The sequence below is a fragment of the Acartia tonsa genome, chromosome 4 (genome assembly GCF_053477335.1).
Source record: "Acartia tonsa isolate MP-2025a chromosome 4, ASM5347733v1, whole genome shotgun sequence".
Lineage (NCBI taxonomy): Eukaryota > Metazoa > Arthropoda > Copepoda > Calanoida > Acartiidae > Acartia > Acartia tonsa.
The window spans coordinates 48,381,492-48,453,580 of record NC_137263.1 but is presented as its reverse complement, the minus strand read 5'-3'; the positions used below and the strand labels follow the sequence as shown (position 1 = coordinate 48,453,580).

Genomic DNA, 72,089 nt, shown 5'->3' with positions numbered 1-72,089 from the left:
ACCCCCTACAGGAGCCTACCCACCTACTATTCACCTGGCTGAGGCTCCCCCATCTTCTCCACACCCATTCTCTACCTAACCCATTTGTAATCTGTTTTGTATATAAAGCTATTAACTTGTTGTATATGTATTCAGTTCAAATATAACTTTCAAACAGTAACTACTTGTAGTACTTTATTGATAGAATCCTTAAGGCTAGGGGCTCTTTTGAATCGAACTCGCTTTGTAGGGTTGAAGCGCTTCACCCTACCACATTTTTACATATTTAATAGATTTGAGAGATTGTTTACTTTCTACAAAAACTCAAACATAATTTCAAATAAGTTTAAATCCTTATGAAAACTTAACAAGATGTTTCTATGTGTGTGTACTGAAGAATTTCTCTGAACCGATATGTTCTTCTTTACAGTTGAGCTTCTTATAGGTCCTGGGAAGGGTTATTTTAGAGAAGGAACCAAGACCCTGCTAAGATAAATAGCCCATAAGAAAAATGCCCCCACAAAGAAATACCCCACTCCCCCTACAATACGAATTTTAAAAGAAAAAAAGTTAACCCTTAAAATTTCACCTTAAAGTGATACTTTTCTAATAGTTTACAGTCCACTAAGTCGTAAGCCGTAAGAATTAAAATCCTTTCAGTCCCTTCTAACGAGATATTGGCAACTTTTTGCACACATTTTCGCAAACTGCATTTATTTCCATTATTTGAAGTTTTGGTCAATAACATTTTCATAAAATTTTCATAAGCTTAAAATCTAATGATTTTAAATATTTGCAATTTAATGATAAAAAAGAATATTTTTTTTTTATGTTTTTTTATATATTCTATTCTTTGAAAAGACATGCATATTCTTTCAGACTTGAAAAAAATAAAAAAAATAAAAAATCGAAATTAATCAAAATTAATCTATAGCCTTTAAAAATACTTTTGATATTTTTAACCTATATAATCAATAAAATCAATGAAAAATAAAATAGTTTTATAAAACAAACTTTTGGAAAAGGTAACTTCATAAAATTAGCATTTAAGTAGGATATTTTTCTTGTCTATTTTAAAAATGCAAATTAAACATAGTTAACGAATATTTAATTAGCAAGAATAGTAATAAAATATTTCAATAACTACTTAAACCTTTTTGTGGCTATGTTATTTATTTAAACAGAAAATCTATTTTGTCAGAATTATAAAAATAATGAAGTATTTTTAAACAAGCTTGCAAAATAAACGTAAATTTATCAAACTTCCTCACAGTTTATAAAAGATATTGTTGTAAAATATTAATTATCAAAATAAAATCTTTAATTTACAATGTTTAAAACAACTAAAAGTAAATTCTAAGCAAAATTAGATTTATTTTCTAGATTTAGAGTAGCTGCGCTACTTAAAAAACATTTAGCATTGATACCTATCAGCTGATCAAATTTCAATAGTCATAAATTGGTGGTTTACAGATATCTAAACATATATATATCCTACAGATGTATTTTTAAGATGGAATGTAAAGTATATTATACGAGATGTCATTTAGTCAAATTTGAAACTAAATTTTTTTCATTAATTGATTAACAAAAAATAATGTTATAAATTTAAACTCACAAAGAGAATATTGTGTATTTTAATAATAGGTTCTTTCTGCAATCTGAATCAAAACTAAATTTTTCTCTCATTCAAGTCAGGGATGATTTTAGTACCAAAAAAATTAAACAAATTGAAATACTTTTAATTTAATTTGATATTATCGTACAATATTTTTTTATATATATAATTTAAGAAATATATTCATGCAATGTTTAACATGTCATAAAGACGACATATAAAAACAACATCCTTATAATGAAATTAAAATTTATATTCAAAATTTTCAAATTCATTTTATGGTCAAGAAGGGACGAGAAGGATTTGAATCTCAACATTAACTTGTTATTTTGCTTGTATATTTATCATATTTCTTTACAGTTTAGTGGTAAAGTTTGGTAATACTTTATTTCGAGTCTATGCCATTGTGCCTAGAAGCCTCTAGTGTATTGTTGAATATGTAAAAGCTTCTCAAATAGAAAACATAAAATATATATAAACACCAAACAATTCTCTGCCCCATTTAACAGTGACTCCCTATTATAGCAGAACATACACTGATTTTTTAAAATAAGGAAAAATATATCCACAAGTGGCACAGTGTCAATTTTATAAACATACAATTGGACAAAAAAGAGAGAGAAAGAGAAAAGAGGAAAGAGAGAAAAATGTTTGAAATATTAAAATACAAGTGACGAAGCGGCCTTAGGCCGCCTTTGGGTCCGAGTTATTAGAAAAAAACAGAGGGATATTTCAAATTATATAGTAGCTTCTCTACTAAAAAATATTTTAGCAGAAAATCTTACATGAACTTTGTATGTCTGTCTGGTACACAATCAGAATTATGTTTTACTTTAAAAAAAAAAATAGAAAGCAAATTTGTCTGTGAGGATTTCGCTGACTAAAAAGCATCATATATTCAATTAACTTTGTCAGTCAGTCCGTCCATTATGCTAAAGTTTTAGTAATCAGATTTTTATGGTTTTAGAGATGTATGTTTAAAGTTTACTGTATATATTTCTATTGACATCTAATGTTTTAACCACATTTTCTATCTTATTAGATTTTTATTAACTTCACAAAGTTTATGGATGTTATCATATGTTTCTTTGTACTCTAATTGAAATGTCTGTCTGTCTGTAAGAAACCGTAAAGGAGTAAACGTGAATTTCTCTTCAGTTATTAAATATAAATGGCTGGAATTAAAAAAACATCCCCATGCTGATGATCATCCAGTATAAAACTTACTTTGTCCGTTCGTCTGTTGGAATGCTTTGATATGCATCTACTATTAAAGATATTGTATAAATTCTATTGTAAACCTTTCCATATTTTTTAGCTTTACTAAGGACTTATAAATGATGTCATCCTTGTTAAGCTTTAAAATTTTTTAGAAATTCTTTATGTTCTATAATTAATCCTATCAAGAGTAAAGGCACATCAAGTGTAAACCTCAGTGGGTTAGGGCACCCTGCAAGAGTTAGGCTTATGGGAAAAACCTATCCCTTCTAATTTACAATTTATTTATAAAATATGGAAGTGTATTTTCAATGCTTGATATGTACTCGGTATGGGAAAGCACCCTAAACCTTACTTTGGCTGTCCTTGCTTAATTATTATTAAATTTTTTAACGCGAAGCACCTCTATAATTAGAAATGTCCTTCTGAGGGTAAAACATAATTCTTCATCTGCTATTAAAGATAGACGGCTTTAATTTTTGAGAATATACTCTATAACTTTGAGCATCCAATATGTGATTTACTTATTCCGTCAGCCTGTCGGAAATACCCTGCAAGGCATTTAATTTAAAATGTAAAAATCTTATTTATCAAATGCTAAATTAGATAGACGATAGATTTTTTCTAGAGAAGATTTTCCTGAGAAATGAATATCTACTCTCTACCTTATTTAGTCGGTTAGTCTGTATGTAACCCTCCATATGACATAAATTTCTGTAGGGAAATGTGCCTTTTCTTTTATTGAAGATTCCAGCCTCTAGTCCATAAAATAAAGTAACATAATCTCGCTGTGTGTGTGTGTGTCTGTCTGTATTTAAAGATATCTATAAACGCAGAATTGATATGGTTCTCATTTACAAATAAGCATCCATTATATAATTTACCTGGTCTGTCAGTCTATCGGTAATGCTCTGATGGTCATTTGATTGATAGAAAGATGATTTTTTCCCAGGTAAAATTTTACAGGGCAATGAGCACCTACTCTACATCTCAATTTGCCGGTCAGTCTGTCTGCAGTAGTCTAGAGGCCACACATTTTTACCGTCGGCCTGTCAGTATAGTTTTTAGTATTTCCAGGGAAGACTTTATTATCTTAGCTTCTATTCAAGTTTTGTATGATTTACAACATACAACAATAAATAACTAATAAAAATATATTTATTTGTAAATATATTGTCAATTTGATTTCAATGTCTCATTCTTAATATCTAATCTACTTAACTGATTGGGTTCTCTATTTTAATAAACTTAACATCGGTCCCGTGATGGTTTTAGGCTATTTAATTTTTAGATTTAAGTCTTGGGATGGGTTTAAGCTTTTTTTCTAGTCCGTAGATAATAAAGGGGCAAACGCTAATAATATATAAAGTTTTTTGTCTGAAGGTTTAAATCTCAATAACTACTAAAGCGATTGGGTTCATAATTTTAGGTAAGCTTCAAATAGGTCTCATGAGGGTATAAGGCTATTTCATTTTCAGATGGTTTTAAGCTATTTTTTCTAGCCATTTTCTGCCCCTTTAATTACAGAGCCCCTGGATGCTAGGTACACATCCGCTAGGTATGCATTTTTTTATTCAGAATTTGAAATATGGATTTTGTTAAAATTTCCCTTACAATTCCTATGCCCTTTTATTTTGGTGGGGGGGGGGGGGGTTCACTGTATATTCACAGGGAAAATATTAGAAAATAAATATAAATATATTAAAGATTACTTTAAATTCAACTACTTACGTTAGAATTTCTGTCCGGCTGATTTTAGTTATTTATTTTATAATAAAAGCCTTTGATACTATGAACGTAATAACATTCTGCTTTAGCGTTTTCTTGTTTTTTAAAAATCTCTCTCACACTTGCTTTTTCTTCCATTTTTCTTTTGATTTCTTTATTTAATCTTCAAATACGTATTTATAACAATGCTTTTTTCATTCTTTCAAAAATGCAATTTGAATTATGGAATTTATTTTCCAATATATATTTTTTTATATAACCGTCATGAAAGGGTTAAAATGTTTTTAATTTTTGTTTGTAAATCTGAACACATTAAAAGTGGCGCTAGAATCAATTTATTTCAAAACTAAGTTTTCTTAAATTTACTATATTATGAATTTAAATTTTCTGTTTTAAGAATAGTAATTAAATACTTCAATATTATGTAAATAGCAACATGAAATAAAAAAAATGAATTTATTCTTAATAAAGTAAAATATTGGGTCTTATCGTTCTGGGCAATGAGAGTTTATTATGGATTATTGGAGCACTATGAGTTATAAACATTCATCCCTTGGAAGACTTGAGCTCATTTATAGACATTTATTTCCTATTTAGATCTGACATGGATCTTGAAGCAATAAAGCAGGCCATTTTGTAAATGTTAAAAATTGGAAGAATCTATTAAATAAAAGTTATCGCAAATATACTTAGTAAATAATTTCAATTAATCTTTTGAAATGATATACAAATGGATGTATTATTACTTGTATCTTACACCAGATTTTCAAGTTCTATGATAAAGTGATCTCTGTAGCAGGCTAAAATTCCTATCTTCCCCATACCCCACTCTTTACCCACTCCTTTTTCCTCCTACTGGATAAACAGCCTGACCAATAAATACGGGGGAAAATTGCAACCTAAATTGACGACATTTTTTCTCCTGTTATATCATCCACGTATATTCTACATCCATTTATATCCATAATCCATGGTTCTGAATGGAATACTGTCATGTTTCAGGGATAGAACAATGAATAAAAAAATATGGATGAAGAGGGGATGTCCTTTTCCTCCCTGGCTATATTATAGAGAAACTGAATGAGAGAAGGTTTCACAGATAAAAGGTTTTCGTACAAATGCCAAAATTCATAGAACAAAAATTAATAGAACATAAAAACATTTTTTTTGAAAAGACAGAATTCTGTTAGTTTTACGTCGACATTTGCGTTCTTTCTTCAAAAAAAATGTTCATCTTTACCTTCAGTAAACTTTTTAACATAAATAATACAATAAAAAAGGATTATTTTTATAATAAAATAAAAATAGGAGAAAAAAAATATATAGAATCATTGAATAAATAAAAAGAATAAGAAAGTTAGATAGACAGGTAGATACACAGATAAATGACAAAGAACAAATTGTGTTAAAAATCACCCATCTTTTAAATCTCTTTTTAAGGGGTTTACTTTCCCACTCCTCTCATCTCCCTCATTTTTATGACGTCACATGGGTGATTTTTAACACACTTTGGTCTTTGTCAGATAAATTAACCAATATTATAATTGTTTTTTGAAAATGACACAGTTCACAACAATTTAAATGATAAAAAAAATCTATGAACTTTAAAGGATGCTAGCTGCCAAATGGCTGAACTTACATGTTATGTCCGAATATTGTATTAAGCGGCAAAAAAATAAACTAAAGTAGACAAGACCCAATGATGCACATACAGAGCTTGTCTCAGGAAAACACGCATAAAATAATCCTTTTTCGTGCATTTATGTGCACTTCGAGGCCTTAATTAGGTTAAAAATTTTGCACAAACGTTCAGCAGTTTGGCCGACAGCTGCCATTAAGGTCATAGATTTTTTTTCTTCTAGATAATTGATCTCAGGAACATTTTATAAGAAACTAAACCTGAACCCAAATTTTAGATACTGACAAACAAAATGAAATAGAGAGTGGTTTAACTATTACAAGCAGTGGCGTGCACAGCGATTCACCAAGGGGGGGGGGGGGTAAACCACGAAGAACCATTAGAGGACAAGAAAGGAAAAGGCAAGCCTTCCCAATTTAAATTTAAAGGGAGTGTTGGCACCCCTCTATATCCCCCTACCGCACGCTAATGATAACAAGCTTAAAATAGAAACAAATTCAAAGCTTTTCTTTATTATTTCATTTTCAAAGATAAAACCAACGATGCATTTTACCATTAAATGAATATAAATAAGATATACGTGTATGGTTAGTTTCTTCTAAGTAAATTAACTCTAAAAATAGAAAAAGAATTTTTAAAAAATGTGCTAAATGTTATATTTTTCAGAGGAAACTATTAAAATTGTTAAATGTGAAAGAAAACAAAAAAATTAACTAATGAAAAAATGAAAATAATTTTTCTTAATTTAAAAAAATGTTAGTTAATCTATAATACAAAGTATAACGATGTTTGTCTGTCAGTCTGTTTGTACCGAAGGATTTCGCTAACCACAGAACCGATTGGGTTCTCCTGAACAGGGTAGCTTCTCATAGGTCCCGGGAATGTTTATAACTATTTTGAGGGAGGGTACCACCACCCTCCGAAGAGAAATCACAAAAATCGAATATCGTTTGAAATTAAAAAAAAAACACATTTAAAGTGCCACTAGAGGCCTCTAGGGGCGCAGCCGCTAGCCTGATAAAAAGTATGAATTGTAATTTCATTTAGTATCCACCTCTGTCATATGTTGGAAATATTGAATCAGTCAACTATAAGAATTGGACTCGTTTAGTGATACTACCTATTGATATAAAGGGATAAGACAATGGCCGATAAATTGATGTAATTGTACATTACCAATAATAATGCACAAAATTACCCTATCTGTATATAAAATTAGTGATTGAAACGTTTAAACACTCAACTTAATGAGCCAAACAATCAAAATTAACTTAAGTTTAAGAGTGGAGGGTTGAAGTATCACCCCCTCTTCCATCAAAAGCTCCTAAAGGCCACAGCTCTAAAAACGTAGCTGCTAGTATATAACAAAGAAATTGAGCCACCCTAGCCAACTCTGAGAAAATATGTTGCCACCCTATCAAGAGAAAAAAGTTGAAGGAACACCCCTCTACCATCAAGTGCTCCTAGAGGCCTCAGCTCTAACGTAGCTGCTAGTATATAAAAGAAAATTGAGCCCCCCTAGCCAACTCTAAGAAAATATGTTGCCCCAACTTTTTTTTTGCAAATTAGCATTTTCTAACATCAGGAATAAAGGAAATTAACAAAGTTTCTTATTTCTTTTCTCTTTTAGCCAGTTCTTGTCCTCCCCCTTTTGTTGAGGCATCTCCTTTTACAACTTTCACCACATAAATAGATTTATTATATTAGAACCTAAAAAATGTAAAAGATCAATTATTTTCAGCTATGTTATTCCTTTAAAGTAGAAATAAGTAGCAGAGAGATGGGCTGTTTATTACATTACTCCCCAAAGTTTTATAATACCGTTTTTTTCTTCGTTGGCTTAACAACTGTGGGGGACTTTAGTGAATTTTGATTGGTTGGCTCATTGAGTTAAGTGTTCAAATGTTTCAACCAATAATTTTAATCTACAGAAGGGGTAATTTTGTGTCTCATCATTGGGAATGTACATCATTAATTTAAAAATTTTTAATCTGCGTATTGATATTACATATTATGCGAAGGTCAGATTGTTCGGATGGCAGCTAAGGCTAAATTCGACGGCGTATGCGGCGGATGTTTTTATGATCTTAATGAACAAACATCAAACCCCATTAAAGTATGACATTTATAAGCACAGCTAGTTAGTAATCCTATAATATAAAGTAGCTTAAGATTTATATAAAATAAATCGATTGGGTTTTCCATTTAGGTAAGCTTAACAAAGGTCTTGGGATGGTTTTAGACTAATTCGCATTTCAGATTCAAGACTTGAATTGGTTTTAGGCTATTTTTCTACCCTTCCCTTCTAGATGCTAGGAATGAAACCGCTAGTATTTAATTTAAACCATTATTTTTCTAGTCTAGTAATTATATATCTATTGGCAAAAGTTTACCAAGTTGTAAGTGTGATTAAGAAAAGCTACCTTTTTCCTTACTAAAAATAATAAAACGAATAAGAAAACAAGAATGGTCCATGATTATCAAGATAAGCCGCCCTTAGAAAAAATGAACATCCCCCCATAATGTTTTTTTTTATAATTTTCTTTTTAAAACTAAAATTGAAAATGATTTTGGTTCGAAACACTATACCTTCCTTAAACGCCCACCCCCCTTCAGTGCACCTAGAGGCCTCTAGGGGGGGCGTAGCCGCTAGTACTTTATATTAAAGAAACAACTTCAGGTGTTAAATAAACAAGGATGACAACATCTATAAAAGCAAAGCGCTGAAACGGTAGGACAAACGGACATTAACACTTGTATAGTGTCAGAACTGAATAATCGGAATATAAATGTATAAGAATCGAACCAAAATTGTAAGTAAAATTGTTGAAAAACTGCTTGATACAGAATAATGTTTATGGGCATCCTTACAACTTTGGGACTTGATTATAGAGTTGCTTCGCTTATAAAATTGTACTTTGTTGTCCCAGGAATCAGTACATCAAAAATCAGATCAATCGGATTACTAGATCACATAAAAATTAGTTGTTAAAAAAGTAAAAAATCAACATGTTAAAAATGGACGTACGGACATTCTGGTAATGATTATAGAGTTGCTACGCTTTCTAAATCGTACCTAGCTACTACAGGAATCACCATGGAAAGAGTTTGAAATCAATAGGACAATTCTAACACGCCTAAATTAACGAAAAAAACTATCCGTCACAGACGGACGGACGGACCGACCATAATTATAGAAAAGCTTCGCTTTTAAAAATACCAAAATGACTTTAAAGTTTGAGAAACAACAACCATAGTATTTTAGTGTGTATTTCATAATGATGCAATAAAAACAAGGTTGACAACATTGGAAGCAGCTTATAGTGCCAAATAAAAAAATGACGTAATACAATACAAATGACCAAAGATAGGCTAGTATACATTTTAATTGACCATTTTTGTTAGCCCCGAGTTGTCAAAGGCACAGGCTAAAAAACTGGTATTAATTTTATGATTTTTTAAAACAAATTCGTGGAAAATTGTCTGTAATTCGATGCTCTTCGTGATTTGTAGTATGGTTGAGAACCATCTAATTGAGCGGATAATAATCAGAGGAGAATTCTTTTTAAAAATTTTGCTCCACTAAAATCCGTTTGCTCTACTAAAATTTTAGTGAGGCAAAATTATCCCCTCTAAATTTTTAGTTTGCCTCACTGATTTAAGTGGGGCGAACTGATTTTAGTGGGGTAAAAGTTTTTTAAGAATTCACCTCAGGTTTCGAATTGACATATTAACAGACGGACCCAATATAAACGTAGAAAAGTTTTGCCTATAAAAATATGAACCCTTATAATGTATTGCATTTAATATTTATGTAGTTTGCAACTAGAAAAATAGATATAAAAGCATGGAATTTTTTAAATTGCCCGTCAGAACATACTTTGGTATTCCATAAATAGTAAATATGTTAGAATCGCCCTATCGCTTGAAACATGACATGAACATGTTGATGCATTTACATGTATTTGTCGGGATGTGTTAAACTTTTAAGTGGGGGGGGGGGGGGAATGTAAACACAACCCTCCCAAACACATTTCTAAAAGGATTATTGACAACTAAGAGTGCCCAGTGGGGCTAAGACAGGATTAAAATACTGTTGGGCTCACAATTTATTTTTATATTTTAGCGTCTTGCTAGTATGTACATCCCAAGCAAGATTTATCAACAGTCCTAGAGGTTTTAGGGCAACGAATGAGAGAACGCGTTTACAAAACTTTTACGACCAGTTTATTTACAGTCTCCTCCCTCCTTCACTATAGGGAACAATATTGAGATTATAACAGGGATTAAAGGGATAAATTGATGTACATCCCCAATGAGTAAAGGCACAATTATCACTTCTGTAGATTACAATTAGTTTGGACACCTACTTTACTGAACCAACCAACCAAAGTCCATAAAAGTCCCGCAAGTTATTAAGCCAACAATAAGAAACCGTTATGAAAATACTTTGGGGACTAGTGTAATAAACAGCCCATTGTCCCCTTTCTTCCTTGTTTTTAAGAAAAGACCTTTTAAAGTTTCTCTTGACTTTTTAAATCTATTGTATGCTTGCATTTAATTCTAATTTATATGTATGTACAAAGAAATTGACAAAACCATTGCAAAAAAAACACGATGTTGGGTTCAAGAAAATATTCATTTTCAGGCCCGAGGACTTTTTTTCCCATCTATTGTGTGATGTAATTTTCCACCTTTTATGTAAGCTTAAATTAAAGATTTTCATGAAATACATATAAAGTGTGTTACCTTTTTTTATGTTTTATAATTATTTGGCCACAACTTGGTCAAAAATGCTCACAAATCAGACCTTTTTCGACCGAAGATACTCAAATGGTTCCTTTACAAGCCCAAGTAATCAGTTTTAAGATATCTTTATATTTCAAGGAAAATTGATGAAAATACTAAAAAACGGCAAATTTGGGTGTTACCTTTTATATGCACAGATACCATAAAATCAACAGAAAAAATAATTATTTTTACTTTTCTGTCATTTTTAAAGTATGATTCTGTTAAATTGGCTATTCTTGAAGGGATTTATGCATTGATTATACGGAAACATAATATTGGACAGAAATTAATGTATTTCAAAGAAAGAAAATTTTGAAAATAAGAAATTCGACCTCTATCACTTTAGAGGACAGCTGCCAACCTCCAGTTGACAGGATAAAGTTAAATACTTGTTAGCAATAATAATTAGCCCAAAAAGTAAAACAAAAACTTTTTTAATATAGCAAAAAAATTATAATCTAAATCTTAATTTTGGGGATGATGATCTTAAAGACACTCTTGCTGTTAGTGATGATGACCCAGATGGTATCCAAATACATGAGCATTATGACAACTTATCTATTAAACTATGGTCCGATTTTTGTATTTGTAGCATGGAGAACCCAATCGTTTCAGCGAGATTCTTCGCTACAGACAAAAAAAGCTTACTACTTTATTTAACAGGATTGTTTAAAAAATGGAATTGTTGCGGAATTATTCAAGTTCTTTGCTATTATTTTCAAGGGAGCAATATAATCAAAGTGTGTAGAAAAAGTTTTTTTTCAGCATATTTTAACAAGTGGTGGTTAGTTTATAAAAAGTTAAAAAATAATTAACACATAAGTTTCACATTTTAAAAAATATTTTGTATGTGACAATTATTTTTTTGTGTGCAAATTTTTGCTGTTCTGCGGGAATTCAGAATCATCCGCCTGACTGGTCCGTTAGCGGTTTCCCAGCCAAACATCATATTGTTGTTTCCAACAATACTATGTTTACTATGTGAGGATTGCAGGTTTTTTTTTCTACGGAAGGATTGTTAGCCCCACCCAAACCCCCTGGACTGGGGGAAGTATAAGACCTTAATTATTTCAAAGCATAATAACTAATTTTCGAAAAAAGAAGAATTCTAAATGTTTCTTATCCAGGAGTTATGTGTTCTAAATAGTAATTGCATAACTCAGAGTAAAAACTCCAGCGATGTAATCATTAAGCCCGGACGTATAAGGTACCTATTTGTTGGCCCCTTAAAAAAAGAAAACCCACAAACAAACCCCCCAATTATATACTTTCTTAAAATAAAAAATTTACTTAGCCTAACAACTTATCTATTCTTAACTTGGTTATTTGAAGATATTACTTCTGAGTTCTCTAAAATAGATAAGAAAGTTTTGCTACTTGTCCTGAATAATGTTGAAACTTGTGCCACGCGGGTACAATAAAATCAAACTAAAAACTTTTCAATCTTTCAGATTCAAGTTTCAATATCTCGTGAGGATTCAAACAATTCTAATGCTAACTTTCCTGAGAATAAAGTACTGCATTGTTCCTAATTATAGACTACCCTTTGAAGTAGGAAAAGGCATCCGTCTTATAGGACAACAAGCGGTTGCGCCCCAAGCATTTAGTGGCTTGAGGTTCGAGGGGATATGGAAAAGCAGAAAGATAGCCTAAAACCATAACCCCACTTATTTATAGAAATTAAATAAGAAAAATAGCCTAAAACCACACCCAAACTTATTTCTAAAAAAATAGCCTAAAACCTTCTCAGAACCTTTAAGAAGCTTCATTGTAAAGGAGAACCATATTGGTTCATCAGTTAGCGAGATCCTTCGCTACAAAAAAAACCTTACTACTTTATCTAATAGAATTGACGATGGGAGTGTGGTCAAGCCTACAGATAAATAAAAAAAACCTTAAGAATTAATTCCCTCTCACTTTGCAAAGGATTTAACTAGTAGTTTCATTACGCTACAGGAGGGGTAATTTTGTATATCATCATAAGGGATGTACATAAATCTACCGACCATTGTCTTATCCCTTTAGTTCCCTGACTATTTGGATTCCTTCTCCTACCTTTGATTTTTTAATGAAAAATCGAACCTCGTAAAAGTGTCGAACTATGACGTCAGAAAAAAATAACAATTAACCAATGAGAAGCCAGTATTCACTGTAATTGACCAATGCTAAAATATAGCGGTCTCTCATTGGTTAATTGTAAATTTTTTCTGACGTCATAGTCAGACACTTTTACTGGGTTCTGAAAAATCTTTTTGTTAGTTTGACTTTAGAATAGCATTTGATATACCTTACAGAGATCTCTCACAGGTTATTTTTGTAAGGATAAAACAAACGCTGCTACTCTAACGAGGGGGCTCTTAAAGCTTCACTGAATGTGTGGTAAACGGGTTATGGCGAGCAAAAAGCAGGCAGATGAATCTATTGTCCATGGATGGTCTTGCGGTGCGGGCAAAGACGTCCAAGGGAGGGGGATAAAGTGAGGATTACCCCCCAAAAAACGAATTAACCCCCCTTGAAAAAATTTTACCCCCCCCCCCAAAAAAAAAGCTTGGACGCCCCTGGGTGTGGGTGCAGATTTTTATCTCTTTTGTTTGTTTCCCCTCTATTTTCTGTATTAATAAAAAAATTTGGTTCAAGTGCATTTCACGGTAAAATGTTCCTGTTAATTAAAAAAAAACTTTAAAGGCTTCTAACGGAAAACGGTGGAACGTATAGATTATGCTCGCACAAAATTTAGTCAGCAAAAGAAGGCCTACAAATAATTTTAAATAGTCATGAAACAATAATGCACAGTTTCTCGCAGTGCTTATTAATGCGCAAAAAAAGACTTATTTTAAGGGTTTTTTCTTTAGTGAAGCTTTCCCTGTGCATCATTGGATCTTGACTTGGATCCATATATTTTAAAGGCCATATTTCGCAGTATAAAACGGTCTGTGGGCATGATATATACGTTCAGCCATTTGGCAGCTAGCAGCCTTTGAAATTAATAGATTTTTTGAGATATTTGTTACCAGGAACATTTTACCGTAGACTGTACTTGACCCAAAACGTTTATTTATCCAATACTAGCGGCTTCGCCCTTGGCCTCTAATGGCTTTGCCCCAAGAGGTAATTAAAAAAAAGATTAAGTACTACTGGTGCTGCCCGTATTTTTATGTAGTTAACTTCCCCATAAACAAAAAAATGGGGAGGGGGGGGGGTATTTTTTTTGTTTTTGGGGGGGTTGTGAGTGTCCCACCCCCAAGGAAAATAGCCTAAAACCACCACAGAACCAGTAGGTATTTTTTTTCTGAAGAGTAGAATCCAATCGGTTCAGCGGTTACCGAGATCTTAAGGTACGGACGGACCGACAGACAGATGGACGGACGGACAGATAGACGGACAGACATCCAGGGAGTAAGGGAGGGGACAATGGGCAATTAATTCAATATAAGAGTTATCAAAGAAAGGGCATGAAATCCAGTTTAATCCAATAAATTTGTAGGAAATTATAAAGGGATTGTTAATTGAATAATAGATTTCCATAGCGTCATGTAAAGTGAAATCACAACTTGTTTTTGATGAAATATATTGAGGTTTTTTGGTATGATTTTTATATTAAAAGATTATTGGACCCGGCCAGCTGCTAGCAAGAATATGACTGCCCCTTTTATTCTGTTTATTTCCCTCGCCCCTTGCGCCCACCTACCTTCTCCCTTCTCCCCGTCTGCTACATTCCAAACTTACACAACGAGTGTTTATTTCCCTTGCCCCCACTTCCCTTATCCCTTCTCCCCGTCTGCAATATTCAAAACTAACATAACGAGTAGCGGCATTTCATGCGCAAGTCCCCAAACTCAGTCAGAAACTGCTAAATTCTTGCACATTCCCTTTAAGCCAGTCCCCAAAGTCCGAGACTCCTAAAAATTGAATATTCGATCCATTGTCCCCTCCCTTACTCCCTGCAGACATCAAGCTACTTTGTATTATAGATATGTCCAAGTCCATTTCTCCTTTTCTCTTTTCTTCTTTCTCTAACTCTCTTAATGGTTTTCCATATATTTTGCTTAAGATATTTGGATAAGATTTAATTTTCCTTGTTTTATTTCCTCCTTCCAGAGTTCTAATTAACTTTGCAATGATTTTGTACTCACCATTACAACCAGATCAAAGTCAAGTTGGAGAGAGAGAGAGAGAGAGAGAGAGAGAGAGAGAGAGAGAGAGAGAGAGAGAGAGAGAGAGAGAGAGAGAGAGGAGAGAGAGAGAGAGAGAGAGACAGAGACAGAGAGAGACAGACAGAGAGAGAGAGAGAGGGGGGAAGGAGAAAGAGGGGGAGCGAGAGAGAATAGAAATAGAATTCTTCCACGCTCTTCCTCAATAAAATCAACAATTCAAATGAAATCGCATTTATTGAGTGTGAGGTAAGGGTCGATTTTTTTAATGCAAGGTTGTATCGGGTTCGAAACCAGCCGTTGGTTTTATTTTAGCAAAATGTCTTATTTGCTTTTCTGATTAAAAAATTAATGAATTAATAATTAATAAAAAATTAAAGCTTTTTCCGCCAAGTCAAATGTAATAAAATGATGATTTCAAGAGAAGCTTTGACCTTACAATTAACAATTTAAAGCAAGGACGTCCAAGCTTTTTCATTTTTTTTTTTTTGGGGGGGGGGGAGTTTGTTTAAGTATATCTCGAAGTATATTTTAATCATTAGATTAATCCTTTTACCTATTTGATAATTTATGCGGGTCATGCAAAGAAAACGAAGTTACGGGTTTCATCGTATTTTCACAGTTATTTTAGGTTAGGTTAAGTAAATGTAAATCGGATTTTATTTTATTTTCACAGTGGCTTTTGAAAGGTTATTTTAGGTTAGGTTAAGTAAATGTTAATCGGGTTTCATTGTATTTTCACAGTAGGTTTGAAAGGTTTTTAGGTTGATTAGGTTAAGTAAATGTTAATAATTGCCCCAAAATTAGAAAATATGACCCGCAGGGCTAAAGCCCCCAGCAGGGGCTAGAAATAGGAGAAAAGCTACTGTGAAAATATGACGAAACCCACAACTTTATTTTCTTGATTAATGTATGCTTTTAGGGCAGGATATAAAGATTTTTAAAACTATTTGTACGTGCCATGTAAAGTATTTATTAACTTAAAATGTAACTAAAAAAACAAAAAAGTAGTGATACGACTTGAAAAGAAGTCTATTCTACAAAATAATAGAAAACAATAATAAATTTAAGACATCAATTTATTTTTCAATATATTATTAATTTTATAATAATAAGTTTTACTACTCCACAAATATAAATATACATATCTACTATCTATTTATCTTGTATAAAACAGTGTTTTTCAGTTTTGTCTCAATTGTAAAAAATACTTTTAAATTTATTTTTATTTATTTTCTAAGCAAAGATTAAAAGCAGGTATATAAAAAAGTATTTTTACCGTGTCAAAAAAAAACAGTGTCGTTAGTATAGTCATTAAATTGTCGAAATGACTGTCGATATCAAAGCCATATAGTTGACATAAACCCATGAAATTAAATATCGATAGAATAAGCCAACAATTTTTGACATGGTAAAACCAAAAGATTTTTGGGATCTACTGCAGTTCACGGTAAAATATTGCTGGTAAGCAATATTTCCAAAAATCTATGAATTTTAAAGGCTGCTAGCTGCCAAACGGCTGAACGTACAGATCATACCCGCACACCATTTTAAGCAACATAAGAAGGCCTACAAATAATCTGGAATAGCCAAGATCCAATTATGCACAAGGAAAGCTTCACTGAAGAAAAAACGAGTAAAATAGGTCTTTTTCACGCATTTCTCTGAATTGCGAGATAATTATTCATTATTGATCAGGCTATTCCAGATTATTTGTAGGCCTTCTTATGCCGCTAACAAACAGTGTGCGGGCATGATCTGTACGTTAAGCCGTTTGGCAGCTAGCAGCCTTTATATAAAATTCAAAGATTTTTGGAAATATTGCTTACCAGCAATATTTTACCGTGAACTGCAGTAGATCCGATTTTTGTCACTACTTTATGAGCATTCTTAAAACCAAAATTTTCTATAATAAATACTTTTTATACATTTAATTAACCTTTGTATGAGTGTACCAAGGAACTAAAGGGATAAGACAATGGCCGATAAATTTGTGTAAATCCCCAATGATGATAAAAAAATACTCTTTCTATAAATTAAAATTAGTGGTTGAATGTTTGAATACTTAACTTTATGAACCAACCTATCAAAATTCACTAAAGCCCCCAAAGTTGTTTAGCCAACGAATAAGAAGACGTTATTATAAAACTTTGGGGAATAGAATAATAAACAGCCCATTGTCTCCTCTCTCTCTCTCTAGAGTGTACAGTATATTATTGTACATTTACAGTACAATGTACAAAATATAAGAATATATCAATAATGGCTGATTTCCATGTTCTAAGCCAATGAAATTATTGTCGGTGCAAAAATGTATTGCTTTGTAATTTGTATTCATGGTTAACCAAAAAAACATAAAGGTTAAATAATATGATTTAATAACTGAGGATAAAAGGTTTTGGATTCAAAATTGTAAGATAAGTACAAATAAAGTACATTTTAAATTTTTACACCGTCAATCATAAAACATTTTGAGATCAGAACTCCTCCATTTTATAAAAAAAATATTTTTTCCAATAGGTTAAGTTTTAAAAATATTACTTTTTAATTTAAAACCCTTGTTAAATAAAATGTTAATGTTATAATAAATTAAAAATAATTTATTCCTATAAATATCCAGTAAGAAAACTAGTAAAAAAGCTCAAAAAACAAATATAAAGCAGATTATGTGTCTTATAAAAAATGACGTCATACAATGCAAATGACCCATGATAATCCAGTAGACATTTTACCATTGGTCAACTAAAATGTATACTGGCCTATCATTGGTCATTTGTATTGTACAACGTAATATATATTAGGCACTATAAGCTGCTTGCAAAAAAATCAAAATGGTTAAATTGATTAAAATAGACTAAATTAAGACTTAATTTAATGAGGATATTTATTTTTAATTTAAAGTCAAAAAATCAATTTCTAAATAAGTTTTAGATAATAAATAGACAAAGAATAATACTGGTTATTTACTGGTCCCATTTAGTACATTTGAACTTATAATTTAAATTGATAATGCATTGACATTGTGATAATTTTTTACATAATATTTATACATATATACATTATACATATCTTAATATTTTACACAAATAGACTCACATATTATTAAAGTTTTTTTTTTGCAGACAAGGTTATGTTTTTTTGTATATTCACTGGTTTTAAAATTAAAAGACTATTTTTTAAAACTATTTATACACATTTTTGTTGCTATATTAGGCTTCAGCAATATTTCAATGGAATGTTGGGGTTTTTGTATGGGTCAAAAAAAGTGTCATGTGTGACGTCATAAAAACTATCCATCTCTTATTTAAGGGTTTCATTTCCCACTTCTCATTCTTCCCGTTCAACGTATTTTTATGACGTCACACATGACACTTTCTGCTGTCCCTTTTTTCTATTTACATTTTAGGGATTAATTTTCATATTTTGCTGAATGTCATTTTCTAGCTTAGTCAGCCTGGTCTTACATTCCGCCAGGGAGAGGTCGACAATGCCTTTCAAGGTCCCGTCCACCTCGTCAACTGTCTTCTGTTGCCGGACATTGGATTTCTGGTCAGGTTTGCAGCTGCTGCTGCCCACAGGTTTTCTTAACTCAGGATTTGAGATTGGCGAGTCCTTTTTGCTAATAAGAAACACGTTTTTACGTCCGAAGGTTTTTTCTCTTGTCTCCAGGAAGGATTTGCAGGAGCTGGATAGCCACCATCTGTCCTCCAGCTCGAAGGTGGAGTTTGCCAGGCTGGTGTTATGGTCCAGCTGGTGCGCACTGTTGTGAGGTATAACTGGAGTGGTGGGCCGGGTTCTCGACCTGTACTGCTCCTCACACAACAGTTTGTGATAATTCAACTTTTTCATATATTCCGTGTGTTCTTGGCCCAGCACCATGATTCTTTCTGTCAGTTTGTCAGTACTGCTGGATCGTTTGAGAGTATATAGAGGTGGTTGTAAGGGAGGGCCCATGAGTCCTGATAACTCATCTCCCGAATCATCTCCTTCCTTTGTTTCCTTCGGACGTTCGTCCCGTCATACTGCGTGCTCGAACTTTGACCGCGGGACATCAGGACAGAGATCTTGGCGAGACCGTGTCCGTCCGGTCAGCGTGATCTCAACCCGTGAGCCGGGACGATCATTCGGTGAGCCCGGCCTGCTTGAAGTCATCCCCGACAACTCGCCGTTTGTCCGGGACGGGGCAGATTCCAGGCGCGGTGTGTTGTTGAGTTTTGCAGGTGCGTCTTCAAGACGGTTGCCGCCGGCACGCCGCTTAACGCCGGGACTCGCGGCGAGGCTGTACACCTCAGGCTTGCCGCGTCGGGCTGAGCGTAGCGTGTTGCCCGGCGAGTTCTCCAAGCTCTCTATTTCCATTGGCTCTGATGATATTTCGTCTACCTCGACTGGAGCAGAGGTTGTCTTCAGAACATGTTCTGGATATCCTTCCAGTGGAATTTTGGAAGCAGGCATCAATCCTAAATAATAATTTTATTATTAAAATTCTACTAATAAAAATAACATGTAAATAAGAACACAAAGTTATAAACCCGCTCCCCTTTGTTAACTCCTTGCCCGATTACTAGAGTCAACCTAACACATACATTTTAATACAGAAAAGCAGGAATAATTTAAAGTTAAACATATTGTATTAAATACAATTTCTAAGGCAGCAAATAATTTTAAATCCTTGTAGATAGACATACCTATATATGACTAAATATAACCTGGAAGAAGATTGTTCAAAATTAAACAAAGTAATTTGTATTTCCAATATTGCTTCAAAACCGATTAATATCCGCTGGATTAGAACCGGTTCTCAGCCACACTGAAAAATCAAGTATCGTATTGGGTTATTTCCAATTTTATTTTACCAATATAAAAATAAACAATCATATTGTCAAAACAAGTTTTTTTAGCACATGTCTTCGGCATCTTCGGGATAACAAAAACGGCTTTTAATCATTTTTATATCCGTGGAAAGCTGTTTATAACACGATAAATAACTATTCGTACCTCTGTAAGCTTCCTGTTCCTCAGGCATAATCCAATTACCATCCACGTAATTTGGCTGCTTAAACGGCGTCTTATCAAACCGCTGTAACGTTGGCGTCTTGGGTGGCGTGCTGGTTGGGGTGTACGCAATTTTGGGACCAACTCTCGCAGTGTCAACATACTGAAACTGGCCGTAAGTGAACTCTGCAGGAAGAGCGGCGCTGTTGGGCTGCGGAGAGTGCTCCGTCTCGTAACTGTTGTTCATATTGTTCACGAGGAGAGGGTTAGTTGGGCTCAATGTCTCCATGGGAATGTAAGGTGTGCCAGCCTGTGGGGCATAAAACCCAGCTCCGTGTTGGTTATACTGCATGTGATTTTGATTGGGTACAATAAACGGTTGCTGTTCGCCGCCTAAAATCGGATCGCCATAATTGCGAGCTCCGCCGCCGTATATTGAGTTTCCAGACTTTATGATCGGTTTGCGCGGCGGATATTTAACCTGTGTGTTTCTCACGCGATTCTCCGAGGAGTCAGCGGTCCTTGCCCTGCTGCCACCGCTAGAATTACACGGCAACGACTTCCACACGTTGCGCATCCCCTGGCGGTAGTCAGCGTTCATTATTATGAGTATTAGGGGATGTAGGATACAGGGCAGGTACATCAGACAGTTCAGGATTTGCTGAGTCTGCTGGGTGTGCAGGCGCGGATCCATGCCGCGGTACGGATCAATACGGCTTCCAATTTTGTTGCTGACCATTTCCATGAGGTCAAATATATCGTGGGGCATGCGCAGGGTGAAGACCACGATGAATAGAAGTAGAGACCATGCTATCCTGGAGTAGGGGGGCACCAGTTTCGGCTCGCGTGCTCCACAAACCTTGAAAATATAATAGTTTAGTCAAAAAACTTAATTAAAAGGTTACCATGCATTTTTTTTCCAACTAGAGAAAAATTATGACCGTAATTTGCACAGAAAATTCTGTTATTACTTCCGTTTTAAATCATATTTAATACTTCATATCGATTGAGATAAAAAAAAATAACCTAATCCTTTATAATATTTTACTTTTTTTGGAAGATGGTATAGATTGACCATTATTTACAAGTTGCATTAACAACACCATAAAATATAATGCAAGAATGACAACATCCATAAAAACGAAGCTCTGAAACCACAGGACAAACAGACATTAACATTAAACATCAGTATAGTGTCAGAACTGAATAATTTAGAATATAAGGAATAAGAGTCAATGCAAAATTGTGAGTAAATTTGTTGAAAAACTGCTTGATACAGGATAATTTTTATGGACATACTTAAATTTTTAGGACTTGATTATAGAGTTGCTTCTCTTATAATATTCTACTTTGTTGTCCCAGGAATCAATATAGCAAAAATCAGATCAATCGGATAATTAGATTACATAAAAGTTTGTTGTTAAAAAAGTAAAAAATCAACATGTTTAAGATGGACGTGCGGACATTCCGGTAATGATTATAGAGTTGCTACGCTTTCTAAATCGTACCTAACTACTACAGGGATTACCAGGCAAAGTTTGAAATCGATAAGACAATTGTAACATGCCTAAATTAACGAAAAAAAGCTTTCTATCTCGGACGGACGGACGGACCTACCCTAATTATAGTAAATCTTCACTTTTAAAAAATAGGCTTATAATTAGCCTATTAATTTGCAGGATTTTCGAGAATGTTGGGTGTAACTGTATAATGATTCTCACAGGAACCATAACCTGGTCTTTATTAGTCTTCACAAATGTAAAATAATTCAGCGCTGTGGTGCCGGAGTCGCCATTTGCAGGCTGCATTAAAATCCAATAAAACAAGTTGTTTTTAATTGAAATTTTCAAATTTTTCTATGTAAAACAGGCTATGTCTATGGGAACAATGGGCTGTTTATTTCACTAGTCCCTAAAGTTTTATAATAATGTTTTCTCGTATTCATTCGAATCCGGTGGATAGGAACCGGTTCTCATCCATAAGAAAAAAACTATGTCTAGCCTTCGGCACCTCGGGGCTAAAAAAACAGATTTTAATCTTATAATTGTACATTCTATAACTGCGGAAAGCTGTTTATAATACGATGTGAGAAATAACTATTCTTATTCATTGGTTTAACAACTTCAGGAACTTTTCTTATATTTTGATTGGTTGGTTCATTAATTTGTGTATCCAAACGTCTCAACCACTAATTGTAATCCACTGAAGGGGTAATTTTGTGTATTATAATTGGAGATACACATTAATACATTGGCCATTGTCTTATACCTTTACATCCCTGGTAATTTTCATTATGGCTTCTAAACCGATTAATATCCGCTGTATTATAACCGGTCCTGAGCCATACTGAAAAAATATGTATCGTATCGCATTATACACAATTTACTACGAACAATAAGGTAAAAATGATAATATTAATACCAGTTTCGTCCTCTCGGGGCTAGCAAAACTTGATTATTCTTATAATTTTTCATATCATTATCCGTGGAAATCTGTCTTTAATATTATGTAATGAAAATGCTGACATAATAAAACTTACATAAATTTTCAGATTTTTTTCCGACGACGTGTGTTTAAAATAGGCAAAATACAAAACCTATATCAATTTTCAAGTATTTTTTCCTACGACGCGTATTAAAAAGTGTCGGCTCCGAAGGGTTGAAATAATTTGCATAGTTTTAATTACTCTCAGTAAGTAAATGTGCATGTTATTACTAATTAAAATGGTAATGTATTATCTTATTAGGAAAAAAATTAGATAAATTAGAATAACGTTAAGTGTAACGCATCTCAGGGGCCTAAAGGGATAAGACAATGGCTGATAAAATGATGTACTTATACAAAAATTACCCCTTCTGTAAATTACAATAAGTGGTTGAAACGTTTGGACTGGATACACAACTTAATGAATCAACCAATCATAATTCAGCTACAGTCCCAAAAGTTATGAAACCAACTTATAAGAAAACGATATTACAAAACTTTGGGGACTAGTGTAAACCCATTATCCCCTCCCTACATGGGATGGGATAAACCTTTGTCTGGTAATGTGCACGGTAATGCGTTTTATTTTCAGACAAGGCATTCCCCCCTAGACGCATATCTAAAGTCTTCAGTTATGCCGCAAAGTTGGGCTGAGATTCGAACCCATCACCGACCCGACAACGTGCGGATGCGCACGTTTGAAATAGTAACAGACGGTAACACTTTTAACGCAGGGATAAGACAATTGCCGATAATTAATGTTCATACCCAATGATATAAAACAATATTACCCTTTATGTAGATTGCAATTTGTAGTTCAAACGTTTGGACACTGAACTTAATAAACCAACTAATCAAAATTCAATAAAAGTGCCCAAAGTTGTGGAGCCAATGAATAAGAAAACTTTATCTTATACAACTTTGGGGACTAGTGTAAAAAAAAACAGCCCAATGTCTCCTTCCTCCCTGCTTTTAAAGTCTTTAGTTCTAACGGACTGTGATTTATTGTCAATACCTGCATAAGAAGAGCCACCAAAGGAAAGAATAATAGGAGAAAAGGTACCGCCAGGGTGGACAGAAGATAATACCTGCATAAGAAGAGCCACCAGAGGAAAGAATAATAGTAGAGAAGGTACCGCCAGGGTGGACAGAAGATAATACCTGCATAAGAAGAGCCACCAGAGGAAAGAATAATAGGAGAGAAGGTACCGCCAGGGTGGACAGAAGATAACCAAGATTCATCGAATATTGGGTGCTCTGCAAATTAGTAAATTATTTTATAAACCATCTATAATGTAAATCATATTGTTCTTGTATTGAATCGATTAATTTTCATGCTCTTTTGGACACGTTGAGCATTTAATCAAGGGCGTTCAAGCCTTTTTTTTTTTTTGGGGGGGGGGGTAAAAATTCAACGGCCCTAAATTCATTTAGAGTGTGTAATCAACCCTTTACACCCCCCCCCCCCATCCTTGTATTAAATCCTATTAAATTGTTTATTAAAATAGAAAAAAATACGCGAGGAGTGAGTAAATATAAAACATAATTTGTTTTAAAAAAATTTTTCTTTCAATCTCTCTACCTTTAATATGATTTTTAAAATTGTATATAGGGAATGAAACTTCTTTTTTAAAAAGCCGACGGATTCCCTCAAAGGGCCTAGTTGAGCATAGACCCTCCCCCCTTTTATTAAAAAAATTAATTGAGGGATGGGTAGTTTTTCAACTGTTTTTGTTTTACTTTAAGCCAGGTTAGGATAGGTCATATTGGGAACAAGCCCCCACCCCCCGCTGACGTAATGCATGAAGAAATACCCCCCCCACCCCTAACCCAATTTCTTTTAAATGAGGGTGGGGGAGCGAGGGGGTTCTTTCTTTGCTCGCAAGGCAATACGAAAAGCACCTAAAGTTTGTAGAGCAGCTAGAATAGAATACAGGGTTTATCAAATAATTTCCTCATATGTATTTACAGCATGCCAGGCTGCACATTGACCATAGGACATAGAGGCAAGAGTTCCCGCAGGTACAGACACACCAATGCCTATGACAGCCGCCAGGGGGATACCCCATTTGTGCATCTTGGACGGCCGCGATCTGTTCGAAGTCTCGTACGGGTTCTCGGATTGGAGATTTTCGGGTTTTCTAAATAAAGGATAATATTGAAGAGACATAGTAAAATGGCACCAAAAAATGACGTCATGCAATACAGTTGACCAATGAGAGGCCAGTATACACTTTAATTGACCGACCAATGGTAAAATTTATACTGGCCTCTCATTGGTTATTTTATCGTATGAAGATAATAAAAACTTACCTATAATAAAAGAAAAGAAAGTAAGCAGCAAAAGTGAGTAGGAATGCCTGGACACCTTTACAGCCATAATCCAGACAAATATACACCTTGCACACAACATCACCCACCTGCCAGCCCAGACCTCCTTTAGCCTAAATTAAATATATTATTTATATCTTTGAATAGAAGCTGTTTAGAGCCTATAAAAAAATAACGTCATACAGAAGATGATTATAGTCCCCCAACAGATTATGACGTCATACGATAGAATAGCCAATGACATTCCAGTATACACTGTAATTGACCAATGGTAAAATTTATGCTGGCCTCTCATTGGTTATTTTATCGTATGACGTCATAATTTGTTGAGAGACTTAAATCACGTTCGTCATACATTACAAATGACCATTGACGGGCCAATACACAGACTAAATTATCAGTGGTAGGCCAGTATACATTTTAATTGACCAATGATATACCTGTATGAGGTAATTTTTTTATAGGCATTATAAAAAGATTCATAAAAATATGAAATATTTTGATAAACTTATCTTTTACCAAGTTACCATATAGTTTTATTAATTAAGTCATAAATAGTTTTTTTTTAGATTTAAGTTAAATTTTAATATGACTGAAACTTTAGCAATAACAAAAAAATGACTGAAATTTTAAACTTTTGTTTTGTATGTGTATCAAAAATCTGATTAAACATTTCATAACTCATTATTAAACAAGGATGACAACATCCATAAGTAGCGAAGCACAAAAAATCGTAAATGGGAATACGTATAGGTAGATTTAAAAGGTTTTTACTAAAATCAAGAATAGATTTATTGGAAAAAATATACATGAAACCTTGTTTTATTTTGTATGATGACGATGGTCAAAGTAAAGGGGGGGGTTTTTAATGCAACCATCTCGTAATCAGTGAGCAAATGGCACTTAGAATTCGAATTTCCATCTTTAATTTTGTATGAGTAATCCTTGGTAGGTCTATTTTCCCTAAATCGAACAAAAAGTTGGAAAAGTAACGGCTAACGGCTGGCGGCTAAGCTATTTTGCTATTTTTTTGATATTTATACTGCAAATTAGTCACGAAACCTCTCTCAACATAATACTCTTTTCTACTTCAAAACGCTATCAAACGGTTCTAGACGGTAGCTGTTGGTACTAGAAGTTTTAAAATTGGTTATTGCTATCATTTAACATGAATTAAACCAAAAATATGTTTTAAAAAGTCGATTCCTACGTAATTGATGATGGATTTACCCTGAAAATAGACAAAAAACGGCTGAACGGCTGAGCCGCTAGCCGTTACTTTTCCAACTTTTTGTTTGATTTAGGGAAAATAGACCTACCAAGGATTACTCATGCAAAAGTTCAGATCGAAATTCGAATTCTAAGTGTCATTTGCTCACTGATTACGAGATGGTTGCATTAAAAAACCCCCCCTTATATTAAAGATGCTCATAACAATGGGAAAAACTATTTTGATACTGATATCCCATAAAAGTTTGAAAATTGGATCAAAATAGACAAAGCTATGGGGAAATATATAAAACATATAAAAATAGCCAAAAACCTGATAAAAGGCAGTCTGGCCGCCATGGTTGTTTACTTAAAACGACAAAAAAATTAATTTTTAAATCCTTAACTTAAAAAATTGGGAAAATCGGACCATATATACTGAAGATATGGAAAAAGTGTTAAATATATCAAAAATAGCCTAAAACCTAAAAAATCGGAATATAAACACTGAAGATATGGAGAAAAATGTTAAAAATATAAAAAAACAGCCTAAAACCTGCTAAAAAGGCAGTCCGGCTATCATGGTTGTTTTCTTTAAAAGACGGGAAATTTAATTTTGATATCTATAACTGAAAAAATTTTGAAAATTGGACCATAAACACTGAAGATATGGAGAAAAATGTGAAAAATATAAAAATAGCCTAAAACCTGCGAAAAAGGCAGTCTGGCCTTCATGGTTGTTTCTTTAAACGACGGGAAATTAGATTTTGATATATGTAACTGAAAAAAATTTTAAAATCGGACCACAAACACTGGAGATATGGAGAAAAATGTGAAAAATATAAAAATAGCCTAAAACCTGCTAAAAATCGGTCCGACCGCCAATGATGTTTAATAGTTAATTGTGCTCCTTAATGGTGGGAATGTTGTCAAAAAATTTCAGCATTCTATCTTTTATAGGAGCTGAGTAAATCCCATTTCCCCCATAGCGTTACGGACTGACGGACTGACGGACTGACTGACGGACTGACGGACTGACGGACGGACGGACAAAGTGAATTATAGAGTAGCTTCGCTACTAAAAAACACCTAAAAACAAATCTCATAAAAATAAAGTTTTAATAAACTTTATTGATATTTTTTTAGGTAGTTATTTTTTGTTTGTTTATTACTGTACTCTAGGTTAGGTTAGGTTAGGATATATTGGGTATCACCGGTTAAGGCACAGCAAGTACATGCCCTTTAGGGTTCGTGCCCCCCGCAACGTTTAGGCTAAGGAAAAAACCTACCTTAACTTCCAAAAATGAATGGAGGGGAGGGGGATTTGGGCTCAACAGGCATTTTATGTGAAATCACCTTTTCGTCCTCAAGTTTAAGCAGCCTTATCCTTGTTGATGTACATCCCCAATGAAGATACACAATTACTACCCCCCCCCCCCCCCCCCGGTTAAAAAGGTTGGACACTTAAATGAATAAACTAACAAACCAAATTTCAAAAGTCCTCAAAGTTTTCAAGCCAAAGAATAAATAACCGTTTGTATAAAACTTTGGGGACTATTTTAATAAACAGCCGAGTGTCCCCCCACTCCCTCCCTCCCTGTTTACTAACCTGTGAGTCTAGGAGGAATGGTAGGACAGAAAGACAAATGATGATATCCACAATACAGATACTCACAAAGAAGAAGTGGATTGGACTGAAATAAGAAAAATAAATTATCGTCAGCTGTCTAATCCATTATTTTATTATTAGTAGCGAAGCTACTCTATAATTCACTTTGTCCGTCCGTCAGTCAGTCAGTCAGTCAGTCCGTCAGTCCGTAACGCTATGGGGGAAATGGGATTTACTCAGCTCCTATAAAAGATAGAATTCTGAAATTTTTTGACAACATTTCCATCATTAAGGAGCACAATTGACTATAAAACATCATTGGCGGTCGGACCGATTTTTAGCAGGTTTTAGGCTATTTTTATATTTTTCACATTTTTCTCCATATCTGAGACATCCCATTTTGTCCCTTTTTTGTATCATTTTGAAAAGTGCGACACCCTATGACGTCATCAACCTTTTGGGAAAGAGAAAGGGAAGAGGGGAAGAAAATCTCTTCAAAAGAGATGGGAGAAAAGGGGGCTTTCTTACTATAAGAGGCTGAGTCGATTAGACAAAAAAAAATCATATATAAAGATGCAACGAGTGCAAACTGCAATATTTGCTATGCTCTTTGTAATTCTACTTTATGTTGCCTTTCCATAGAGAAATTAATTTGTACTTTCTAGAAATTAATTAACTTTTAAATTCATCCAGCTTGGAAATGATTTAGGGATAATCTCGTATTTTGCTGGTTTATTGCCCCTACAGGGCCATATCCTAACCTGCGTTCGACTCTTACCCTGCAAGAACCTAATTTAACCCTGCGGGGCAAATCTAACCTTAACTTAATTCTTCATAGTTACACACTATACCTCTTAATATTAACCGCCATGCCAAATTTTAGTGTTGTAACTATTTTTTAGTTGAGTTCCTTTTACTTTTGGTATCTTTAAGTGTCACACCCTCCCTCCCCCTTTGAAGGCTATAGATAAGTAGTTGTGTTGTTTGCATAATTTTCATAATACAAGGATAACCACATCCATAAAAGTAAAGCTCTAACAGTAGGATAAAAGTACATTTACACTTGTAGAGTTTCAGAACTGAATAATCGGAATATAAATGTTTAATAGTCAAAACAAAATTGAAAGTAAATTAGTTGAATAACTGTCTATATACAGGATAATGTTTAAGGACATTCTTACATTTTTGGGACTTGATTATAGAGATGATTCGCCAATAGCATTATAACTTTCTTGTTCTAGGAATCTGTATTCCAAAAATCAGATGAACCATAAGGATGACAATATCCATAAAAGGGAAGCTCTGAAGTGGTAGAACAAACAAACATTAACACTTGTAGAGTGTAAGAACTGAATTATCAGAATATAAATGTACAAAAGTCGACAAAACATTATAAGTAAATTTCTTGAAAAAATGCTTAAATACAGGATAATACTTACATTTTTAGAACTGATTATAGAAATAATTTGCTTATAACATAACACTTTGTTGCCATAGGAATCAGTATTCTAACAATAAGATCAATAGGATTAATACATCATATAAAAATTGTTGTTAAAAATATAAAAATAAACATGTCTAAAATGGAAGTACGGACATTCTAGTAACAATTATTGAGTTGCTACGCTTTCTAAATCCTACCAACTACTACAGGTATCACTATGCAAAGGTTGAAATCAAGAGGACAATTCTAACATGCCCAAATTAACGAAAAAGATATCCTTTCCAGACAGACACACCCTAATTATAGAAAGCTTTGCTTTAATATTTAGTGGTAAAAAAGTTGATAATGTTTCAAATGGGCGTACGGGCATTCTGGTAACATTTATAGAGTGGCTATGCTTTCAAAGTTATACCTAACTATTATAGGAATCATCAGCTAACTGTTCCGACGGATGGGCATACGTAAGGACAGACCCTAATTATAGAAAAGGTTTAAAAATCAGACATCTGTATTACATTGCAGGGAAAAAAAATTTCCGCTTTGTTGATATCATGTTTTCTAGCGCACTACAGACTGGCTGACCAAGTGGGTTGTATAGTAAACGCAGATATTATAATCTTCACCTAAACAATCATTTGTAAAACCAGCTGAAAAAAATTCATTTTTCTTACGGAAATTAAGTTTAGTCTCCAATTTTTGTTTTCCCCTAAACATAGCTAACAGACAAACATTTCTAATCTTAGAGTAGCCACGCTAGTAAAGGCTAAACATCACAAAAACAAGTAAATCTTTCAAAAATGTTTTATATTTTAAATTAAAATGGATTGTGATTAATGGCATTTAGGAACAGTTTTGGCATTCTCCTCTTAGAAATATTTTTTTTCAATTTTGAAAATTTTTATACCCTCCCCCTTCCCCCCTGACAAAACAACTATTTTAGGTTAGGTTAGGTTTTAGAATAGGGAGCTGAGCGCTGCGATTAGGTAGGCAAGGGTGCCGAGCGCCGCGGCCAGAGTTCATAGTTCTGTCAAGGGGGGGAGAGGGGGGGGGGGAATTTTCAAAATTAAATAAAATATTCCTAAGAGGATATTACCACAGCTTTTACATAAAGGGATAGTTGCATGAAGTGCATTTCAGAAAAACAATTTCAATTGATATTTTTAAAACTACATGTACAAAATTAAAATCTTTTTAAATATATGCCCTATAAATATAGCTTAAACCATTTAAAAAGAAAATATATGCAGTTCACTAATTTCATAAATAAATGCATTTCGTGCAACTAACCCTTTAAATATACAACAAGTAACATTTTGATATTACATAGTATATAGTAAATATAATTATAATTCAACAGTTTCACAAAATTTTTAGTGACCTTAAATTTTATAATTTCAATATATTTTGTTTGTAAAATTCATTATTTTCTAAATTAAAAAATTATTTAATAAAAAATCCTTAATTTTAAGTTACAAATGCATGGAAGAAATGAAAGAATTAATATTTAAATTTAAACTTGTTCTTACCTACTTACAAACTATGAACAATATTATTTTAACAAAATAGTTTTTACTGAGAGAGAAAAATTTACCCGAAGAAAAACAATTTAACTATTTGAAATTATCATTTTTAGCAAAATAGCGTAGACTACTGTACACTATTGTTTTAGATTTTAACTAACGAAAAAGTTTGATTATAAAGAGTTTTTCATTGGATTAAATATCGCCCCCTGTATTTTTTTCTTACATGTCTAGATTCTTAAGAAAATACATTAGATAATGTTCTGAAAAAAGATGTGTTAAATGTAGTTTCACTAAGTATAACACGTTTTTTATGCCAAATTATTAATTATGACTTAATAGATTAAAAAATGAAGACTGAAAAACTGTAGTTTCAAGTTTTGATAAACAAAATTATATAAGGATAGATAAATAATCATTGATTACAACCTTGCATTTATAAATCTTGTAATAATTATAGTTTTCTGTATGACCCGTACAAATATTAATAAGCTTTCAATTATAGCTTAATGACAAACCGAAATGACTGTTATGTTAACTAAAATTTTACAGATATAAAAAGTCTGTTTTTTATTGTGATGTAGGTTGCGATTAGAAACCAGTTTTCTGCAGGGCTGTTAGCATCTGAACAAAAAATGATATTTAATACAAAGATTTATAATAGATGAAATGACTTCAATTTTTAAAAGAGAACTTAAAGGTTCGCTTTGTCCTTCATTAACGGTTAGCACTTTTCATTAATTTTTTTTAGGTAGTTTTCGAAGTACATTCTTGCAACTTTTAATGGTGTATATGAATGAATAACCATGCATAAACTCTATTTCTTCCTAAGCAATTTTAAAAAAAGGTAATATCACCTACGAATACAAAAATTTCGTGACATCATTTCGTTGTCATGTCATGAAATGACAGACTGATGAATAAAACAATGAAACAATTCAAAATCATATTCATCCTATATCGTTACGGATTGAATGACGGACAGACAGAAGAAAATTTTAGAGTGGCTTCACTTAAAAAAGTAATTTGAGTAATTTCACTTATGATGATAGCAACGAATCTTAATAAACCTTAAAATAAAAGTTTATACCTGAAAATAATGGCAGGTTTGGTGGTTGTGTCTATGTGAGCGGCCGCCAGGCTGCTTTTAGGTACTACGCAATGCGCGCTAGGGCCGAGAACACGCGGACAAAGGCTAGCTGTCTTGGACTGCTGGTCTCCTAAAACAAAAAAAAAATTTATTTTCACGACAAAAATATCTTAAAACATTTCTTTAAATAACAAAAAAATAATAAAGAGCTTTAAAATTATTTGTTGAAAAGTTTTTACACTTCAGGTTTGGAACCAACCAATCAAAATTAAATTAAAGTATTGAATGTTTTAAGCCAACGAATACAATAACTACAATAGCGTGGTTGTTATACTTTGGGTTCTAGTGATTTTAGTAAATATGATTTTTGACTTTCTGACTTTCATCTGACCGTATAAATGAAAATATTATATAACTAATGTTAACTCATCAATGTTTATGCACAAAATTACTCCTACTGCAGATTACAATTAGTGGTTGAAACTTGAAAATAAACCAACATATCAAAATCTATTAAGAGTCACCAAGTTGTCAAGCCAACAAGCCAAAAACATTTTCTTATAAAACTTTTGGGACTAGTGTAAAAAAAAACAATTTTCCCGGACCTCTAAGTACCTGTACTGGCCATTAATAGGTGGATTGAATGGCAGGTTATTGGAGACTGGAATGTGATTATCCTCAGGATGAGGAACTGGCCGGCTATCTTTAACCTGGACAGAAATTAATTATTTAAAGGGGGGGGAGGGGGCGAAAGTGACACTTTTTGAAACCAAAACTAAAAGTCAAAGGAACTCAACTAATTAAAGAGTTACAGATCTGACATTTTGCATGGCAGTTGCTTTATAGGGGTACAATATGGAACTGTGAAGAAACGGCGTCGCAACCGCCGAAAACCGCCGAGAAAAGGCAAAAAAAATTAGGCGGGAAACGGCGGTTGCGCCGCCGTTTCTTCACAGTTCCATATTTTACCCCTATAAAGCAACTGCCATGCAAAATCTCAGACCTGTAACTCCTTTTTTAGTGGAGTTCCTTTGTTGACTTTTAGTTTTGGTTTCAAAAAGTGTCACTTTCGCCCCCCCCCCCCCTTTTAGTTTTAAAAATCTCAAGAAGGAAAATAAAAACAAACTAGGAAATGTATTTAAAGAACAGATAGAAATTTTTTGAGCCAAGCTACTTCCAGTAGCGACTTCAACGAATAAACAAAAAGGTAGCGTTTTAATATTTTTAATTAAAGCGTTTTCCATTCAACTTAACATTACAGGAATATGTATTCGTTATGAATGGCTGAAGTAAAAGATCTCAAAATTTCAAAGAATTTTAATTCCATTGGTCAATATAGGGCTTAAAGCTATTTTGAGGACTGAAAGGAAAATAAAACAGCCCAACCTATAAAGTATAGAAGTAACACCCAAATAACCTAATAGAACATAATCGCTCAAAGCCACATGAACAGAAATAGGTAAATAATAGCTATGATGAGATGATCACAGACTCAAGAAAAATCAATTTGTTTACCTTGACAACGTCGAGATAAAGATTTCTGTTCATTTCAGTAGCCAGGTTCATATTGAACATATCACTATCCTTCTCAATATCTTTAACCTAAAAACAACAATGTATAATAAAGATGATTGTAAAGTGTAATCCTAATAAAAGGTCTGCCATTTTCGGTATGAAAGTGCAAGAGTGTGTATGTGTTTATATTCTCTTTAGGTCCCTGAAGGGTTTTAAACTATTAATAAAAGGTCACGTCTACCCTCCCAAGATCAAATAAATCCTAAAAATCTCCAATCTAATTTTATTATCCCTAAAATTATGTGGCGAAGTCAATCTCACCTTCGGGAAGAAGTATTTGTTGTACATTTATGTTTTATTATCTCTGCTAAAAAATGAATGGGGAGACAACGACTAATTAAAAATAAAACAACTATAATGAGCTTATTTTCGCTGGATTTTAAACCTTTAGTTATATAAAAACAGATTGAATTTTATACAAATATTAAATAAGAAGAATGAAGGAAACTAAACATTACAGATAAACTCTTTATCACAACAATAAATATTCACCTTAATTTGATTCCATTGATTGCCATTCAGATTTTGAAAACTTGTATTAACAACATCATTCTTGTATGTACCTTAAGTAATATTTGATCATTAATAATTAACTAGGGTGACAACATCCTCCAGTGGCGAAGCACAAAACATTCGTGTGTGTACATTTATGAAAATAAAATACATGCATTCAATATTTTTTAAGTAATAAAAATTAAAAATGTCCTAATCAGTGAAGTTTCAACAAACTAATAAATTAAGTTATTAACTGTCTTCCCTGACATTTTTTTCTGTCCTAAAATAAGACGCTTTTAACTTAAAAATTATGCCCTATAATATTAACTAGGGTTGGGCCGGATATCCGGTGTGGCCGGATATCCGGCCATTTTCAATATCCGGCCGGATACCGGATATTGAAACTATCCGGCCGGATATCCGGTTCTATAATTTTTAATACTTTACACCAAAAATCTCTGCTTTTAAAAATTTTAAATGGCTATAATTTTCTTATTATTGAAGCTAGAAGAACTTTTTTTCTGAACAAGTTTAACTTTATGTAAATTTGTATAAGATTTCTTAAGAAATTTTTTTTGCTACTGTAGTATCTAGTAATTTGGCCGGTTATCCGGTAATTTGGCCGGATAACCGGATATCCGGCCCAACCCTAATATTAACGTCCTAGAAATTGCTCTATACAAATAGATCTTGGGACCAAAACTAAGCTTACTTATGTCTAGCTTCATTCTCTTGGTGTTGATGATGTCCAGATCTGGCATGTTGATTGTCTTGTTGAACATGGAGGTCACCTCGTACGGTTCAGACTGACCTAAATTTAACGGAACGTGTTTAAGCTGGACTTTAACGAGTAGTAAAATATTACTAGATTTAAATCAGGAATAAGGTATATTAATATTAATCTAAGAAAATTTGGGTGGGAGGGTGGCAGTCAATAGAACAAAGATCAATTATCATATCCAAATTGTATACCTGCTTTTTACAATATAAAAAAATGTGTTTTAATTTAAATTTACGTACCTAAAGCCCTGTTGTAAACATCGTTTACATCAACACCAGAATCAGCACTGGATTCGCTGGATTTCCGCAGAGATTTCGTTGGCATCAAAGGTCTAAACAATAACAATTTTTATTCAAAATTTTAACATTCGTTAATAATTAAGTCTAGTAATAGAAAACTAGTCTTTGTTAGAAATAATGAAATAATATTTTCTTTTCGCACAGGAAAAATAGCTTTAAACCAAGGTGTAAAAACTCACCTGAATCCAGATTGATGTTCTCCAACTCTTGTCTTCTCTGCAATGTGTTGCTCCTCTTCCTGGTGAATGAAGTTGCATCTGAACAATTAAAGTTTGTGAGATTTCAAACAAAATACATAATTTTAAATTTTTTAACTCTTTGAATAATGAATCCTTTGGATAAATTCTGTAAAAGTTAAGATTATGTTTGATGTAATAAAGGTAAATCCCTGTACTAATAATCAGGGATCTAAAGGGATAAGACAATGAATGATAAATTGATGTACATCCCCAATGACTACCGTTCTGTAGGTAACAATTATTGTTTCAAACATTTTGACATTAATCTTTATGAACAAACTACCTAATCAAAATTTAAGTAAATGTTACTCCAAAACTAACCAATAAGAAAACTTAATAAAAAATTTTTAGGAGACTAGTGTAAAAATTATAACAGTCCAATGACCCCCTCTTGACTTATTAAACTAATAGACAGGTTGCATAAACATGGAAAGTACCTTGTGCCATAAGCACACCATCCCTTGATCCAATATTTCTGGCACAGCTTTGTCTTGTACTTGTTGTGGCGGATCATATCATGCTGAAAGTAATTTACGTATTTTATACAGCTTTCTGCGGATACTAAAATAAAAAACTTAACTATTTTAAACCGGATTTAAACTTCTTTTTTAGCCCTTTCGATATTGGATATTTAAAATTTTTATTTAATATCTTACCCTTAATTTTGCTTTGCCATGAGCGAACTGGCACTGATTTCCATAAATGCATTCACCCTTCTCTCTAAAGTTGCGACAAAACTCTGTCTTAAAGGGCGAATATAGGTTCGATATGATATGAGCTTATATGAAAGGTGCCATTTCATACTTTTAGAATATCTATGCCAAATTTAAAAATTCAAAAAAATCCTTAAGTAGATTTTGCAATTTTCTGTTTCAATTGAACATATGATAAATGAGATTGACGACAAACGGTTTATTTTAGCCCTTTACAAGACTTTTTTTTGACTATTTTGCTTAAGTTTGATTGACTATTACAATGGCACGCATCTTAAATGATAATTTAAATGTTTATTATTTTAGATTATATACTCTTTAATTCAATTTTTAAAAAGCGTAGAAATAATTTGCGTAAAAGTTTTGACTAGGGTAAATAATACGTCTTAAAGTTTATTTTCTGTACAAAGATCATTGGTTAATTCTGGAAAATATAAAAACCCTGATGTACGCAATTTTAACACACACACACACAAACCTTAAAAAAACAGGGATTTGAAATCATTCTTCCTCCAAGAAAATTTTATCAATTATTTTTTTTTTACTTTTTACATTATTTGATGTTTTTTTAACTTTTAAATATTTTACTTTATATAATTTGTATTAAGGTAGAAGATGGGTATATTTACCCCTGATTAATTGGTTTCCACATTATTACGACTATCCTTTAACGAAAGCTTTTTAATTCAACCTTGCTACGAAGCCTTGTGTGATGCTAGGGTAATTGAGTTCTTAGGGAACCACACTTATTACATAATATTATCTTGAGTTAGAAAGGTTTTAAGCTATAAACAGACTTATACAATTAGATATGTCAATATCCTTAAGTTATTTATAATCTATATAATGGCACCTTTGAAATAAGCTCATATTATATCAAACCTATATTCGCCCTTTAAACCTTAAAGACAAAAAATATGTAAAAGTGAATAAAAATAATCTCGAAATACTACCTATGGAAGTAATACAAAGGGGGGGGGGGCGGATGTGCCACTTTTTGAAACCAAAACTAAAAGTCAACAAAGGAACTCAACTAAAAAAAGAGTTACAGGTCTGAGATTTTGCATGGCAGTTGCTTTATAGGGGTACAATATGGAACTGTGAAGAAACGGCGGCGCAACCGCCAAAAACCGCCGTTTCCCGCCGAATTTTTCGGCGGTTGCGCCGCCGTTTCTTCACTGTTCCATATTGTAACCTTATAAAGCAACTGCCATGCAAAATCTCAGACCTGTAACTCTTTTTTTTATTTGAGTTCCTTTGACTTTTAGTTTTGGTTTCAAAATGTGGCACATCCGCCCCCCCCCCCCCTTTATAATGATTAATAAATTGTGTCTATACCTGGGATTTGGGGATATAATCTGGCCAGGCTTTCCATCCTGTGAGATCATTTGACTTCCCTAAATTAAAATAACAATTTTAGACCAGTTAAACGACGGATTTTAAAATACATAAGTTTCTTGTGGTGGCAAAGTAATAAATTAGGAATAAACAAAGATTTTATTGAAAGCTTCGTTAATTAAACTTACATCTTTAGATTCATTATCAACTCCACTGGCGTAACTAGCTGTATCCATATGCTGAACCTAAAAAGTAACATAAGTTAACTGAACGGAAACCCCAAAATAAATATTAGAATAGGTATTTAAGTGGCTAAATAAACCGCACACTTTTCATAGAACTATTACATATTTATTAATATAAAGGGGATATTTCCTTAACACTAGTTTACACTTAATTTACCTTATAAAAATAAAATATATAAACCTGTAATAATTTTTGTGCCAGTCTAGTAGCACTGTCATGGTCCCATGTGTCAGGATTACTGTCCCACAATGGAGTCTCTTCGTTTGTACCCCAAATTTCCTGGGAATCACCGAGAGTGGACCATTGAGATTCGCCTAAAATTCAAATTCGCAAGAAAATTTTAAAATTTGGTTGGGTTCATACAGGTACTGCAAGACCTGATCATATAAATACAACTTAGTTAATAATAATAAAATGCAACCTTATTTTATACGTCGCCCCTAGTTTCTAGAAGAAGGTAAGGGAAATAGCTTAAAACCACTCTAAGATATCCACTTAAATTACATCAAATTAGGACCAGCAATTAACAAGATCTTTAGCTTCAGACAAAAAAAAACTAACTACCTTAATTACAGGTTAGTCGTGCGTTAGTTGACAGGGAAACTACTTGAACATATTTCTATTACCATTCGGCAACTACTTGTTAAACTAGTGTCTATAACGTATGGGGGGGGGGGGGGAGATTCTAATGGTAAAATGTTGTTTACTTGTCAGCAGCACGATGAGCCAAGCCCTCAAAATTTCTTTAAAAACCTTTAATCTATTAATAACGCTATGTGTAAAGCTTGATTTCATATGACTGATATTTAAAATTTAGGAAGTAAAAAATAACCTGTTTGTTGTTGTACTATAGGTAAACTAGAGGCATTTTCTGCGGGTGTTGTTGAAACAGGAGCTGTTGAAACTTGTGGAGTTGTTAGAGGCGTCTCTGATTCTGTGCTTACTACTGTTGTACCTTATCAAAATCATAATTTGAAATAAAATCTTTTAAGTTTTTTATTTAACACAAATAGAAACTTAAACTCATATCAGAAGTTCATTTTATGAAAAATAACAAAAAATTTGGCGCGAGAGAGGAATTTAAGCTTTAATGTTCTTATCATGGGGAGTAATACTATGAACAAAATGAAGTAGAATGTTATACATACCTGATTCTGTGCTCTGTTCAGTAACCTCCTGGCAGTGGCGGCAGTGGCTGCTGTTGCAGTTGAGCTTCGTCAGTAACATCTCCAGGATCCCCATCAACTTGAGAACTGAACATACACTCTCCGTCCAGTTGGGAATTAAACATTGACATATATTCAGCAAGATCTATATGATGAAATTCGGTGTTGACATCGCCCTCTTGAGGTGTCACCATGCCCCCGTCAACCTGGCTGGCACCAACGGGTGCTGGCAGCATCACTAGTTACAGGGCCATCAACGGAACCTAGGAAAAAAAATATACATTTTAAAGGACATTCAAATGTAAACCTTATTTACTTACATTAATCTATAAATATCTTTCCTTAAAATATATGTTTCAACTTCCTTTGAATTTTTCTAAAAAGGTTAATTAAGAAGTCTCAATACCTGTAACACTAGCTGTAGGTTGGTTGCCAATACCAGCCGCCGACATAACGACCATCTGCTGGCCGCCTCCTGCGCTGCTGCCAACAACAACCTGTTGGCCGCCAGCGGTAACTAGCTGGCCGTGGTTTGATGTTGGTTGGCTGCTGACTGTGTTTACTAATTGAACTGTTTTACCTCCGTGAGTGGCACTGCCAGCTATGCTGGTCAAAACTGTTACGGGTTTTCCTCCTGAGAAAAAGATCAATGTGAAGTTGAACAAACAAGTAATGCATTGTATTTTTAAGAGATAGATCTTAAAAAGTGAATTTTATAAATAATCTTTTGCATGATTTGTTATTTCTATTTTATTTGATAATAGAATTTAGGTGTGATTGTAGAAAATTAAAATTAACATACCAATCATCATAGTCTGTGTGCCGCCAGGTAGAACTCCCTGGCCTGCCGGCAGCGTCAAAATTTGTCCGGCTCCGCTGGAAATTATCTGAGATCCGCCCCCCGGCTTACCCAACACATTCACTGTCTTCACCCCCTGCTGGTTAGGTATGCTAACCATAACAGGTCTGGAGAATGATGTTCCAGACAATTGTCCACTGCTCACAACAATCATTTTAACACCGCCCCCGGCGCCCTGTGTAGCATACATTGTCTGTCCCGGACCGCCGGCGGTTGAATATTGGGCGCCCAGTGATTTGACCGCTGCGCCGCCGGCTGTGGTCATCACAATGACCTGTTAGCCACCGGCGGTGCGGATGGTTTGACCGCCAGATTTGTTTCTAACTATAGTTTGTTTGCCGCCGATATTTTGAACTTGTCCTCCTTGTCCTAAAATTTACACAAAAAAAATAATTTTTAAGATATTGTCATTCTTATGTGTTATGCGTGGAGCTCATACACAAAACATACGTATAAACCTAACATCCTATATCATTATTTATACACATATTAGTCAAAACAACGTTAGCTTTTGAAAAAAAAGTGGGCATCATCGTGAGTACACAGTAAAAATACGTAGGTATAACAATACCATAAGTTTAGAGTTATAGCCAGGGATATGAAGTCATAAGACAATGGACTATAAATTGATGTACAATACATTCCGCATGCAATGTTAATGCACAAAATTACCCATACTGCAGATTACAATTAGTGGTTGAAACGTTTGGACACCCAACTTAATAAACCAACCAATCAATATCCATTAAGAGTCACCAGGTTGTCAAGCCAACGAATAAGAAAACGTTATTGTAAAACTTTGGGGACAATTGTAATAATCAGCTCATCTCTCTGGTTATAGAACTGCCATACAAACAACTAAAAATAATGTATACCTGTACGCCCTGAATGCCTCCAGATTTAACCATTATGCCAGCTGTATTTATTGTCTTCACACCAGAAACTGCTGGTTTTGTCAGCTTTCCAACTAAAGAAATTAACACATTAAATTAATATAAATAAATGTTCCCCCCAAACTTCCAGAACTCGATTGTTAGATGTAAGGTGGTTTAAGGTTGGGAAGGGACAATTCTAAACAAAATAGTATCAAAATCTATTGAACTATTGGTTCATCATTTACAATTGAGGTAAGGAATAATTCCCCCCCACAGGGTTGGTTATAAGGGGAAAAATTTTTCAAAATAAATGCAATAAAATTTTTTTTGGCGGCGGTGGCGGAAAACGGCGGCGGAAGTTAATTAGAAAAGTTAATTTTCTCTAAAAATACACATGAACCACCAGAAAATTTTTTTACGTCTTTATCTGTAACAGGAGCCGAGATAGAGGGGGGAGGGGCTCTTGGAGCCCCCCCCTCCAATCTATTAAGGTGGGAATTGGGGCCCGATCTGTAAGGGTTAAAGGAATGTGTTAACATTTAAATGCATCTTATTTTGATGGTCTCTACCTGGCGCTCCAGCTGTGGGTCTACGGAGCAGTGGCCGCCGTCAGAGGACTGCACAAGTTTTTACTCAGTTAATTTACATTACATAATTACATAACAATAACAATAGCAACTTAACAAGAGGAGCAATTTATAACAAATGATAATTAAATTTTTAAATTTAATTTAAACTAAGACATAGGGACATACGGACATATTGACATATCAAATTATAGAGTAGCTTCGCTACTAAAAATAAAATCTAATAACACACACTTGTGAGAACAGCACAACAGTGAGTACCAATTAAAGAGTAGCGCTGCTACTTGAAATCAGATTTAACTTTTACACAAATGACAAGATAAATTACCTTTAAACCTTTCAAATGTATTGCATATGGTAGGCTTGCCTATCTGTCTCCTGTTGTATCGGCTGAAAAAAGTTTCAACCTGAAAAATTACAAATTATTAAGTTTATCTTTTTATATAAAAAGGAAATCTTTTCTATAATTAGAGTAGGTATGTCCTTCCCTAACGGATAGATTTTTCGTTAAATTAGGCATGTTCGAATTGTCCTATTGCATGCTGATTTCTGTAGTAGTTAGATACAATTTAAAAAAGTAACAATTCTACAATCATTATCAGAATGTCCGAATGTCCTTTTTAAACATGTTGATTTTTTAACTTTTTAACAACAAATTTTTATGCTTTTCCCATTAATTCAGGCATGTTAGAATTGTCAAATTGATTATAAACTTTAATTAAGTAATTTGTCGTAAAACTTATCTTAGAAAAGCTTTGCTTTTAAGAAGAAAGTATTCTACAAGTTTAATAATATTTATGAAATATTTATTTATATTGGTTTTGTCATTCTTACTTTTTATAGTGTTTATCAGAAGGAAAATTATTTTCATCTCATAACTTTTAAAGCAAAAAAATTATGTCATTATTGAATTGATTGTAACATTTGAGAAAGAAATAATTATGATCAACAAAACAACCCTTTATAAAGATTAAAATATTGGTTGAAAAGTTTTAACATTGCTAGTTTGTACTACCCAATCAAAAGTTAATTTAAGTACCCAAAGTTTTTATTTGATCAAACTTAGTCCCATCTTCCCAAATAAAAGTGAACTAACCTGTCTGATATGCCTACTAAGATATGACGTAGCAAACTCCTTTTTACAATGAGGGCAGGGCTTCTTTATCTTAAAATAACACAGATTAATGAAACATAAAATGTTCTAGACCACCTGAAAAAAGGGAGGAGGCTACTGTATATTTCTTGTAATCCAAAGAAAAACTTTCAAACTAATAATCTAAATATTTGTATTTCTTTTATTATTGGATAAGGGTCTCTTTATACATTTATACATGTAGTATTTAAAGGGCGAATATAGGTTGAATATGATATGGGCATCAAAGAGGACTATCCACGAACGAGAGCACATGATTCTAAGTACCTTCCAGCATTGATCCTAAGTATTTTCTTTCAGAATATAATAGGACACCATATATTATCAATATATTGACGAGAAAATTTACGTTTCACCATGTTTTTTTAGGTATTTTAATTGATTTTGAAAAATTTTATGAAGATAATTCTTTTAATAAAATGGATATTTGATGATAAATTCGTGTTACATAGATTGTAAATTAATCCATATTAGCATTAATTTAAACATACATATGAGATATAGTAAATGTGCTTTTGACTTTTTTTTATTTTTATTATTTGACAACATGGACAATTAAAGACACTCCGAACTCAACAAAACGTTTGATAGAATTTTAACGAAAAATGGTGGACATTTTTTTACTTTTCTTCAACTTGAAGTGGTGAAACATAAATTTTCTCGTCAATATATTATTTATTGATAGTGACCTATTATATTCTGGAAGAAAATACTCAGGATCAATGCTGGAAGGTACTTAGAATCACGTGCTCTTGTTTGTGGATAGTCCTCTTTAGGTGCAATTCTATACTTTTAGAATAACTATGCCAAATTTTAAAAATCAACCTTAAACTGTTTTTAAACTATTTTTAAAAGGTATATCAAATATTTGTATTCCCTACTGAATAGAACAATAGGGAGCACCTTATCGTTCTACTACTATTTTTAGGCCTTATAACACACACACCTTTACGGAATTTACTAGAAAACAACCTCCCCCTTTATTGAATCCATAGTAAAAAATAAACTTTAAGATCCTAATAAAAATCGACATGGGCAATTGATCTCATTTTTGGCTTTGCAGTATGATTCTACAGGTGTCAGAGTATGTTTTTATATACCTTTCAAAAATAGTTTAAAAACAGTTTAAGTAGATATTGCAATTTTCGTGTTCACTTCAACATACAAAAAATCAGATGAACAACAAAATTGGCATTTAATTCAGAAACTACTATGGAACTTGAAGACTTATTATCAGCTTGAAGTTTGAAGCGCTAAGGCTACACATAAAAACACATTTAATTCCAAAATAATATATTCTAAAAGGCCTCTAAAATTTTGACTAAAATAAAATATAAATCTTTTCTTCTTTTCTTCAACCAACCTTTTTATGAGTCTCTCTGATGTGTTTAGAGAAGTTATCCACAGAAATATCCTTGTGACAGTCAGGGCAACGAGTCTTCTCTCCAAGATGGATACTCTGAAATGTATAAATATTAATTCAAATGCAAGAGACCCCCTAAAACTAAGAACAGGAGTTCTGAGCTTATTTTTGAAGATATCAACCTGATTTTTTTTAAAGAAAATTTTTAAAAAATAACTAAACTAAGTAACCAAACTAAAGACCCTCAAAACTAAGAATAGGAGTTCTGAGTTTATATTCACCCTAATTTTTTTTATAGAAAACTTTTTTAAAATAACTGATCCAAGTGAACATAGCACATTTCATTTTGGAACTTTCATTTTAGTGGCTTGTGGAGTAAGAGACCCCCCAAAACACTAAAAATATGAGTTCTAAGCTTGTTTTTAAAGATGTTAACCTGATTTCTTTCAAAGAAAACTTTTTTAACATCATTGAACCAAGTAACCATTGCACTAGTAATGGCAATCCGTCAAATTTTTTGGCCGGATTCATATTCCGGATTCTTAAAAGAATTCGTCAAAAAAAGTAGTAGATTCCTTGCTGATTCCGGATTCTTATTTTTGGCGGATTAGGGATTCGGTTTCCGGATTCTAGCAGTATTTTTAAAGGCATTTTTAAAAAAAAATTAAAATTGAGTGCTACATATGTCCTAAAAATGAATGTTCTTGGTGTTCTCTATAATTCACTTCCAAGAATCGAACCAGATTTTAAAATTTTTTAATGTAATGATGATAATCTTTGACTTCAAAAAGCAAGAGTTGAAAGAAAAAACTCAACACGCTAATTTTAGGATACCAATTATAAATCCAGAATCCGCTATTAAAAAACAGATTCCGGATTCCAAAATTTGCCTAGAAATTGGGCGGATTCCAGATTTTGGATCTGGATTGCCAACCCTACATTGCACATTTTATTTTGGGGCTTTACTACAGGGGCTTGTGGAGCAAAAGATCCCCTAAACACTAAAATTATTTGTTCTGAGCTTTTTTTTTAAAGATATCAACTAGATTTTTTAAAGTAAACTTTTTTGACATAACCAAACTAAGTAACCATTACACATTTCATTTTGTAACTTTTCTTCTAGGGGCTTTAACTTTTTTAGATATTGTCAAATAAAAAAAGTTTGGTTAGGTCAATGTTAAAAATTCTTTAACACATAGTCATATCTATCCAATGCCTAATATATTCTTCTGAGACATATAAAAGTTCACTACTCTGAGTACCTTAACTTTTTAAATACACTTCGTGGAACTATCCCTTTGAAGATAAAAGATGCACATTTTCTTTTACATTTTTAATACCTACATTTTTTTCAACAGCCTAACTTATCTGTTACTAGCAATCTATTTATTTAAACTTACATCGGCTCTGATGGTCTGTTGGATACCGCCATCATTGCTGTTTGGTCGCATCGGCCTGGGCTGCTGGTGACCTGACCTCATGGATGTCATTACCATGTTGGCCATGGACACGACCACGTGTGGCGGTATGCCTGGCTGACCACCAGCCTAGATACAGAGTTAGTTAGACGCAGGGATCTGAAGGGATAAGACAAAAGTGCTTTGTTTCACAATATAGAATAATATATTTATATACAGGGCGTTTCAATATAAACTGCGTTTTCCAAATTTGGGAAACAACCATTAGGAGTACAAAAAAAATAATTATATGTCAATATTCTCTATAAAAATATGCATCGAAATTGTTACAGGTGTTTTTTAATATCTCTGAAAATAACGGCGCATTTTAAAGCATAAATATTTCAAAAGATGCGTATGAGGCTTTTTTCTGGTAGAATTTTGTGCCTTAAGGTTTGTTTTTAAAAATTTATTTACTTGAAAACAACATATTAACGAGGCCAATACAATTTTCTACCAATTACACTAAAAATTTCATTTAAAAGGGGGGAGGCGGATGTGCCACTTTTTGAAACCAAAACTAAAAGTCAACAAAGGAACTCAACTAAAAAAAAGAGTTACAGGTCTGAGATTTTGCATGGCAGTTGCTTTATAGGGGTACAATATGGAACTGTGAAGAAACGGCGGCGCAACCGCCGAAAACCGCCGTTTCCCGCCGAATTTTTTTTTTGCAATTTCTCGGCGGTTTTCGGCGGTTGCGCCGCCGTTTCTTCACTGTTTTATATTGTAACCCTATCAAAGCAACTGCCATGCAAAATCTCAGACCTGTAACTCTTTTTTTTTTTAGTTGAGTTCCTTTAACTTTTAGTTTTGGTTTCAAAAAGTGACACATCCGCCTCCCCTCTTTTTAAGAAATAACAAAAAAATGAAAAAACTAGGTACACTTACCCTCATTAGTTGAAACGAAGAGCCTGGCGGAAATGCAGAAGTTGACAAAGTAGCAGTTGCTATACCACCACTTCCCTGGATAAGCTGTCCACCGCTTGGCGTTAGGGTAATACCCTGCGGCCCATTGTTAGCTGTGAGAGTAATGCCTAGCTGCTGGGAGATCATTTGGTGAGTGGGGGGACCAGTTGACGAGGTGACCACAACATGTTGACCACCACTTGTCATCATAGCGTTAACATTGGTCATTTGGCTGTCATGGTGTAACAGGTTACTTTGTACTGAGGATGCTTGGCTGACAATCTGGCCGCCAAGTTCTGGTAAAGAAACAGGTATGCTTGAAATTTGAGATCCACCCTGAATAAATGCACCCGCCTGCATGCTGTATGCCAGGCCGGTGGTGTTTGTTGTCAACATTTGACTTTTCATTGTCAGCGATAATTTGTATTGACTGGTTGCCAAGAAGTTGACCCGATTGTTGTTGCTGGTGACTTTGTTGCTGACCTGACGCAAGAAAACTACTATCATGTCCAATACTAATAATTTGGCCAGAATTTTGGGTTGACATTTGCATGGGCTGCTGTTGACTAAACTGCAGTTGACTGTTTGAGCTTGTAACAATTTGTTGGCTGTTCATACTATTATCCTGTTGAATCATATCATATGAGTTACTCTGTGAAAAAATTGGCAAGTTAGAATCATCTGATTGGCTTATAGTGTGGGAGGTGCTGAATCCCAGATCCATTTGGGAGCCCCCGCCTGAGCCTTGATCCATGCTAAATGAATCAAAGTCGTCAATGTCCAGTCCAGCATCCTTCATCAATGCACCTAAACAAAATAAAATATACCTAGTCCAGTAGATTTAGAGCAAACCTTAATTATTAAATAAGGAATTTTTTTACAACTTAATCATTTGATTTGTTCAAAAAATTCACTAGAAACAAAAATACATGTTTGTAAATAAACTTAAAAGACAAATCCTACCCCATCTTTTAGATTTGTTAAAGAACCACAAATTATCTAATATTTGAAGTTGAAGATATAAATAAGATAGAAGTCTTTTTTTTAAAATCCAGGTATCTAAAGGGATAATGACAATGGCCGATAAATTGATGTTCATCCCCAATGATTATTCACAACGTTACCCTTTCTTTAGATTAAAGTTAGTGGCTGAAACGTTTGAACACTCAACTTAGTTAACCAACCAATCAAAATTTACTTAAGTCCCCAAAGTTGTTTCGCCAATGAATAAGAAAACGTTATTATATAACTATGGGGACAAGTGTACTAAACAGCCTATTGTCCCCTCTCTCTCTGATTTTAATCCCAAAAATGTTGTAAAATTTAAAAAAAATATTACCTAAATCGAAAGTTTTCTGAGCAGCTGTGGTTGTTGGTGGTGGCTGTGACGTTATCACTTGCGGCGGCGGAACCTCCTCAATATCTTTTTGCTGGCCACCTTGTTGAACAATAAACTGGCCGGGTTGAGCTGCTATTGGCACTAAAGTAGGCGTTGTTTGTAAGGGAGCATTGGGTCGTAACAACAACATAGGGCCACCACCACCCTGCTGTTGAATTATCATGGGAGTGCCAGCTGTCCCACCTCCAGACTGAGCCACCATTTGTCCCATTATAATTGGAGTGCCTCCAGGCTGGACACTACTGAGCACACCATTGGAATTAATAATTATGGAATGCTGAGTTTGACCGGCAGATACATTTGTTACAGGCGCCTGGTTTTGTGTGGTAACCATCGAGTTTAAGGTACTGGTAAGTCTTGTCCTGTCCTGGGGGCTGATTCCGGACACACCAACCGTCTGAGAATTAACAGGTGACGTGCTTTGTGGAGGATGATATTTAGCTGCAGTGGTATTGGTAACTATTGCTTGCCCTACACCAGTATTAGGTTGTAGTTGAATTTGAAAAACCTGACCCCCACTATTAACTAAAGTGCCGCTAGAACTAAATTGCAGTGGTTGCATTCCAGAAATTACATTTCCAGGTACAAAAGAGGCGCCAGGTGGCAGGACAGTAGCTCCACCACCCGGCCCTGAAGGTGCAAGTATAACAGAGTTTTGGGGCAGGGATACAGACTGAGGGGATAACACAGAATGGGGAACACTTCCGCCACGTGGAGATTTTGGGGCACTCACGCTTCCAGGAGATTTTACAGAGTAGTGCTTGTTTAGAGGTGATGAAGGTGGTATACTACTGGCTGGGGATTGAGGTGGAAGCAAGTTGGCAGGAGATGGCTGGGGTGTCATGTTGCTGACTGGAGACGGCGGCGGCGGGAAGGCGGCTGGTGATTTCATAGGAAGATACGTCACCGGTGAAGGAGGCTGGGCAGGAGACGGCGTGGCAAACTGGTGGGTAGCGGGGGACGGCGGCACACTTGCAGGAGATTGCATTTGGTGCGGGGATTGAGGCACAGGAGCTGGTGACGCATGCATGCTTGGGTGGGGAGAACAGCCAGGTTGACTGCTGCTGGATCTATGCAAGGAGGGGAGGCCCATGGGTTGGTTAAGCATTGGGCCACCAGGCGAGGGAAGGCTGCTGTACATAGGCACATGGCGGGGCGTCACATCAGCACTCTCAAAAATATCTTCATTTAGAACATCAAGGTCTGATGTATCATGCCCTCCCTGTCCCAGAACTCCAGTGTCCAAATCCTAGGTGAAAAATATGTGTTCTTGCAAAGTGAAGATTATTATCACAAACTATTTAAGCAAGACTAAACTACCTATATAAAGTTATTAAAGCAGTATTATTATTCTAAAATATGTATTTAACATCATAAATACTTTTATGTCCCTAAATAACCCATTTAAAATACTTTACTGGCAATTAGTTTCAAATCTTTAAATCTAAGAAGGAATTCAGACTTGTATATTTCAAAAGATTAATAATATATTATTATAAAGATAATTGTCATAAGTAATTTGAATTATATACGTCATTAATTGACCGCAAACGTTTTAATTATTATACTGGGGGGAGGCGGATGTGCAACTTTTTGAAACCAAAACTAAAAGTCAAAGGAACTCAACTAAAAAAAGAGTTACAGGTCTGAGATTTTGCATGGCAGTTGCTTTATAGGGTTACAATATGGAACAGTGAAGAAACGGCGGCGCAACCGCCGAAAACCGCCGAGAAATTGCAAAAAAAAATTGGCGGGAAACGGCGGTTTTCGGCGGTTGCGCCGCCGTTTCTTCACAGTTCCATATTGTACCCCTATAAAGCAACTGCCATGCAAAATCTCAGACCTGTAACTCTTTTTTTAGTTGAGTTCCTTTGATGACTTTTAGTTTTGGTTTCAAAAAGTGGCACATCCGCCTCCCCCCTTTTCTCACTGAAAACAAATATTCAGTTTTTCTTTTTGTATACTTAAAAAACATGACCTAAAAAATTGCTCATGTTCGTAAATTCCCACCCCTTATTAATTCCTATAATCCTTTAATTTGATTGACAGGTTAAGATATAACTTCATAATTTATCCATAATTTGTAATTAAATGCTTTAATAAAAAAAAATCAAACTTCAATAACTTTTTTGTCTTTAGAGATTTTTTTGTCAAATAAGAAGGAGTTTTTTTTCTTTTTACTATAACCTACGTTATTAAAGAAGATTCTTTTACTGCAAATGCATCACAGTCAAGATTTGTGAAAAAATGACAAATTGCAGTTTCTTAAAAATGCTTTTGTGAGGAGCTAAAAAGCATTTCACCTTTAAAACTCATTAAGATACTTTTCTTATACCTTATTCTAAATTAATATTAAAATTTTAAGATTTTTTTATACATAATAGAAGAGTTATTTTAATTAGTATTATAATAAGTATAGATGTATATTGTATACAGATAACTACCTGCCCCCCTTTTCCAAGAACCTTTTTGTCTGCTAGCAAATTATTTTTTCTGTTACTTGGCTGTGTTAATATTCCCGACAATATAGGTTGATTTTTAAAGACCCAATTGAAGGTCGGCACATAACAGTTATCTAACCCCTTCCCCCTCTAGTGTTTTACTCTGTAGTTTTGATTTACATTTTCATATTGAGATTTTTTACCTGGTTAGGGGTAGAAGGTGGTTTTGGGGTGTTGGCTCCACTCATTATTCCGCCATCCGTGGGGGGTCCTCCCATTTCTGGGGGCGGGCTGGTAGCCATGCTATTACGGGGACTGTTCCTGTATTCATTTGTGATTTTCAAACATTTTTATTTCATGAGAAATTTTGTGTAAATCATACCTATCTATAATTAAAGAAACGTCGCTTAATTTTTATCTCAAAGTGCCTTGTTTAATGTTTACTTCAAATACTCCCATACTATTGTGTATGAAATAAATTGAAAGCAAGGGAAGGGGCCGAATAATTTTTTTCTAATTCTTTAGGGCACTGAATCTATTTGCCCCGCAGGGGTTAGCAATAGGTATTTTTAAAAAACAGAATTTGGTACATTTGAAGAAATCATAATTCACAGATTATTGTTGAATCATTAAATCAAATGTATGAAAACCCATTCCTGTCATGCTGATTAGGGGGAGGTCCAGTGGAATCTCTGGGACTGGTCGACGGCTGCTGGTCATGAGAACTGCTGCCAGACTGCCGTCCGCGGTCCTAGATAGGTAATTAACATTAATGATATGGTGAAATGCAGCCAAAACAGTGATCCTCACTCAATCAGTTAGCATGTCACTGTTCATAAGTATTATTTTAAAATTATTAATATGTTTGAACATAAGTTAAGGCTATTATCTTGGAAGATTTTTAAAAAGTTTAAGGGGGGGGGGGGGTTTAATGCAACCATCTCGTAATCAGTGATTAAATTGAACTGAAATTTTTCATGGGTAATCCTTGGTAGGTCTATTTTCCCTAAATCGAACAAAAAGTTGGAAAAGTAACGGCTGGCGGCTCAGCCATTTACCCGCGTTTTGCCTATTTTCAGGGCAAATTCATCATTAATTACGTAGGAATCAACTTTTAAAAACATATTTTTTTGTTTAATTCATGTAAAATGATAGCAATAGCCATTTTTTAAGTTTCTAGTACCAACAGCAACCGGCTAGAACTTAAATAAGATTTTTGAGCCAAAAAAAAGTAATATGTGTTCTTTTTGTTCGAATTAGGGAAAATAGACCTACCAAGGATTATTCATGCAAAATTTAAGATCAAAATTCGAATTCTAAGTGTTATTCAATCATTGATTACGAGATGGTTGCATTAACCCACCCCCCCCCCCCTCCTTTAATCCTAACATACCATGAAGAGTAAGTTTCCTTCTTCCTCTCTTCTTTTCAACTCCTTTAATTTGTTTGTCCATGAATTTTTACCCATAGTTCTAAGTTCTGAAATAAAATATTTTATGCTGATACTGTTGTTCCTGCCTAAATACACTTTACGACTTCCAACCATTTTTAAGATTTTTAAAGAAACCAAAAGTGTTCCCAATTTTCAGCCCATTAAGGGGAAAAGGGAAATGGGCATAAACCGGTTATAAAATATCTGAATCAATTAAGATATCATATGCCCAAGACCGCTAAAACGCTAAAACGGGACCATGGTCAGAAAAAAACACCCCAAAGGAAGTTCCGGGAATGCCTGATTTTAGCAAACCAAAGGGGGGGGGGGGGGTTAAATTTTGACATAATTTGGCTTAATGTGAATATTCTCATTACAAAATACCTTATTCTATCCTTCAACTTACTAAAAATATTACTTTAAGATAATAAGTATTTTAACATTGTGTAAAAAAATTTTAAATTCAGATTTTTTACCACTAGCACAACAAATTCACATTTTTTAAAAATTTTTTAATCCAACTCTTGTTTGGTCTTATTAAAGACTTATGTTTAAATTCAAGCCAGTCAGGTGCCTAACTCTGTACATCAGGCATGTAATGGGAATCCCCCTTCCCTTTCATCCTTTCAACCAGGAGGAAAAGTCATCCCCTCTCATGCGATGCTCCACCCTTTATTTTTGAATGAAATGTATTGCTCAAGTCTAACCGGCCAATAGAGGAAGAGGCTTCCACTTACCCCCTCCCCCGACCCTCTGCTTATTTGACCGGTTGTGTATAAAGAAATTCTATGGATTCTTGGATATCTTGAAACCGGTTTGTGACCATTTCCCTCTCCCCCTTTATGGCCCGAAAATGGGGAACACTTTTGCTTTCATGAAAAATCTTAAAAATGGTTTCAATAAGTGGGCTCATATTAACCCCTTAGCTGATGATAACGTGAACAGTCTTAAATAATTTATTTTAAAAATATTTTTTTATATTCATTTGGGGTTTATGGTTTTTAGTGTCGTTTTTTATGATTGTAATAAGTTTATTTGTATTCATGTGATATTAATGAAATTTTATTTAGAGACTACCAATTACTTTAACTAGCTATGTTTAAAATGTCATCGATCTACATTGAAAGGCCAACGAATTAACGACACTGAAAGACAATCAACATTTTTTATTTAATAGTATAAAAAAAGACTTTTTTAAATGTAGTACCTACGGACAAAGTTTGCATAATTAAAGGGATTTAAACATAAAAATGGATCATGAAGCATAAAAGAACTGCGATTCTCATTTGTCTAAAGAATCTACACAAAAAATTTCAGACTCCTTTCTTTATTTTTAGTGGTTTATTTTTGCACGAAAAGTTAATGTAAATTTTGTTACAGGAAAAAAATAATTGATCCGAAATTTAAACCTACTAAATGAAAACTAGCATAAATCCTGCCCTGTGGGTCTGCCCCCAACCCCTTACCACTTACAAATAAATGAGGTCCATATTAGCAACCTAACTATACAACATGTTCTACCTTGTAAATATTTCAATGAATGAGGGATCTTTTATTTTTTCAGTACAGCTTTGCAACCGATAAATATAATGGATATAGAATAACGTTTTTCACTTCGTTTTTAAGTTTTTAACTCTTGTATTTTTATTTTAATATCTGCGGACAGCTGTCTATAATACGATGTGATAAATAACTATTCCAGTATGGCTTCCAAACCAATTTATATCCGCTGGATAAGAACCTGTTCTAAGCCATACTGAAAAAGTCATGTATAGCATTGTATTACAGACATTTCCCACGATTACTAAAATAAAAATCCTAAAGAATAATGTCAGTTTTTTTTAGCACAGGCCTTAGGCAGGGAGGAAGGGAGGGGACAATGGGCAATTAATTCAATTTTATAGTTGTGACACTGTAAGGTTGAAAAACCAGATAATTCCAGATAAAACGAGTATTTCTGATAGTGCAACTTTTATTGGAATTTTTTTCATTTTTTAATTAATTTTAATTCAAAATGCACCATCCCCCAAACGCTACTTTACTAAAAGCCTCTGATTATCAAGATAAAGAACTTGGTAGCAATTCATTTACTAAAGAATATTAGTTTTAGAATTTAGCGTAGAAAAATAGCATAAAACCATCTTCAGATTTTAATGATGAAAACGGTCTAAAAGGATTTTAGAACCTTTATGCATCTTCCCTAAAATGTAGAACTTAATCGGATCGGTAACCAAATTCTTAAGCTATATATGAACAAAGCTTACTACTTTTTATTGGATATTAGCGCAGATTACTATATGTGTATCAGCATATTATAAATGGACGTACGGATTCTATGGTTTCTAAATCGTAATAAATAATAAACAAGAATCAGTTAAAACAATTGTATTAAAAATTATTAAAATAACAACAAATTCTACTTAAATAATACATATATAAATATAAAACAATTGAATTAAAAATGATTTATGGGTATAGTCCCATTCATGGCAACGCCCCTTAAGTGGCGATTCGTCGTATTTTCAAAATTGCTTGGGGCTAGAAATAGGAGAAAAGCTACTGTGAAAATACAAAGAAACTCCCCTTAAGGGGTGTTGTCACGAAAGGGGCTACCCTGATTTAATTACAACAAAATAATAAATAAAAATAAAATCCATTAGATTAACTTTTTTAAATCTAAAAAATTTGTCAGTTTAAAATTTAAAGTGCTTGTATACGACGTACCTACACAGTTATATACACTAGGTATAAACAAATTAACTTGATTAAAAATGTTTATGAATAAAAAAGGTTGCAGAATAGAATGTCTCAAGGATATTTTTAGTTTTGTATTTAGATTTATGGTTCTAATTCTTAATTATATTTGGTCTAGTTACAAAAAATTTACTTTTTATTGATAAAGTCTTAATAAAACATATTTTGGAAAGTATCAGATAAAACAAATGGATATAATAAAATAAACTTATAAATGGCCCCCTTTTAAATAAAATTAAACAAGGATGACAACATCCATAAAAGCGAAGCTCTGAAATGGAAGGACAAACGAACATTAACACTTGTAGATTGTCAGAACTGAATTAGCAGAATATTAATGCATCAGTACAAACAATATTGTAAGTAAATTTGTTGCAAAACTGCATAAATAGATAATACTGTTTAAGGACATACTTAAATTTTTAGGACTTGTTTATAGACATGAAACATTTTTATGTTAATTCATTGATATATTATAAAGAATTAATTTTTAATTAGTTTTGATTGATAAAATCAAAACATGTAACTTTACTGTATACTAGCATACAATATTTATGACGCAAGACACTCTAAAAGCTGAGTATTTTACCCACAAAGGAAAGAAACATCATGATTCAGTAAAATTTATTGAATCCATAGTAAAAAATAAACTTTAAAATCCTAATAAAAATCGACGTGGGCAATTGTTCTTATTTTTGGCTTTGCAGTATGATTCTACAGGTGTCACAGTATGTTTTTTATATACCTTTCAAAAATAGTTTAAAAACAGTTTAATTTTCCATTTTAATATCCGTGGACAGCTTTCTATAATACAATGCAATAAATAACTATTCCAGTATGACTTCCAAACCAATTTATATCCGCTGAATAAGAACCGGTTCTAAGCCATACTGAAAAATCATGTTTAGCTTCATATTACAGTCAAATTTCCACATTTTCCCACAATTACTAAAATAAAAATCATAAATAATATGTCAGTTTTTATATCACAGGCCTTTATCACAAAACTGGTTTTAATCTTATAATTTTCCATTTTAGTATCCGCAGACAGCTGTCTATAATACAATGCAATAAATAACTAGTCCAGTATGGCTTCAAACTGATTTATATCCGATGGATTAGAACTGGCTCTAAGCAATACTGAAAAATCATGTTTATCTTCGTATTACAGTCAAATTTCCACAATTATTAAAATAAAAATCATAAAATTAATGTTAATTTTTTACCACAGGCCTTAGGCACATCAGGGCCCACAAAAATGGTTTTATTTGTATATTTTTTCATTATAAATAACTGTGGAAAGCTGTCTATAATACAATGCGATAAATATATATTCCAGTATAGCTTCAAACCGATTTATATAAGATGGATTAGAACTGGCTCTAAGCAATACTGAAAAATCATGTTTAGCTTTGTTTTACAGTCAAATTTCCAATTATTAAAATAGAAATCATAAAATAATGTTTAATTTTTTAGCATTGGTCTCAGGCACCTCAGGGCAAACAAAACTGGTTTCATTTGTATATTTTTTTATTCTAAATAACTGTGGAAAGCTGTCTATAATACAATGCGATAAATACCTATTCCAGTATGGCTTCCAAACCGATTTATATCCGCTGGATTAGAACCGGCTCTATGCAATACTGAAAAATAATGTTTAACTTGGTATTACAGTCAAATTTCCACAATTATTAAAATAAAAATCATAAAATTAATGCTAATTTTTTTACCACGGGCCTTAGACACCTCAGGGCCCACAAAACTGGTTTTATTTGTATATGTTTTCATTCTAAATAACCGTGGAAAGCTGTCTATAATATGAGGCGATAAATTGATTAATTTAAGCATGTTAGAGTTGTCCTATAATTTTCAAACTATGGATTTCCAGCCCAAAAGTTGTTGATCAACAGTGCAGTTACTCTTTAATTTATTTGCCTTGTGGCTTTTCTTGGATGTAATTAAATATCTAGGTTTACAATTCAAATATTATGCTTATTTTATTCTAAAATCTTTTAATCATTTTTAGTCTTTTAAAATCGCTAGGATTTGTAGTTGAACTTAAAAAAAGAGCGAATTATGAGATTTCCATTTTATTATTGTTATTATCATAAACCGGTTTCAAGATATCCAAGAAACCATAGAATTTCTTCTGCTACAACCATTTGACCTTCCCTGGTACACTGGAGAGAGTACCTCTCTCCCCCTTCTGGCGATTCCAGCTTCCGTGTCGCTGGGGCCCCCCCAAATTCTACACAGTGCCTAGGATGAGAGACTTTCCCTTTTCAGATGGAATCTTTTGGGTCCTCCACAACTTTACATATATGATCAAGGGATAGGATAGCCTAGCTGGCCTGGGTCCTTGCCAAAGAAGCTGGCCCCAACGTCATCAATTAAAATAAATTTCATCAAATAATATAAAGTTCTAATGCTGAGTCTTCCCTCCCCCCCCCCCCCCCCGATGACCCCTTCGCCGCTCATTCCCCCCTCCGTCCGTACCCCATTCGACCCCATCCATAAAAACCGACAATTACTGTCAAAAGTATAATTTAAAGATGAATAAATAAACCCTTCTCTTACATCTACTTAATCAAACATAACCTAAACTGAGCATCATTTGTTGTCTAGATGCAATACAAATGGTATTTTTAAAAGTTTTCTTCAGTTTTGGTTTGTACTAAATTAGCTCTTATAATAATTTAAAGCTGGCAATATTATTCCTTTAATTATATTTTGTATGCATTAAGTAACAATAAATGTTTATAACGGACCTATTAATGATTATAAAGTACCATCACTTTCTATATTTTATTCTATATTTCTATAATTTTAATATTTTCAACAAATTTTAAAATTGTTATGAAAATTATAACACGTCTCTAATAACAATCAAAACAATAATAAAAAATAGAAATCAGCTGATGTGATGAACATTGAAGATTGAATTTATTTAAAAAGTAGCAAAAAAACTAATTTTGTTACAAAAAAAAGAAGCAAATACGTTTTATAGAAATTATGTATTGTTTTTAAGATTTTTAATATTTTTTTTAAGCATTAAAAATAGTTATTTTAAAAAAAGTTGTTAATTTTATTACGATCAACTCTTCCTATTTCATTGACGTCACAGGGTGTCGCACTTTTCAAAAGGGATACAAAAAAGGGACAAAATAGGCGGTCTCCCATATCTTCAGTGTTTATGGTCCGATTTTCAAAATTTTTTCAGTTACAGACATCAAAATTAAATTTCCCGTCGTTTAAAGAAACAACCATGAAGGCCAGACTGCCATTTTAGCAGGTGTTAGGCTATTTTTATATTTTTCACATTTTCCTCCATATCTTCAGTGTTTATGGTCCGATTCTCAAAATTTTTTCAGTTATAGATATCAAAATTTAATTCCCGTCTTTTAAAGAAAACAACCATGACGACCAGACTGCCTTTTAGCAGGTTTTAGGCTGTTTTTTTTTATATTCTTAACATTTTTCTCCATATCTTCAGTGTTTATAGTCCGATTTTCAAATTTTTTTCAGTTATAGATATCAAAATTAAATTTCCCGTCTTTTAAAGAAAATAACCATGATGGCCAGACTGCCTTTTTGGCAGGTTTTAGGCTATTTTTATATATTTAACACTTTTCTCCATATCTTCAGTGTATATGGTCTGATTTTCTAAATTTTTTAAGTTAAGGATTTAAAAATTAATTTTTTGTCGTTTTAAGAAACAACCATGGCGGCCAGACTGCCTTTTATTAGGTTTTTGGCTATTTTATATGTTTTACATATTTCCCCATATCTTTGTTTATTTTGATCCAATTTTCAAACTTTTTTGGGATATCAGTATCAAAATGATTTTTCTCATTGTTATGAACATCTTTCAACATAATTTACTTTGACCATCGTCATCATACAAAATAAAACAAGGTTTCATGTTTATTTTATCCAATAAATCTATTCTTGATTTTAGTAAAAACCTTTTAAATCTACCCTGTACGTATTCCCATCTACGATTTTTTGTGCTTCGCTACTTATGGATGTTGTCATCCTTGTTTATTTATTTCTAGGCTTGAAGCACACTTTTTAAAAGCGAAGCTTTTCTACAATTAGGGTTGGTCCGTACGTCCGGAACGGATAGCCTTTTTCGTTTATTTAGGCGTGTTAGAATTGTCCTATCGATTTCAAACTTGGTGATTCCTGTAGTAGTTAGGTACGATTTAGAAAGCGTAGCAATTCTATAATCATTACTTGAATGTCCGACCGTCCATTTTAAACATGTTGATTTTTTTTGTTTTGCTAACAACAAATCTTTAGGTGATTATCCGAGTTTGTTTGTTTATTACTCTAGGCCACGTTTAGGGTTAAGCAGGCAGGGCCTCCTGCAGGGGTTAGACATGAAAAAAAATTCCCTCTGCCCTAATTTATTTTAAAAAGGGGGGGGGGACGAGGGTTGAAGGTTTAATTAAATAGGGACCATTATATCTACAGATCGATAAGCATTTTTTCTCTGGAATAGTGAGCAGGTGTATAAAAACGTGAATATATTTAATTCTAGTCAGTAGAGAGATTACTCAAAGAGACATAATGTCTGATTCCACCAATAGGAGAATCTTTACGGAATATTCAAGAGATCTAATTGTTGGTATTATCCTCTTAGGAAATTTTTCTCAAAATTTGACAATTTTTATACCTCCCCACCCCCACAGAAAAACAGCCCCCTGGCCTGCCTAGCCGCGGGCGCTCGGCCCCCTAGCCAAATTGTTTACACATTTTGTTACGAACGCATGTTTTTTTTTCATTTCATACATAGATAAAAGTCAGCTGTTAACAGTATAATTTCTTAGTACAAAGCTTTGCTGAATCAGACTTAATTGCCCAAAAATTTCGTCGTAAATTTTTTGAAATCTGAAACCTTCAAAACAGAGTTGGATTCTTTAAGAAACAATTAGGCTTGCGTACTCGCTTAATCCTTATACTAAAGTAACAGGATGTCTGTGTGTGTATCTGTGTGTCTGTACTGAAGGATCTCGCTAACTGCTGAACCGATCGGGTTCTCCTTAACAGGGTAGCTTCTCATAAGTCCCGGGAAGGTTTATAACTATTTTCTTGGGGGGGGGGGGGACACCCCCAACCCCCCAAAAAATGAAAAATCCCCCACCGAATTTTTTTACCACCACCCTCCCAAGAGAAATGACAAAAAAATCGAAATTTTTAAAAATTTAGGGGAGACTTCAACGTCAAATAAGGTGGTATCGTACATAAAAAATAAACTTTAACAAACAAAAACATTTAAAGTGCCACTAGAGGCCTCTAGGGGCGTAGCCGCTAGTATTAAATAAAATCATAAAAGGGTCATTAAAAGGTTTTTTAATTTTTGTAGATTTTATATGCGTTTTTGGAAGATTTTTCACAAAAATAATTTTGCCTCACCAGCGAGTAAGCGAGCCTAATTTTTTTAAAGGATCCACCTCAGCTTTAAGTCGAAAGTAAACAATTCTTTCGTCTGCTAGAAATGTTCCTTTATAGATTTGACGAAAAATCGGGTCATACGGGTAATCTAGATATAGTATGTTTATTTTTAGTCATTAGATACAAGAAATGGTCTAATTTAGATAGCCCTACAACTGCATTAATTTAACATCATTTTAGAACCTCTGCAACACAAAACTTGTAATCAAAACAGGGATCTAAAGGGATAAGACAATGGCCGATAAATTGATGTACATCCCGAAAGATAATACACATTATTACCTTTTCAGTAGATTAAAATTATAGGTTGAAACGTTTAAAAACTCAACTTAATGATCCAACCAATTAAATTCACTATAGTCCCCAAAGTTGTTAAGCCAACGAATAAGAAAACGTTCTTATAAAACAGCCCATCGTCCCCTCTCTCTCTTTGAACAGAACCACATATATACATGTGTGCATACATTTTAATAAACTAAAAAATCAAATAATTCAAGTATGAAATCATGTTATTTCAAAAAAAAAAATTCTCGGAGAAAATCTGCAGCCGCCAAAAAACAACAACAATTTTATTATTTTCATATTTACAAAAAACGCCTATCGTTAAAAATGCCTCCTACATTAAAAAAAAAACAATTAATAGATTGTTTGGACAATTATCCCAGAATCTGCAGGAGCGAACAATTTATAATAGATCTTATAAATTTTAAATAAATGACTACAGTATTGATTTTCTTTCATATATAAAATCAAATAAATATACAGATATAAAAATAAAGAAATTCAAAGTAAGAAAAGACTTTGTCCAGAGAAATGTTTTTCTTCTGATTGCAAAATACACACATCGTAAAGACAGGCCTTGAGTTTGATAAAAGATTGACTTCCATCCATAATTTAGGAATCATTTTTTTTTCAGCCAAGCTTCGTAGGATGTTTATGTGTAATTTTCCCAGCTTATACCAACAACGAAATTAATTCAGAAAAAAAATAAAGAAACCTATACGTGATTTTCAGCTGTCTTTGGGGGACAACACACAGTAAAATTAACGACCTTTTTTATCTGCCTCCAAATTTTATTTTATATTTATTTCGCTTGTTGGCTATACCTTATTCCTGCAATTTTCCTCTTGAATATCCTTATCATAAAGTAACAGGATGTTTGTATGTTTATACCGAAGTATCTCACAAACCGCTAAATTTATCGGGTTCGCCTTAACAGGGTAGCTTCTCATAGGTACCGGGAAGGGTTATAACTATTTTTGGGGAGGGTACAACCACTCTATTCAGAGAAATCAACAAAAATAAAAAACGTCGCCCTGTGGATATTTTTGCAATTTTCTCAATTTTCTAAAAACATAACTACCACCATCTATCGACGATTATTTTGGTAAATAGCTGGTTTTAAAATAGATTGAAAAGAAATAATTTTACGTGACCCTAGAGGCCTCTAGGGGCGTATCCGCTAGTGTCTACTAAAGTCTAAGGGTGCAGTCATTAACCCTGTAAGGTAACTTAGCTATGGAATTTGATATTTTACACTTCCTCCATTAGCCTACTTTTGCACATAAATTTCCTTGTATCTGTATGATACTTTATTATCCAATTTTTGTTCACAATTTAGTTTGTTTTACTAGGCAAACAATTGTATAATGAAGAAAGATTTTTAAATATGAATTCAATGCATATTTATTAAAGCTTAACTGTGCTGTAGGAAATTGATTTTGAATACGTCCAATATCCAATTCTTATCCCCAGTCCATATTTAATGTTTTTCATTAGAATAAAACTATATAGAAGAATATCTGGGTACCTTCAGGTTGTGATAATATCGAGATATTTTGACATAAAAGAATTACCCTAACAATTTGAAACCTGCAAGCTACGGTTTTAAAGACTTCTTCTTCTATAGAAAATCAGCCTTCCATAAATCCTTCCATAAAGCCTTTTTTTCATATTCCCTTTAGGTTAGAGAATCAGAATTATCTATAATATAAAGTAAAAAGATGTCTTTAAGTCCGTCTGTCTGTCTGAAGATTAATATCACGGTAACCACGGAACCGATTGGGTTCTAACCTTCTCGGAATATAGACACTGGTCCTGCGATGCTTTTAAGATATTTTGTTGATAGGGGAAGACCCCCTTCAATAAAATGTAAAGATTAACTCCACCCCCCTCCCAAAAAAAAGTCTTTTATTTCTCATCTCATGGGCCGAGGCCATTAATGTTATTATAAATTACAGAGGGGGGGAGGGGAGGATAACAACAGAACAAAAAGTATAAGTTATATCTGCCTTACAGAATAAATCTGAAATTCACAAGAGAAATGCATTTAGATTAATATACATACAAGTTTTCATATCCAAGTCAGTCCACACTCCACACTAGAGATTTATGACAGATATTACAAAACAAGGATGGCAACTGCCATAGAAGCGAAGCTCTGAAACGGTAGGACAAACGAACATTAACACTTGTAAAGTGTCAGAACTGAAAAATGATAATAAAAACTTTTAAAATTGAAAGTAAATTTGTTAAAAAACTGCTTAAAATACGGTTAAGGGCATATTTATATTTTAGAACTTGATTAAAAAGATGCTTTGCTTATAACATTGTACTTTGTTGTCTTAGGATTCAGTATTCCAAAAATCTGATCAATTGGATAATTATATTACATACACATTTGTTGTTTTAAAAGAGGTTAAAATATACATGCATCAAATGGACGTACTGATATTCTGGTAGCGATTAATTAGTTTTCTAAATCGTACCTAACTACTATAGGAAATTACCATTCAAAATTTTTAATCGATAGGACAATTATATAATGCCTAAATTAACAACAACAAAAAAGCTAAAGAGCGGACGGAATGACCCTAATTATAGAAAAAGGTTGCTTTAAAAAAAATAGTTCGAGTAAAAAACACAAAAAAAATGTATAATTCTTTGGATCCTTATATGATCTTTATGGCCGAACGGCTGGCGAAAAAGCCTTAGTCCGCAATTCATTACTCCCGTCCCCCGACTGTCCCTGGTTGAAATTTTCATTTAGAATTGTCTGGTCCCTTGTTGCTGGTCCCTGGTCTCTGGTCCCTGGTCCCTTGTCTCTTGTCCCTGGTCCCTAGTCCCTTGTCCCTTGTCCCTTGTCCCTGGTTCCTTGTCCCTTGTCCCTTGTCCCTTGTCCCTTGTCTTGTCCCTTGTCCCTTGTCCCTTGTCCCTGGTCCCTTGTCCCTGGTCCCTGGTCCCTGGCCCTGGTCCCTGGTCCCTGGTCCCTGGTCCCTGGTCCCTGGTCCCTGGTCCCTGGTCCCTGGTCCCTGGTCCCTGGTCCCTGGTCCCTGGTCCCTGGTCCCTGGTTCCTGGTCCCTGGTCCCTGGTCCCTAGTCCCTGGTCCCTGGTTCCTGGTCCCTGGTCGCTCGTCCCTGGTCCCTGGTCTCTGGTCCCTTGTCCCTGGTCCCTTGTCCCTGGTTGAAAGCAAATTTATTTGTGAATTAAATTCTTTGTTTGTGTTTTTAATAAAATAATGTTTTTATTTAACTTGAAAATAAAATGTTAACGCCCAAAACCGTATGTATATTTATAAATATTGATTTACAAATTTGAATCACAAAGAAATAAACATAAACATTGTCAAGGTCTTTTTTTGCTTTTCATTATAATATTATATAGAAAACAGTTATTAAATTTATTTAACCCATTGGTTCAGTGGTTACTGAGATAGTAAGTTTCAGACGGAAAGACATCGTTTTACGGCAAGGGGGCCGAGCGCTGCGGCTAGGTAGGCAAGGGGGCCGAGTGCTGCGGCTAGGCAGGCTAGGGAGCCGAGCGCTGCGGCCAGAGTTCATAGTTCGCTGTTGGGGGGGGGGGGAGGGGGGGGGAGTACTCAAATTTTCAATTTTGAAAAAAAAATTTCTAAGAGGATAATACCCGTTTTACTTTCTAGAAGAACTTTCAAAAAGTTTGGTTGCAGTCCCCAACTGCTGTGTACATCTTGTATGAAGCAATAAGATACAAAATAAATGTATAGACGTATAGCTTTTCAATGCAAACAAAATAAAATGAGATTTTTTCTTTGGCTGCAGAAAAAATTCTAAACATGCTTACATCCCCCCTCCAACACTTCCCTTCCCCACTAGCCCATGGGCACGTGAATGAATAGAATTTGCTTCATATAAAAATTCTGAGATTCCAATAAAATACGAGTTTTTTTGGGAAATTAAGTAAGAAATATGAACGCAGGCATTTTTTGGGGGGCAACTTTGAAAGCTTCTTACGGTAAAACAGCTAGACGCAGTAGCTGGACAAAGTGTCACAAAAAATCAGCCTTGCGACGTCATAGAAATTAGGGATTATCAAGCTCTTTTTAGGGGGTTTTCTTTCCCACTTCTCATCCTCTCTCCTTCATTTGTATGACGTCACAATGCTGATTTTTGAGACACTTTATGAAGCTAACTATTCGAATAGCCTAGGTTTGCCAATCTACACAAAAACTGACTAAGCTAAATCTAGCTTATTAAAAATCATGACAAATAATGTACATGCAGTATACTGCTAGAGAAAATTCGCGTAAAATCTGACTTTTTAGCATGTTTTAGAGCTTTTTTTGATTTTTTTTACTAGTTTTAGGTGGTTCTAATTATGTGCAGTTCAAGGTTATGCTGTCGGCTGTTTGCCATGTTAGCAGCATTCAGAGTTATAAAAAATAAATTCCTTCACATATACGACTTGATCCTTTTTTTTATGAGAAAACGAAAATAACATTTTACATAATCGTATAATATAAAGAAGATTAAAAGATACACAAAATTACCCTGTAGAATACAATAAGTTGTTGAAATTTTTGGACACTCAATCAAATGATCATTAAATTTTGAAATATAAGATTCCACTTTTGTCTCTCTTGTTGAAGATATCTTCACCAAGAGAGGCAAAAGTGGAATCTTAAATTTCAAAAATCGTATCGGCGTTGAAGATATCTTCACCAAGAGAGGGGAAAGTGGAATCTTACATTTCAAAAATCGTATCGGCGTTGAAGATATCTTCACCAAGAGAAGGGAAAGTAGAATCTTACATTTCAAAAATCGTATCGGCGTTGAAGATATCTTCACCAAGAGAAGGGAAAGTAGAATCTTATATTTCAAAAATCGTATCGGCGTTGAAGATATCTTCACCAAGAGAGGGGAAAGTGGAAAGGTAGATTACAGTTTTAGAGGGTCCAAACCATAATCATAGATTATATTTCTGCTTCTATAAAAATGGATTCAACTCCCTAACTGTTATATGGGAATGATAATTTACCTTCGAAATTGTTTATTCTTCTTGATAACCAGACAGAAGAACAGGTTGAGAATAAATCCAAGGAGAAGGATGATCAGGTAGAAAATCACGTAGCCCCAGCTGAAATTTGAAATAGTTATTAGTTTTCCGCGGATAGAAAAATAAACAAGAATATTTTGAATGAACAATGATGTCTTTACTGTCTTCCAGTTTTGTTGACTCCGAGTTGTTACGGTCGTGAAACACAGCCAAGGTGTAGAAAAGCTGTGCTTGCAAAAAAAGGACATTGCAGTGTTTGTAATTTCTTGCAAGGATCTAATGGATAAGACAATGGCCGATAAATTAATGCACATCCCCTATGATGGCACACTAAATTACACCATCGGTAGATTAAAATTAGTGGTTGAAACGTTTGAACACCTAACTTAATAAACCAACGAATCAAACTGTAAAACTCTCCAAAGTTGTTAAGCTAACGAATAAGAAAACAATATTATAAAACTTTAGGGACTAGTGTAATAAACAGCCCATTGTCCACCCTCTCTCTCTTTGACTTTCTTGACTGATTAAGTATATAAAGCAGAGTGTTTTTCTGCTCTGTAAATGATATAAAATTTCTCGAGTCTGGCTCGTAATGAGTCTTTACTCTTTTTGTAAAGATTATACAAAGAAAAATATGATAGAATAGAACATCATTATTCAAAAAATATTAAATACAGACTGATGAACAAAGTTAAATATAGAGTAACAAAGATGAAAACATCCATAAGTAGCGAAGCTCAAGAATTTTGGATGGATATCCGGAAAAAATGAACTATAAAGCAGTTTCAGATAAAACATAAAAAATCCCAAAACCTTGTAAGATTTATAACGTGAAAATCAGGATCGATCTAGCACCTCAACCAATAAGCAAATCTTAATGAAACTTTGTGAAGATATGTAAATTGTTAACTTAATTGTTAAATATAAGCCGTCTATCTCAAGTAGGAGTAAAGAAAATAATGAAAACTTAAAAATCTAGGAATCGATCATTAGCACTCCAACCAATCAGCAAATCTCGATAAAATTTTACAAAAGTATGCAGAATATGAAAATATTCAATCCCTGAAAATTTCTATCTTGAATAAGAGTTGAGAAAATCATAAAACTTAAAAATGTAGGAATAGATCTTGCACCCCAACGGATTGACGAATGTTAATGAAACTTGGTGAAAATATAAAGAATATTAACTTAATTAATCCCTGAAAATTTCAGCTCTCTATCTTTTATAGGAGCCGAGAAAATCACGTTTCCCCCTTTCTGTCTCTAACAGACGGACAGACATTTCGAATTACAGAGAAGCTTCGCTACTAAGAATTATGGAGTAGCTTCGCTACTAACAACGATGCTGAACATATATTCAAAACAAAAATAGAAAATGTTTGATAAAAGCTAGGGTTAGTTCGTATGATAGCTCGACCAAAACCACAAAACATGATTTGAATTTCCTTATTTATCGACAGATTTTTAAAATCTTTAAACATAAATTGAACAATGATAATTTAGCTAGATAGTAGATATAGCCTGTTTTACTTATAAAAATAATCATCATTGTTTTCAGAATCCTATTATCATTATTTTGTCTCGTTAAATACTGAACCGATAAGGTTCTCTTTTAAAGATTCTTATAGGTATCTTCACCCTCCCAATTAAAGATGACCCCCCGGCCCCCCCAATTTTTTTAAATTTATTTTTTTAAATTCAAATTAGTTTGGGAAGGGTCGGCTTTTTACCCTTCTACCTTAAGTGCCCCTAGAGGTAGCCGCTGGTATTTTTTTTGTACTGAAATTCTAAAGTTTTTTTTCTTTGGATGATTAGTAGTAGTACAGGAACAAATTATTTTGTCCTATAAAATAAATGCTTAAAAAAATACTCCAATTTTAGTTTTACTAGGTATTATTACATATTTCTGTATTTTAAAATGTAAAAATGTCGAAGATCAGCAGCCAAAAACTAGCCACAACTTACCCAAAAATTTACTGCTGTTTTAAGTGGCTGAAGACGAAGAAAGTCCCCCATAAAAACGAGGGATTATCCATCTCTTTTTTAGGAGTTTTCTTTCCCGCTCCTCCTCTCCTCAGCCCTCATTTTTATGACGTCATTGAGGGACTTTCTTCGTCTTCTTAGCGGCTTAACAATAAGAAAAAAGAACTTTATATCTCTGTACAGTTTGGCGTTTCACTCTTAGTAATGAGTCAACATGTCATCAAAACTATAAACAGTATCAAAAATACATTTTCTAGAATAATTAATGAGCATAGATGCACAAAATAACTATTATATCATTAATTGTCAACACAATAATAAAAGAAGCTATTAAGAAAACAAATATAAACAGTGTGCTGTGAGTGAAGCAGCTTATAGTGCCTAATAAAAAATGACGTCATACAATAAAAATGATCAATGACAGGTCAGTATACATTGTAATTGACTAATGATAAAATGAATAATGACCTATGATTGGTCATTTGTATTGTATGACGTCATTTTTTTTATGGCTCTACCAGCTGCTTCGTGTACTGTGTACAAAAATATACATATAATTATCTAGCTTTTGGCAGATCTACATAATGGTTTGTTATTAAATAGAAATATATAGATGAACTAGCGATAACGTCCCTAGAGGCCTCTGAGGCACTTGAAGAGGGGGGAATTGAATTTGATAACCTTGTTTCGATTATTAACATTTTTTTTGGGGGGGGGGGGATATTTTTATATGGGGGGCGATTCCTCTTAGGATGATGGTGGTGCCCTGCCCCAAAATAGTTGAAAACCTTACCAAGACCTTTTAGAAGATGCCCTGTAGAGGATAACCATATTAGTTCGGGGGTTAGCGAGATCCTTCGGTACAGACAGACAAACAAACATCCTGTTACTTTATTATAAGGATAGTCAGTCATATATATAAACCCTAACTCTTAGGATAGCTTAGGAATATGTACAGACTTTATGTTTAGAAAATATTCGCTTAAAAAAATTGTGTAATAATCATGCCGACTGGTTTTGAAAACACGATATTTTATCAAATTCACTGGAATAGTACTTAATGAAAGAAAAATTCCCACCCTTAAACTAACCGTTTACTTTTTGAAATCTAAACAACTCACTGACTTGTTATGCTCGAATTTTGTTAAATCCTATTTAAAAAGTTTTTATATAACTACAAATATCTTTATCTTTATAAAATATATGTTTTCCTATATTATAAAGTAGAATATTTTTTTTGTCTGAAGCTTAAGATCTCGGAAATTACTGGTCTGAATTTGTTGTACTTTTTAAATTATAAATAACTTTGGATGGTTAACAGCTATTTTCTTGGCCTCCCTAGAGGCTAGGGGTGAGCAGCTAACGACAAATAAAATAATAAAATCTTTATGGATTGTAAACAACCTTGTTTTTAATAAATGACTCAAACAAAAATTTAAATGAAAGCAAAATTTGACGAAGGCAAAAAATTGGTTTACATTAGGCCGTTAGTTCGTCTGTCCGTTAATGATAGCGTTTTTCGTTAATTTAGGCATGTTAGAATTGTCCTATCGATTTCAAACTTTGCAAGGTGATTCCTGTAGTAGTTAGGTACGATTTAGAAAGCGTAGCAACTCTATAATCGTTACCAGAATGTCAGTACGTCTATTTTAAACATGTTCATTTTTAACTTTTTTATCAACAATTTCTTATGTAATAAAATCATCCGATTGATCTGATTTTTGGATTACAGATTCCTATTACAATAAGGTACAATATTTTGAGCGAAGCATCTCTATATAATCAAGTCCTAAAAATGTCATTATGTCCTTAAACAGAATTCTGTAAATATGAAGTTTTGCAACAAATTTACGTATAATTTTGACAAAACTTCAAATTTTGTATATTCAGTTCTGACACTCTACAAGAGTTAATGTTCGTCTGTCATATCGTTTCAGAGCTTCGCTTTTATGGATAATGTCATCCTTGTTTTTCAGAAGGATAGTTGTAATTATTATCAGGGAGGGAGAGGACATCAGGCTGTTAGTTGCACTGGTCCCCAAAGTTTAATAATAGCGTTTTCTTATTGGTTTGCTCAACAGCTATGGGGACTAATTGTATTTTGTTCATTAAGTTGAGTGTTTTAACCACTAATTGCAATCTGCAGAATGAGTAGTTTTGAGTAACATCATTGGGGATGTATATCAATTTATCGGCCATTGTCTTATCCCTTTTGATCCCTGAATTATTATTCTTGTAACGTCCGTCCGTATAATTTAGCTATAAGATGGTCATTTTTATGATTTTAGTACATTTATGTTTTTGTTTTTGTTTTTATTACAATTAATTATATTTAGTGGCAATTTCAATTTAAAAGAAAGTGGACCATAAACAAACATTTCTTGAAGGACACATAAACATTTTTTTATTTGATATTTTTGTTTTGGTAATGTTTGGAAGAGTGGTTTCCCTCGGGTTAACAAAAATTATTTCTATGATTCGCTTAAAACGGTGTGCGGGCATGATCTGTAAGTTTAGCCGTTTGGCAGCTAGCAGCCTTTAAGATTCATAGATTTTTGTAAATATTCGTTACCAGGAATATATTACCATGAACTGCAGTTGATCCTAAAATAGTTACCTGGGAGAATTATTGAGATGACCATATCCGTATCCATATCCTCCATTAGGACCATAGGCCCCTCCCCTCCCGTAGCCACCGTAGTTGTCCATTTTGGTAAATAACAAAAATTAACAATTTTCTTCCATAATTGCCACAATTTGTAAACTTTTATTCAATAAAAGAACAAATTATTCACATTTTTTATAGTAAAAGTTTTTTTTTGTATTTTTTTATTATAATGATATATATTATTAAATGTCTTAAAACTAAGATATTAAAGTTTAACTTTACACCTCTAGTTAAAGGTGAACTGTTATATGTGCAGATAATTTGTAATTTGAGATAAAACTTTTAATAATTTCTATAGCACGATTTCTTCTATACACAATACATACACAAGTTTACAAACAATAATTTCTGCTGTGTAGCTTCTTCAATTTCACTTAATCAATTCACTTCTTATCATTAAACTTGTGTTTTTCATATAATTTTCACTTAAAATAAATCAATGTAAGCCCTAGCTGTGTAGTGTGTATAGCTGGCTGGAAAGATTATTAAAATTGTGTCAATTATATTTTTCCGCTTGAAATATCCGCGGGTAGATTAACTGCACCCCCACCCTTTTCTTTCTTAGTTCACTATATAGTATGTTATTATGCGTTTCCACCCTTAATTGACTTTCTATGTGTATGTTGTTGACGGCTTGTTTACACAAAAGCACACAAGCTATTATAACATTTGTCACTATATATCAATTATTCGACCGTCCAAACGGAAGAGATATTTTCACATAGGAAGTAAGAATTCACCATCACATGTGCAGTTTATTCAAGCTATAATTTTCTCCAGCTACATTTCTTTACATTTTTAGATTTTGTTTTAATTAAAAAGATGTGCTAGGTTTACTTAAAACGTCTAGACAGTGAGATCTGAAAAATAACAATGATATTAAACATAATCTATACATCATACATAAATACATGTTTTATCAAACCATTTTTAACAAAGTCTCAAAGTGACAACTTCCCCAGTCCCCCCAATTTTTATATTTCAAAGACATTTTGTCTTGATTGTCAATGTAAACGAATAAATCTCAGCCTAATTTTGGTTTTACAAGGTAGTGATAACTTTTTTTAATGGTCCTAAAATCCAAAACCCAAAAGTCATTTACTTCTTTCTTCACGACTTTAAAAAAAAATAAATTGTGTATTTTCTTTTACCGTGGTGTGTATATAGGTCACGGTTGGACCCTCAGATGTCAAAACTTTATTTTAGTGTTTGGCCAAAATGACTTTGCAATTGTATCTGTAAGTACGTCTAATAACACCCTTTGCTATTTTTAAAATCCTAGAAAATTTTTTTTGCAAGAAAATTGCATAAATTCGCAACCTTTTTTAGAACCACTACATAACTCGAGTTTTAAAACTTTTTATATAAAATCCTTTTTACAAAAAATATCAATAATTACTTAAAATTAAACCTGAAAGAAAAAAAATCTCATTACACGTGTTAATTTGCATGTTTTAGGTCTTTTTTTGAGGAAAGTATAACTTCCACATTTTTGACAATAATTATATTTTTTTAACATTTCAAAGTAAAATATAATAAAACTTAAACAATTTTTCTTGAATTATCAGTTGAAAATTTCATCAAACATGCAATTTAAGTGATGAAAATTTAATAAAATCATTTTTTGAATGTTTAGAATTACCAATTTTCTACATTTAAAACAAAATGTTAACAAAATTTAAAAACATTTTAACATATAACTTCAAAAATCAATAACATTTTATAAAAAGATGTTTCAAAAAATAAATCATTAAAAGGTATTAATGCATTTCAAATTACTTAAAATTAAAACGAGAACATCTTTTTACAATGTATTCTGTGTAATAGAGTTTAAATGACATGATTAGTGAATGAAATATTTCCTAAACTCATTAAGCCTTTTTGTGACTATATTAAATATTTTGTTTTATAGTGTTTTTTTATTCAAATATTTGACAAAATTTTCCCTACGTCAATAAAATAAAGTCAGTTTTTTACTGTTTCCAGGTTTTTCTTTATAATTATAACAATTAAATATAATATAAATCTTCATTATCTTTTATTTGAATTATCATACACATTAAAATGTAAAGTATAAGCTAGAATAGCACTTTTTTTAACGAATATTTTAATGACATTATATCAAAATAATTCCTCTTAAATATCACACAACATATGATTGGGAAGTATAGCCATTTCTTGGAGGTATAATATTTACAAAAATACCATTAATTCTGTTTTTATCAGAAGTTAAAAAAATTGAACAATTCTAAAACAATGGTTGGCTGTCTAGATATTGAGTACACTAAGACTACGGCTCTGTTCTATTGAAATAACGTTGCAAAAAGAGGGGTTCTGAAAGTAATCTACCTAATTATTTTTAAAGAACCAACAAGTACTGTCAGTATCTTTTTTCTTGTAATCTAGCAGACAATCAAATCATAACACAATTTTCATGATAAAATATTCAGGTTTCTACTTCACATTTTAAAAAATATACTGATCAATAAAATGTTCAAAATTTTACTTTGTACTAATTGAAAAAATACGTTGTAATTCTTATTTTAAAGTTACATTTTTATCCCTGACAAAATCATAGACGACTTTTAAAGGCATCTTATCTAAACTTTTTGAAGAAAAACTTAAAAACGTTAATTAAGTATTAAAACTATTTTCTTCGATTTTTCTGAAGTTATTATCGCATTCTATGGGTTTTTTATTATCATTTACTTATATCGAAAGTGCCAAACATTGTACCCTAACTTATTCATTTAATAAAAAACCAAGCGTGAGGTGTAATTGACAGTC

The 72,089-nt window shown here is 33.3% G+C and overlaps 2 protein-coding genes and 2 long non-coding RNA genes across 13 annotated transcripts; all 4 read right to left on the bottom strand.

Annotated features, from left to right (window-relative positions):
- Nucleotides 1-16,189: 16,189 nt before the first annotated feature.
- LOC145317530 (uncharacterized) lies at nucleotides 16,190-27,882 on the bottom strand. The gene is made up of 6 exons (XM_080158648.1): nucleotides 27,750-27,882; nucleotides 24,914-25,044; nucleotides 24,557-24,741; nucleotides 23,762-23,859; nucleotides 20,120-20,975; nucleotides 16,190-19,581 (listed from the first exon to the last, which is right to left on the bottom strand). The coding sequence occupies exons 3-6, from the start codon at nucleotides 24,675-24,677 to the stop codon at nucleotides 19,142-19,144; spliced, it is 1,515 nt and encodes a 504-aa protein (XP_080014774.1). The 5' UTR covers nucleotides 24,678-24,741; nucleotides 24,914-25,044; nucleotides 27,750-27,882; the 3' UTR covers nucleotides 16,190-19,141.
- Nucleotides 27,883-29,980: 2,098 nt separating this feature from the next.
- Nucleotides 29,981-47,507, bottom strand: LOC145317527 (uncharacterized). 10 transcript variants are annotated; one of them, XM_080158642.1, is made up of 14 exons: nucleotides 47,195-47,507; nucleotides 45,838-46,662; nucleotides 44,893-45,039; nucleotides 35,630-35,712; nucleotides 35,133-35,210; nucleotides 34,894-34,985; nucleotides 34,586-34,684; nucleotides 33,871-33,941; nucleotides 33,319-33,405; nucleotides 32,409-32,513; nucleotides 31,804-31,933; nucleotides 30,720-31,337; nucleotides 30,287-30,620; nucleotides 29,981-30,058 (listed from the first exon to the last, which is right to left on the bottom strand). In XM_080158642.1, exons 2-11 carry the CDS (start codon nucleotides 46,360-46,362, stop codon nucleotides 31,868-31,870), a joined length of 1,353 nt encoding a protein of 450 aa, XP_080014768.1. In that variant the 5' UTR covers nucleotides 46,363-46,662; nucleotides 47,195-47,507; the 3' UTR covers nucleotides 29,981-30,058; nucleotides 30,287-30,620; nucleotides 30,720-31,337; nucleotides 31,804-31,867. The 10 variants fall into 10 exon arrangements, with proteins under 10 accessions (XP_080014768.1, XP_080014766.1, XP_080014767.1 ...); XM_080158640.1 differs by having other exon boundaries at nucleotides 29,981-30,291; nucleotides 30,481-30,620; XM_080158641.1 differs by having other exon boundaries at nucleotides 29,981-30,291; nucleotides 30,481-30,571.
- A 1,544-nt stretch (nucleotides 47,508-49,051) lies between these two features.
- On the bottom strand, nucleotides 49,052-51,175 carry LOC145317529 (uncharacterized). The gene is made up of 4 exons (XR_013879017.1): nucleotides 51,089-51,175; nucleotides 50,346-50,446; nucleotides 49,899-50,010; nucleotides 49,052-49,183 (listed from the first exon to the last, which is right to left on the bottom strand). It is a non-coding gene; the product is annotated as an uncharacterized LOC145317529 (long non-coding RNA).
- Nucleotides 51,176-64,606: 13,431 nt separating this feature from the next.
- On the bottom strand, nucleotides 64,607-69,852 carry LOC145317526 (uncharacterized). The gene is made up of 2 exons (XR_013879016.1): nucleotides 69,252-69,852; nucleotides 64,607-64,729 (listed from the first exon to the last, which is right to left on the bottom strand). It is a non-coding gene; the product is annotated as an uncharacterized LOC145317526 (long non-coding RNA).
- Nucleotides 69,853-72,089: the final 2,237 nt, after the last annotated feature.

What these genes read in the sequence shown, in the direction of transcription:
- LOC145317530 (XM_080158648.1), bottom strand. Translation starts at nt 24,677, where the DNA reads ATGCACAAATGGGGTATCCCCCTGGCGGCTGTCATAGGCATTGGTGTG. An exon ending in TGGTGGCTCTTCTTATGCAG is followed by an intron (nt 20,976 to 23,761) that starts GTATTATCTTCT and finishes TATATTTTCAAG; the next exon opens with GTTTGTGGAGCACGCGAGCC. An exon ending in GGAACAGGAAGCTTACAGAG is followed by an intron (nt 19,582 to 20,119) that starts GTACGAATAGTT and finishes ATTATTATTTAG; the next exon opens with GATTGATGCCTGCTTCCAAA.
- LOC145317527 (XM_080158638.1), bottom strand. Translation starts at nt 46,362, where the DNA reads ATGATAGTAGTTTTCTTGCGTCAGGTCAGCAACAAAGTCACCAGCAAC. An exon ending in GAGAATGAAGCTAGACATAA is followed by an intron (nt 33,942 to 34,585) that starts GTAAGCTTAGTT and finishes ATATTACTTAAG; the next exon opens with GTACATACAAGAATGATGTT. An exon ending in ATCAATGGAATCAAATTAAG is followed by an intron (nt 33,406 to 33,870) that starts GTGAATATTTAT and finishes TGTTGTTTTTAG; the next exon opens with GTTAAAGATATTGAGAAGGA.